The sequence below is a fragment of the Cydia amplana genome, chromosome 1, assembly GCF_948474715.1.
Source record: "Cydia amplana chromosome 1, ilCydAmpl1.1, whole genome shotgun sequence".
NCBI classification, from domain to species: domain Eukaryota; kingdom Metazoa; phylum Arthropoda; class Insecta; order Lepidoptera; family Tortricidae; genus Cydia; species Cydia amplana.
In genome coordinates this window covers 28,520,588-28,592,676 of record NC_086069.1, presented here as the reverse complement: position 1 = coordinate 28,592,676, position 72,089 = coordinate 28,520,588, and the positions used below count along the sequence as shown (strand labels likewise).

The 72,089-nt window shown below is 40.3% G+C and overlaps 6 protein-coding genes across 6 annotated transcripts; 4 read left to right on the top strand and 2 right to left on the bottom strand.

Annotated features, from left to right (window-relative positions):
- Window positions 1-28,199: 28,199 nt before the first annotated feature.
- Window positions 28,200-33,343, top strand: LOC134654649 (uncharacterized). Its single transcript, XM_063510121.1, has 4 exons — window positions 28,200-28,395; window positions 28,678-28,793; window positions 32,278-32,752; window positions 33,213-33,343. Exons 1-4 carry the CDS (start codon window positions 28,200-28,202, stop codon window positions 33,341-33,343), a joined length of 918 nt encoding a protein of 305 aa, XP_063366191.1.
- A 2,735-nt stretch (window positions 33,344-36,078) lies between these two features.
- Window positions 36,079-37,441, top strand: LOC134654640 (facilitated trehalose transporter Tret1-like). The gene has a single exon (XM_063510111.1). It carries the CDS (start codon window positions 36,092-36,094, stop codon window positions 37,439-37,441), a length of 1,350 nt encoding a protein of 449 aa, XP_063366181.1. The 5' UTR covers window positions 36,079-36,091.
- A 3,830-nt stretch (window positions 37,442-41,271) lies between these two features.
- On the top strand, window positions 41,272-61,736 carry LOC134652132 (WD repeat-containing and planar cell polarity effector protein fritz). Its single transcript, XM_063507302.1, has 14 exons — window positions 41,272-41,458; window positions 41,525-41,823; window positions 42,269-42,393; window positions 43,366-43,538; window positions 44,234-44,348; window positions 45,507-45,728; window positions 49,959-50,077; window positions 50,694-50,814; window positions 52,094-52,359; window positions 53,252-53,403; window positions 54,426-54,762; window positions 57,907-58,030; window positions 59,666-59,875; window positions 61,678-61,736. Exons 1-13 carry the CDS (start codon window positions 41,382-41,384, stop codon window positions 59,807-59,809), a joined length of 2,274 nt encoding a protein of 757 aa, XP_063363372.1. The 5' UTR covers window positions 41,272-41,381; the 3' UTR covers window positions 59,810-59,875; window positions 61,678-61,736.
- LOC134652248 (facilitated trehalose transporter Tret1-like) lies at window positions 55,423-56,879 on the bottom strand. The gene has a single exon (XM_063507421.1). It carries the CDS (start codon window positions 56,831-56,833, stop codon window positions 55,439-55,441), a length of 1,395 nt encoding a protein of 464 aa, XP_063363491.1. The 5' UTR covers window positions 56,834-56,879; the 3' UTR covers window positions 55,423-55,438.
- Window positions 61,737-62,901: 1,165 nt separating the features above from the next.
- On the bottom strand, window positions 62,902-64,992 carry LOC134652021 (ubiquitin-ribosomal protein eL40 fusion protein). The gene is made up of 2 exons (XM_063507177.1): window positions 64,695-64,992; window positions 62,902-63,142 (listed from the first exon to the last, which is right to left on the bottom strand). Exons 1-2 carry the CDS (start codon window positions 64,918-64,920, stop codon window positions 62,979-62,981), a joined length of 390 nt encoding a protein of 129 aa, XP_063363247.1. The 5' UTR covers window positions 64,921-64,992; the 3' UTR covers window positions 62,902-62,978.
- A 619-nt stretch (window positions 64,993-65,611) lies between these two features.
- Window positions 65,612-66,753, top strand: LOC134654490 (cytochrome c oxidase subunit 7A, mitochondrial-like). Its single transcript, XM_063509934.1, has 3 exons — window positions 65,612-65,771; window positions 65,851-66,024; window positions 66,548-66,753. Exons 1-3 carry the CDS (start codon window positions 65,697-65,699, stop codon window positions 66,683-66,685), a joined length of 387 nt encoding a protein of 128 aa, XP_063366004.1. The 5' UTR covers window positions 65,612-65,696; the 3' UTR covers window positions 66,686-66,753.
- The last annotated feature ends 5,336 nt before the right edge of the window (window positions 66,754-72,089 follow it).

Sequence of the window (72,089 nt, the reverse complement as noted above, 5' to 3'; positions counted from 1 at the left end):
GTATGGATTATATGAAAAAAAAATTTTTGAGTTTCAGTTTTAAGTATGGGGCACCCCCAAAAAAAATTTTTTTTTTCCTATTTTTCAGTGAAAATCTTAATGCGGTTCACAGAATACATCTACTTACCAAGTTTCAACAGTATAGTTCTTATAGTTTCGGAAAAAAGTGGCTGTGACATACGGACAGACAGACGGACAGACGGACAGACGGACAGACGGACAGACGGACAGACGGACAGACAGACATGACGAATCTATAAGGGTTCCGTTTTTTGCCATTTGGCTACGGAACCCTAAAAAGTAACAATATTAGGTATTCTATGAATATTTTAGACATGCGTTTACCCACTTCTGTAAGTACCTATGCCCGCCTATTTTCGACTATATTTTTATCGCAGATCTACATACACATAAACATAAATAATCGCATATACATAAATATGTATTATGTATTTATAAAAGAGCAATTAGGGTGACTGCTGTAGTTATTGGCCACTGCATATTAGTAATTGGCCACTCCTAATAAATCAGAAAGAAACAAGCCAATTGAAGTATTATTGTTAAGAGTGGCCAATTACTATGTAGTGGCCGATAACTATAACAATCACACCTCAAGTCTTTTTTTATTTACTATCCAAATTAATGCCTTATTCACGAGGAAAACCCAATAAGGAAAATAGGACATCGATCGCAAAATTCGCAAAACTACCAACAACAACAAGTATAACATTCGTACGGGGTCCCGTTGTTTCCCATAAAGTTTTGAGTCATAATGTATTGTTTGTCATAATATTATCATTAGTCATAAAACTGAAACCGTTAACATTTCAGGATTTTCGTTAGGTTATCCTATAGATAGGTTAAGTTAGGTTTGTTTTATGGCAATCCTGAAAAGTAACGCGTTTCTGAACCAAATGAATTATGACTAACGAAAATTCGGGCAAACAATACATTATGGCTTAAAACTATTTAGGAAACAATAGAGAACCCATTCGTACAGAAACGTTACTATGTATATAATAGGTACACTTGGGTTTTTTTACGAAGTTGTCGAAAGTAGGTACACAATATGAACAAATAAATTCAAATGGCTAAATTGGAATGGATTGCCGTGTCTCAATCTTAATTTACTGGTAATAGCATTAAACAGCCGCAAATAATCGCTATTACGAAGGCTTGGCGATGGCAGATTAGTCACAAATTAGGTACATATTATGTATGACCACTATGAGCCTAGATTTTAAATTTTATTAAGGCCTTGTAGGTTCGTGTTTTTGTCTCACTCTCACTGAGCGTAAGCGAGAGCGAGATGGATGCGTGCTAGGGACCGCAGATATCATGTTTTTGAATTATTATTTTTTACGTGTTTTAATAATAAAAAAGTAATCGCTGAGTTGAGTTCCCTCAAGCATAATTATTGCTAATGTTTAGAAGCGTTTTTATATATTTTTAGTTTTCTGAATAATTTGTTAAAAAATTTTAAAATTAATTTTAGACGTTAGTGATTATTTCCTCTCGATCGAGCGAAAGTCTAAAACTCAGGATTCAAATCGATACAGTCCCACGAGATAGGCCTTAAGATTGCCAATAAAATTTAAGTATGGCAACCGCATTGTGTTCCAAAAAAGCGCTACGACTTTTTAAAAACTCCGTTTTCTGAACCTACTGCACCTTAATCAGAATCGACCTCTCGTATGAGTGGCGTATCTGCCGTGGTTTTGTACAATCCACGGCAGTTCCACTGTGAAACGGCAGTCGGCTGCCGGTTATTACCGTATTAATTTCGATGGAATTGCTCGCATAAATTTCGCACCGGCAAATGTGAACAGAATTAAGAATTTAAGACAGAACCCAAATTAAATATAGGTAAAAACTTAAGTAAAGGCGCTCTTCCTGAACAGCTCTCTCTTCTTCCTCGTATTATCCTGGAATTTTGCCACGGCTCATGGGAGCCTGGGGTCCGCTTGACAACTAATCCCAAGAATTAACGTAGGCTCTTGTTTTTAGTTTTAGTTTTGCGCTCTTGTTAAACAGTCAAGTGTAAAAATGTGGCTCCACATATCATACCCAAAAATATGTTCCATAGCTCTTATGTGAACGAATTAAGAACTATCTGGGATAAATGTATGAGTAAATTATATGCACCCATATTTTTACACTTGACTGTATCTATTACACATTCGGATTTGTTTCCATATTCGACATTTGTAAATAACGTACGGTTTGCAAAGTTAATTTAATACTTAATTATCTACGAAGTTTGATAATAAATAGTTACCGACTATGTTTTTTTCGTTGTGTAGGACAGTCAGACTTTGACTAGGCTGACTGCTAGGTATAACTACCTATAGTTATACCTAGCAGTCAGCATATAGTAGTATGCAGTATGCAGTATGCAGTGGCCTACCACTGCATAGTAACTGGCCACTCCTAGAAAATCAGAAAAAAACAAGCCAATTGAAGCCTTGTTGTTAAGAGTGGCTAATTACTAATGTAGTGGCCACTACTATAGTAGTCACCCTATCATTTCTGAATTTTGTATTGCAATCATGATTAAACGCATTGCAACTTTTGGGGTCTATTGCATTAAAGTTTAATGTTGCAATGCAAATTGATCTTCAAAACAAACCGAATGGACTGATACCTTCCATTAAAAAACTTCTCATCTGGTTCTTTAGGTTAGGCTAATGTAACCTGACCTGAGTTTAAGATACTCAATATCTGTTGACTGTTTAGGTCTTAAATATCTGGGAGACCGAGCTTTACATATAAAAACTCAAAAATGTGCGTTTTCCCAGAGATAAGACCTAGCTAGATCGATTATTCGCCCCCTAAAACCCCTATATAGTAAATTTCATCGGAATCGTCAGGGCCGTTTCAGAGATCGCTGAAAATATATATTATAGTTGACTAAACTGTATCGAAATGAATATTATAGTTGAGTTGGGGTCACATAGTGAAAAAAGTATGCGATTTCACTTTGGTATACGAAGTCATAATTCAAGCATTGCAGTCGACGAGTAGAAAAACACAAATATTAGTGAAAGCACGCGGAAAGCACTCAAAGATTAGTGACGTAATTTATTCTGCTCTGAGCCCGCAATCTACCGTAATTGTTTTTATTCAAAGACAGGATTTCAATTAACTTCCCTGGCGTGAAGGTCCGAGCGGAATTCGGATTTTAAATTTGAACCCTGTTTGATCTCATTTTGATAAAATTCTTGACAAAACAGGGTAAAAATCAAAAAACCATAAAAGAGGAAATGGATTGTGTTTACCGTGAGTCTGCTCCTTCTTTATCTACCATTCAAAAGTGGTCAAGCGAGTTTAAACGTGGAAGGGAGAGTGTTGAAGACGACCCTAGACCTAGCCGGCCTGTAGTAGCTACTTCACAAGAAAATATTGATAAAGTGGAAAAACTTATATTGGAAGATGGTCGAGTGAAGGTAAAATCTATAGCACAAGTAACCAATCTCTCTATTGGTACCGTACATGATATTATCCATGACCATCTTAATATGTCAAAAGTAAGTGCAAGATGGGTTCCGCGAATGCTGACTCGGCTTCAAAAAGACATGCGTGTAGCTTGTTGTTCCGATTTTATTGACCTGTGCGGTGAAAATCCTGATGAGGTGCTGCAAAGAATAGTTACTGGAGATGAAACCTGGGTTCATCATTATGACCCAGAGAGTAAACAAGAGTCCATGCAGTGGCACATTAAGGGTTCAGCTCATCCCAAGAAGTTCAAGGTCATCCCTTCAGCTGGCAAGGTCATGGCCACGATATTTTGGGATTGTGAAGGAGTATTACTGATCGATTATAAAGAAAAAGGTGTAAATATCACAGGACAGTACTACGCTAACATTCTACGTCAATTAAAGGATGCAATCAAAGAAAAGAGGCGAGGAAAGTTAACCAAAGGTGTTATGCTTCTGCATGACAACGCCCCCGTCCATACTGCTCATATTGCCAAGGCAGCTATTGTTGAATGTGGGTTTGAAACTGTTACTCACCCACCGTATAGTCCGGACTTAGCCCCCAGCGACTTCTTTTTGTTCCCCAATCTTAAAAAGGATCTGCGTGGAAATAAATTTTCCGATGATGAAGCATTGAAGGCGGCAGTGGAGGAGCATTTTTACACCAAAGATAAAAAATATTTTTATGCAGGATTAAAAAAAATAATTGATCGATCTTTTAAGTGTATGAACATAGGGGGGGAGTATATTGAAAAATAAAAATATCAAACTTTTCGTACTTGTTTGTTTTCATTCTCATACCGAGAATATTTTGAACACCCCTCGTAAAACGACTAGCTAGTCGCTAATAGTCGAATCCACGCTTAAATGGCTGAACCAATTTAGATTAAATTTAATATGGATTAGTATGGAGATAGTTAACCCGGGGAAGGACATAGGGTAGTTTTTATCAATCATCATCATCATTCCACGCAAACGAAGTAGCGAGCACAAGCTAGTAAATAATAATGTATATACAATTGCAGATGTATTAGCAGTGGCCTTGTGGTGGCTGCTACCGACCATATGGGCCGGAGTCATAAGAGATACCGAGGACGAGCCCTGCCGGAGCTACTCTCTTAACAACATGGTTTACCTCGACTGCTCTGACAGAGAACTCACGGAACTGTCAAACAATTTAAATTCGATATTAGCTAGTCGATAATCTAGCTAGATTACTCTGTGAAACTTTGTAATTACTAATTACAGTAGGACAAGGTATAGGTACCTATCTACGGCCATATTCGAACTTTAAGATTACGTCAAATACTAGAGATTGAAACGATATGGAATGGAATATGTCAGTGTCAAACAAGTGTCAAAAGTGACGTTTCTTCAAACAAAAGCGTCACTTTTGACACTTGTTTGATCCAATCCATATCGTTTCAATCTCTAGTATTTGACGTATCTTAAAGTTCGAATATAGCTGCTAGTCCTGTTATTAGTTTATATAGTTTCAGATACCAAATAAAATACGGCGAATTTAAGTTTTTCATACAAAAGTTGTTTTTGCTCTATTTCGTTTGTTTTATAAACTGGAGCTATATAAGTAATCTAATAATAGTGTGGCTACCACCAGTTTGGTACTCTCGTGTTAGTGCGAGCGAGAGGTATAGAAAGTAAATTACGTAGACGTTAGCGTATATGTCAGTTTTGACACTGTCAGTGACTCATGGTACGGGTACAGGACTAGATATAAGTAGGGGAAGTCCGGGCATAGTGAACACCTTTACCTTTGACTTGACATAACAGAAAAATTTAACGAGGAAGAAATGAAAAAAGTATCAATAATAAGTCTTTATTTAATAATCTTTTAATTTAAAACAACACTAGCCTCCAATGTTTAATAGTTGCTGCAATTTTGAACAAAACGTAAAAAAAGATATTTTATTCACTTTGCCCAGGGTGCCGGGCAAAGTGAAACAGCCCCCCGGGCAAAGCAAATATTACTCATAAAATCTTAGTGAACTTAATAACTAAGTAAAAATTAATAAACATAAGATCATTTCAATAATATTCATTAGAAAAAGCTGTCACAAGTAACTTCTGATATATTTTCACTGATTTTATAAGCATAAGTCTTCACGGCATTTCTGAAGACATTGTAACACAGCGAATCCACGTTCTGATAGCTATTTCCATGACGTCTGTTAGCCAGGAGCCATTATCGATCTTTTTTTGATATTTATACAGTGTGTAAGTCAAATACGGGCAATAAATTAAACCAGATATAGAATTTACCCGTCTTATCATTAATTAAGATGTTTTTTTAAGTTACACTTAATTATGACCCCGTGATTAATTTTTTCCACATGTACCGAGCAGCAATGTACTGTAAACATTAAGAAACAAGATGATAATGACATTACGAGATACGAGCTTTTCATAGTAACTGCCAACAAGCGTTGACAGTTACTTTAAAAAGCTCGTATCCCGTAACGTGTGTGGTGTATTACATTGCGGGCCGAATTATTTTGTATGGTTATAATTTTCAATGCATTTCTAAGTAAAATCTATCTCAATATACTTTTTAGGTCCTATGCTAACCACCGTTTAAATATTCGCCCGTATTGGATTTACACACTGTATACCATCTGTAACAAAATATTATCATAAAAAAAAATCACCTATAAAATTCAAAGTGAACACGCTATCCGCTTTGCCCGATCCACTTTGCCCGTTCAGTCAGTTAAAGAAATTAAGAATTAAAAAAAAATAACCGTTGGATTGCTTTAAAAGAAATGCGTTGTAAAAGGAAGATACTTTAATAAGCAATAGAAGCATCTTGAATTAAAATTCGAGATAATTACTGTGACAAAATAACATACAATGTAATTACCTTTCAAAATCGAATATTTTGCACTAAAAACACATTTTGACTCGTCACCGACGACGCTCACAGCGACCGCTCCCTGTGACGCTTGCCGCTCATAGAGCGAAGGATCCTGAACATCATATAGGCGCGTGGTGCGACAAAGTCGAATAGTTTAGGATTGGGAGCCCGAATTCGCTTTGCCTGGGGTGTTCGCTTTACCCGGACTTCCCCTACCTCGTGTCATTGTAGGTGCAAAGTTTCATTACAATGCAACACGTAGTTTTAAAATGAGAACGAAACTCCGTTTGTATAGGTATTAGGAAGGTGAAATTCGGCCGAGCTTGCCGCGGACGCTTAAAAAAACTGTACATATGTACCCGTAAAATGTAATATTAGCGTATGTGTATTAAGTATAGTATAGTAGTATATGTGTATGTATTTATGTACCTATTTTCTGTTTGATAAACAAAACGATAATTTTCTTTATATTTGGGGAAATTCGAAAGTACACAGGAATCGTACGTTTTGTAAATAAGTACGCATGAAGTTTTGTCTACCTCACGAGCGAGCGTCAAAATGAGATCAAACAGGGTTCAAATTTAAAATCCGAATTCCGCTCGGACCTTCACGCCAGGGAAGTTAATTGAAATCCTGTCTTTGAATAAAAACAATTACGGTAGATTGCGGGCTCAGAGCAGAATAAATTACGTCACTAATCTTTGAGTGCTTTCCGCGTGCTTTCACTAATATTTGTGTTTTTCTACTCGTCGACTGCAATGCTTGAATTATGACTTCGTATACCAAAGTGAAATCGCATACTTTTTTCACTATGTGACCCCAACTCAACTATAATATTCATTTCGATACAGTTTAGTCAACTATAATATATATTTTCAGCGATCTCTGAAACGGCCCTGACGATTCCGATGAAATTTACTATATAGGGGTTTTAGGGGGCGAATAATCGATCTAGCTAGGTCTTATCTCTGGGAAAACGCACATTTTTGAGTTTTTATATGTAAAGCTCGGTCTCCCAGATATTTAAGACCTAAACAGTCAACAGATATTGAGTATCTTAAACTCAGGTCAGGTTACATTAGCCTAACCTAAAGAACCAGATGAGAAGTTTTTTAATGGAAGGTATCAGTCCATTCGGTTTGTTTTGAAGATCAATTTGCATTGCAACATTAAACTTTAATGCAATAGACCCCAAAAGTTGCAATGCGTTTAATCATGATTGCAATACAAAATTCAGAAATGATAGGGTGACTACTATAGTAGTGGCCACTACATTAGTAATTAGCCACTCTTAACAACAAGGCTTCAATTGGCTTGTTTTTTTCTGATTTTCTAGGAGTGGCCAGTTACTATGCAGTGGTAGGCCACTGCATACTGCATACTGCATACTACTATATGCTGACTGCTAGGTATAACTACCTATAGTTATACCTAGCAGTCAGCATATAGTAGTATGCAGTATGCAGTATGCAGTGGCCTACCACTGCATAGTAACTGGCCACTCCTAGAAAATCAGAAAAAAACAAGCCAATTGAAGCCTTGTTGTTAAGAGTGGCTAATTACTAATGTAGTGGCCACTACTATAGTAGTCACCCTATCATTTCTGAATTTTGTATTGCAATCATGATTAAACGCATTGCAACTTTTGGGGTCTATTGCATTAAAGTTTAATGTTGCAATGCAAATTGATCTTCAAAACAAACCGAATGGACTGATACCTTCCATTAAAAAACTTCTCATCTGGTTCTTTAGGTTAGGCTAATGTAACCTGACCTGAGTTTAAGATACTCAATATCTGTTGACTGTTTAGGTCTTAAATATCTGGGAGACCGAGCTTTACATATAAAAACTCAAAAATGTGCGTTTTCCCAGAGATAAGACCTAGCTAGATCGATTATTCGCCCCCTAAAACCCCTATATAGTAAATTTCATCGGAATCGTCAGGGCCGTTTCAGAGATCGCTGAAAATATATATTATAGTTGACTAAACTGTATCGAAATGAATATTATAGTTGAGTTGGGGTCACATAGTGAAAAAAGTATGCGATTTCACTTTGGTATACGAAGTCATAATTCAAGCATTGCAGTCGACGAGTAGAAAAACACAAATATTAGTGAAAGCACGCGGAAAGCACTCAAAGATTAGTGACGTAATTTATTCTGCTCTGAGCCCGCAATCTACCGTAATTGTTTTTATTCAAAGACAGGATTTCAATTAACTTCCCTGGCGTGAAGGTCCGAGCGGAATTCGGATTTTAAATTTGAACCCTGTTTGATCTCATTTTGACGCTCGCTCGTGAGGTAGACAAAACTTCATGCGTACTTATTTACAAAACGTACGATTCCTGTGTACTTTCGAATTTCCCCAAATATAAAGAAAATTATCGTTTTGTTTATCAAACAGAAAATAGGTACATAAATACATACACATATACTACTATACTATACTTAATACACATACGCTAATATTACATTTTACGGGTACATATGTACAGTTTTTTTAAGCGTCCGCGGCAAGCTCGGCCGAATTTCACCTTCCTAATACCTATACAAACGGAGTTTCGTTCTCATTTTAAAACTACGTGTTGCATTGTAATGAAACTTTGCACCTACAATGACACGAGGTAGGGGAAGTCCGGGTAAAGCGAACACCCCAGGCAAAGCGAATTCGGGCTCCCAATCCTAAACTATTCGACTTTGTCGCACCACGCGCCTATATGATGTTCAGGATCCTTCGCTCTATGAGCGGCAAGCGTCACAGGGAGCGGTCGCTGTGAGCGTCGTCGGTGACGAGTCAAAATGTGTTTTTAGTGCAAAATATTCGATTTTGAAAGGTAATTACATTGTATGTTATTTTGTCACAGTAATTATCTCGAATTTTAATTCAAGATGCTTCTATTGCTTATTAAAGTATCTTCCTTTTACAACGCATTTCTTTTAAAGCAATCCAACGGTTATTTTTTTTTAATTCTTAATTTCTTTAACTGACTGAACGGGCAAAGTGGATCGGGCAAAGCGGATAGCGTGTTCACTTTGAATTTTATAGGTGATTTTTTTTTATGATAATATTTTGTTACAGATGGTATACAGTGTGTAAATCCAATACGGGCGAATATTTAAACGGTGGTTAGCATAGGACCTAAAAAGTATATTGAGATAGATTTTACTTAGAAATGCATTGAAAATTATAACCATACAAAATAATTCGGCCCGCAATGTAATACACCACACACGTTACGGGATACGAGCTTTTTAAAGTAACTGTCAACGCTTGTTGGCAGTTACTATGAAAAGCTCGTATCTCGTAATGTCATTATCATCTTGTTTCTTAATGTTTACAGTACATTGCTGCTCGGTACATGTGGAAAAAATTAATCACGGGGTCATAATTAAGTGTAACTTAAAAAAACATCTTAATTAATGATAAGACGGGTAAATTCTATATCTGGTTTAATTTATTGCCCGTATTTGACTTACACACTGTATAAATATCAAAAAAAGATCGATAATGGCTCCTGGCTAACAGACGTCATGGAAATAGCTATCAGAACGTGGATTCGCTGTGTTACAATGTCTTCAGAAATGCCGTGAAGACTTATGCTTATAAAATCAGTGAAAATATATCAGAAGTTACTTGTGACAGCTTTTTCTAATGAATATTATTGAAATGATCTTATGTTTATTAATTTTTACTTAGTTATTAAGTTCACTAAGATTTTATGAGTAATATTTGCTTTGCCCGGGGGGCTGTTTCACTTTGCCCGGCACCCTGGGCAAAGTGAATAAAATATCTTTTTTTACGTTTTGTTCAAAATTGCAGCAACTATTAAACATTGGAGGCTAGTGTTGTTTTAAATTAAAAGATTATTAAATAAAGACTTATTATTGATACTTTTTTCATTTCTTCCTCGTTAAATTTTTCTGTTATGTCAAGTCAAAGGTAAAGGTGTTCACTATGCCCGGACTTCCCCTACTTATATCTAGTCCTGTACCCGTACCATGAGTCACTGACAGTGTCAAAACTGACATATACGCTAACGTCTACGTAATTTACTTTCTATACCTCTCGCTCGCACTAACACGAGAGTACCAAACTGGTGGTAGCCACACTATTATTAGATTACTTATATAGCTCCAGTTTATAAAACAAACGAAATAGAGCAAAAACAACTTTTGTATGAAAAACTTAAATTCGCCGTATTTTATTTGGTATCTGAAACTATATAAACTAATAACAGGACTAGCAGCTATATTCGAACTTTAAGATACGTCAAATACTAGAGATTGAAACGATATGGATTGGATCAAACAAGTGTCAAAAGTGACGCTTTTGTTTGAAGAAACGTCACTTTTGACACTTGTTTGACACTGACATATTCCATTCCATATCGTTTCAATCTCTAGTATTTGACGTAATCTTAAAGTTCGAATATGGCCGTAGATAGGTACCTATACCTTGTCCTACTGTAATTAGTAATTACAAAGTTTCACAGAGTAATCTAGCTAGATTATCGACTAGCTAATATCGAATTTAAATTGTTTGACAGTTCCGTGAGTTCTCTGTCAGAGCAGTCGAGGTAAACCATGTTGTTAAGAGAGTAGCTCCGGCAGGGCTCGTCCTCGGTATCTCTTATGACTCCGGCCCATATGGTCGGTAGCAGCCACCACAAGGCCACTGCTAATACATCTGCAATTGTATATACATTATTATTTACTAGCTTGTGCTCGCTACTTCGTTTGCGTGGAATGATGATGATGATTGATAAAAACTACCCTATGTCCTTCCCCGGGTTAACTATCTCCATACTAATCCATATTAAATTTAATCTAAATTGGTTCAGCCATTTAAGCGTGGATTCGACTATTAGCGACTAGCTAGTCGTTTTACGAGGGGTGTTCAAAATATTCTCGGTATGAGAATGAAAACAAACAAGTACGAAAAGTTTGATATTTTTATTTTTCAATATACTCCCCCCCTATGTTCATACACTTAAAAGATCGATCAATTATTTTTTTTAATCCTGCATAAAAATATTTTTTATCTTTGGTGTAAAAATGCTCCTCCACTGCCGCCTTCAATGCTTCATCATCGGAAAATTTATTTCCACGCAGATCCTTTTTAAGATTGGGGAACAAAAAGAAGTCGCTGGGGGCTAAGTCCGGACTATACGGTGGGTGAGTAACAGTTTCAAACCCACATTCAACAATAGCTGCCTTGGCAATATGAGCAGTATGGACGGGGGCGTTGTCATGCAGAAGCATAACACCTTTGGTTAACTTTCCTCGCCTCTTTTCTTTGATTGCATCCTTTAATTGACGTAGAATGTTAGCGTAGTACTGTCCTGTGATATTTACACCTTTTTCTTTATAATCGATCAGTAATACTCCTTCACAATCCCAAAATATCGTGGCCATGACCTTGCCAGCTGAAGGGATGACCTTGAACTTCTTGGGATGAGCTGAACCCTTAATGTGCCACTGCATGGACTCTTGTTTACTCTCTGGGTCATAATGATGAACCCAGGTTTCATCTCCAGTAACTATTCTTTGCAGCACCTCATCAGGATTTTCACCGCACAGGTCAATAAAATCGGAACAACAAGCTACACGCATGTCTTTTTGAAGCCGAGTCAGCATTCGCGGAACCCATCTTGCACTTACTTTTGACATATTAAGATGGTCATGGATAATATCATGTACGGTACCAATAGAGAGATTGGTTACTTGTGCTATAGATTTTACCTTCACTCGACCATCTTCCAATATAAGTTTTTCCACTTTATCAATATTTTCTTGTGAAGTAGCTACTACAGGCCGGCTAGGTCTAGGGTCGTCTTCAACACTCTCCCTTCCACGTTTAAACTCGCTTGACCACTTTTGAATGGTAGATAAAGAAGGAGCAGACTCACGGTAAACACAATCCATTTCCTCTTTTATGGTTTTTTGATTTTTACCCTGTTTTGTCAAGAATTTTATCACGCATCGATGTTCTACGAGGGGCGTTCAAAATATTCTCGGTATTGATATCTTACGACCTCTTCTAAAATTTCTTTCGTTACTGGCCGCTAAGGTTTATTCATTGACATTAAAAAAAAGTATAATTCGAACCGAGATAGTCTTTTGTTTTTCTGCAATTGCTGAACAAACATGAACATCATGTGCGAATTGACAATGTTAACTAAATTAGAACATCGATGCGTGATAAAATTCTTGACAAAACAGGGTAAAAATAAAAAAACCATAAAAGAGGAAATGGATTGTGTTTACCGTGAGTCTGCTCCTTCTTTATCTACCATTCAAAAGTGGTCAAGCGAGTTTAAACGCGGAAGGGAGAGTATTGAAGATGACCCTAGACCTGGCCGGCCTGTAGTAGCTACTTCACAAGAAAATATTGATAAAGTGGAAAAACTTATATTGGAAGATGGTCGAGTGAAGGTAAAATCTATAGCACAAGTAACCAATCTCTCTATTGGTACCGTACATGATATTATACATGACCATCTTAATATGTCAAAAGTAAGTGCAAGATGGGTTCCGCGAATGCTGACTCGGCATCAAAAAGACATGCGTGTAGCTTGTTGTTCCGATTTTATTGACCTGTGCGGTGAAAATCCTGATGAGGTGCTGCAAAGAATAGTTACTGGAGATGAAACCTGGGTTCATCATTATGACCCAGAGAGTAAACAAGAGTCCATGCAGTGGCACATTAAGGGTTCAGCTCATCCCAAGAAGTTCAAGGTCATCCCTTCAGCTGGCAAGGTCATGGCCACGATATTTTGGGATTGTGAAGGAGTATTACTAATCGATTATAAAGAAAAAGGTGTAAATATCACAGGACAGTACTACGCTAACATTCTACGTCAATTAAAGGATGTAATTAAAGAAAAGAGGCGAGGAAAGTTAACCAAAGGTATTCTGCTTCTGCATGACAACGCCCCCGTCCATACTACTCATATTGCCAAGGCAGCTATTGTTGAATGTGGGTTTAAAACTGTTACTCACCCACCGTATAGTCCGGACTTAGCCCCCAGCGACTTCTTTTTGCTCCCCAATCTTAAAAAGGATCTGCGTGGAAATAAATTTTCTGACGATGAAGCATTGAAGGCGGCAGTGGAGGAGCATTTTTACACGAAAGATAAAAAATATTTTTACGAGGGATTAAAAAAAATAATTGATCGATCTTTTAAGTGTATGAACATAGGGGGGGAGTATATTGAAAAATAAAAATATCAAACTTTTCGTACTTGTTTGTTTTCATTCTCATACCGAGAATATTTTGAACACCCCTCGTATATGTTTTAATTATTTGCTCGTGTTACAGGCAACAGCCTGTATACATATACCATCGCACAATGACAGAATGGCTTCAGGAAACTTTGATGGGGCTAAACCTACGTATTCGACTCATTAAATACTCTTTGACCCAGTTTGTTCACTTTTCGTATACAGTGGAACCTGGGAAAGTGGAAAATGAATAAAAGGGAAACCTGTGTAACAGGCTAGTCTCCGTTTTTGAGCATACTTAAGTATTGAAATTTAGATTTACTTAAGTCTATTTTAAGGTCTAAATTTGCCGTTTTTTCAACCTGTTTAATTTTGCATATATTTTAGTTGGCACTTTTTTAAAACCACTATCATTTATTGAGCTATATCTATATTGTTTACCATGATTATAATCAAAGATGGACAAAGATATACCACAATTATGAATAAGGAGTGAAAAAAGCGATAAAAAAGCTTGAAACCCTCAAAATTTCTATGCATTTGACATTTTGAAAGACCTCCATCTACACTAGCGCCCCTAGTGGTGAAATTACACGCGGTAGTCCTCATTCCCCGTTTGCATAAAAGTCCTTCGCTCTGCACGGCTATCATCACACTGACTGACATAAACGCCGTCGAGAACGTAATTTACTTTCTGCTCATCTCGCTCGTACTCGCATATTAGTGCAAACGAGATGTATAGAAAGTACCTAAATTACGTTCTCGCATAGCGTAAATGTCAGTTTTGACACTGTCAGTGACTCATATGGTACGGCATAGAAGGTAGCATCCTATAGAAGTGGTCTACGCCCGCCTCCGTGAGGGACAAAACATACGCAATGCGACGCTATGATTGGTCGAATTTAGTTGTTATGGTGGGCAACAAATAAATTCGACCAATCACCATTCTAATTTACGGTGGGGAATAAAAAAAAATGTGAGACTGTGACAAGGACAAACAATTATAGCGCTTTCGCTGCTACTCCTACTAAAAGATACATAAGTCTATCCCGTTCTGTCAGTTATCCCCACCACTCATGCCCAATCCAGTTTAATACTACATTCATGTGGTACGGGCTCTGTTCCACCAGCGCTCGGTAAGCAGTACGAATGCCAACCCACGGATTTAGAGTTAATAAACTGGATCGAGTACATTGACCAAAAAGTGTGTCCACATGAGAAGTCAAACTAGAGCCCTGCATCTCGTTCTAATTAGGGTGACCATAAGACATCCGTATGTGGGATATTAGGATAACATGGAATATATCAGTAGGGTGTGTCATTTTCTAAATAAAGTGAAATTTTAAGTGGTCAGGTTTTTTTTTCATTTGTAGTCGGCCTCTTTCCCACTCACTCATGGTATGTTCATAAAGGTAGGCTTCCCTTTTGTCCACTTCAGTTTTTTTTAAGTATAAGCGTCATTGAAGATCTGTTTAGCAAATATGACGTTTTTTTTAAAGTTGGTGCCTTTTTTCCATTGACGGAAATGTGTCCTACCTATAAAGAATCGATGTCATATATAAACAGTTTAACACACCTAACAAAATATTATGTATAAATGAGAGTCTGTAATGTTTAAGGAGTTAAGCACTTTGGTTTTAAATTTTGGCAATTGAAGGGATGTTTACAAAAACAACATACCTGACTACACTGGTTGACACCTGAAACGATTAACAATGTTCTTAAAAAAGTGTCAACCGGTCTAAGCAGTTAGGTTGTTTTTGTAAACATCCCTTCAATTGTTCTACAACAAATCTTAAATTAAACATGCCGAAATAAAGACATAAGGTACCTATTATGTTAAACTTACTTTTACATTACCTACGTTAATAATAACTAATAAGAATTCTGTGAGACCGATTCAAAACGTGCCGACATCATAGTCACCCTAATGAGTTTGACAATGTTGTCTTGTATTTTTATAGTAAAATGTAATAATTGTGACTTTCTTGTGAAACAATATTCCACAATTAGCAATTATTTCACTCCAACAACCTTTAACACAACATTTCTTCACAATTTTTAAGAAATTTCGCATTCACTTGTTTTGAAGAAATGTCATCAAGTTGGGGATACCAATTAATATTTAAAGTTACTACAACTTCTACCATACTAAAATTTAGTTTTTTTTTTGCTGTGTATGCGCTTGGTTTAATCAGTTAATAATATTGGCATCATAATTATTTACAAATTACTTAAAAGATATCAGAACTGTAGTCTGAATATAGCACTAAAATTGTATAAGAAGGTAATTAAATTCAGTAGTTTATTGATATAATTTCTACCATAATGGTATCTTTTTAACATTGGCAACATGTGCGAGTGAGACACAGGGCTCGGGTTTTTCTATCTCAAGTGGACCGTTTTCTCTAGTCTGGTACGAACAACTTTCTGTCTCGGTGATAAGGTTCAAATTAGTATGGCAAAAAAAGTGACAACTCGCTCCAGTTTAAAAAATATAACTTCATGTGCCAACCCCTTTCCGTAATGAATACACAGGATCCGGGGGTCACGTATACCGGAATAGATGATATTACTTTCTCTTTCTATAAATATTGCATGTGGGTATGTGTGGGAGTAGGGCTGGTGTTGCCAGGCAGTGCCGTCAGGTCGAAATGTCAACAGGATGGTTGTGACTTGTGAGTGACTAAAAATAACCCGTTTACTTAGCAAACATTTGTTAAGAGGGGGTAACGAACGCAAAATTGTAGGTTTTAAGGTAAGCGCGGGTAAGCTACCATTGTGATACCAACAACCGTCAAAAAATCTACGATTTTATTGTATTAAAGTAGCGAATATGCAGTCATTCGTTACAAAATTTATCGAACTTCGGTTTACGAGTAGAACATCGTTTCCGCATAAAAGCTAAGGCCTAGGCTAGGCTAAGGCTAAGTTTTGAAGCCTTAAAGTTCCTCCTCATTTCATGGGTTAACGCAACATATATTACATACTTACATATATTACATTTACTTGGTCAAGCAGATCTTGTCACTAGAAAAAGGCGCGAAATTCAAATTTTCTATGGGACGATATCCCTTCGCGCCTATATTTTTCAAATATATAGGTACATACATTGGAAGTTAAATGAAATCTTGTAACTTGTAAAAATGACAGAAAGCTTAGCGGTTGCCTGATGCTTTCAAAATCCGGAACCTTGATTTTATTATCCCACACTGTTTACTGATTACTCAAGGAACTTGTTTTTATGGCTGACAGTTCCAACATCAATAAAATGGTAAGGAGTTCTGCTATTTATATGTACTCCCGTTTCTTTCTACCGTCTACCATAATGACTTCATTTCAGTAAATAGGATCGCATCACAAATTATCTAAACAAAAATCCCCCTCCACACTCGTGCGCGAAACGCGAGAAGCCGCGAACGCGAGTGTGGACTCGATTTCGCTGTCTGCGAAAATCGACTCCACACGCGCGATTCCGGAAATGATTTAGAGATTCACTAGATATGAAATAGTAAAGATATGTGACGTTCCACGTCAAAAGGTACCATTGCCCCGGCTGAATATTGGAGCGGCGTTAATAATAGCGTAACCGCCAGCCGCCATAAGGTACCATTTGCCGTGGAACGTCAAAAAAACTGACAACTTCCCGATTGCCACCAATGGCGACGGCATGGCATGGCCCATCCTTCACCACTGTGTACTGGGGCCTTAACACTCTTCCATGTTAGTGCGACAGTGCCAGAGGGGCTACCGCGAAAACCGTTTTTCGCAAATTGCGGGGATCTTTCTCTTTTACTCCAATTAAGGCGTAATTAGAGTGACAGAGAAAAATGCCCCCAATTCGCGAACTTCGATTTTCGCGGTTATAGCCCAGATACGTTTCGTTCGCTACGGTGCGTAAACGATTGGTATCTTGGATTGGCACCCTGAATGGAATAGAATAGACCGTTACTAAATGTTTCTACTCTCATGGTGAACAAATTAAGTTATCAAACTATTGACATTACAATGGACATTATAAAAAACATCGACTAATTAATTACCCGTCATCTATACTATCATATCTTCGGAGAAAATACTAGATAATAAACTAGGATAAGAAACAACGTTATTCAATGGTAATTTTATAATTACTTTAATGCGTGCACCCGCGCCAGCTTTGCCTCTACGAAGCATTTCCGCTACATACCGGGAAATCCATTGTAATTGGCTACGACGTAGCGCTACGACCGTAGCACAGCGGTGGCCGGCCGGCCTTCACGTTCATTGTCATGGAGATGGGGCCCGATTCGGATTTTGAACTAGAGATACCGCGGTATTCGGAAAACAAGATCCGTTCTAGAGGAGAGAACGATACGATATGTACTAGATACCAACTAGTTTAGATTTCAACTAGATATAGATATCGTCATGTTGTATCTCTTTTTAGGGTTCCGTAGCCAAATGGCAAAAAACGGAACCCTTATGGATTCGTCATGTCTGTCTGTCAGTCCGTCTGTCTGTCCGTCCGTATGTCACAGCCACTTTTTTCCGAAACTATAAGAACTATACTGTTGAAACTTGGTAAGTAGATGTATTCTGTGAACCGCATTAAGATTTTCACACAAAAATAGAAAAAAAAATATTTTTGGGGGTTCCCCATACTTAGAACTGAAACTCAAAAATGTTTTTTTCATCAAACCCATACGTGTGGGATATCTATGGATAGGTCTTCAAAAATGATATTGAGGTTTCTAATATCATTTTTTTCTAAACTGAATAGTTTGCGCGAGAGACACTTCCAAAGTGGTAAAATGTGTGTCCCCCCCCCCTGTAACTTCTAAAATAAGAGAATGATAAAACTAAAAAAATATATGATGTACATTGCCATGCAAACTTCCACCGAAAATTGGTTTGAACGAGATCTAGTAATAGTAAGTAGTTTTTTTTATACGTCATAAATCCCCTAAATACGGAACCCTTCATGCGCGAGTCCGACTCGCACTTGGCCGCTTTTTGGTATTAGTTGTGTAAACTGTGTGTAATTTTATTTTTCGGCTTATTTTATGTTTCTTCCCTTTATGTTTCTTTTTTTTTGTCTGTTAACTTCCGTGATTATTTCTCACTTGATGGTTTCATCGGAAGATCAGCGCTGGAAGTCGCCAGCAACATGCTGAGATGGGGCCATTTCGTGACACTTTATTTTTCACTATGTTATTTCTATGTATGTCTTTTGTCTGTGTGTTTACGAATAAAAAACGATTCTATTCTATTCTATTCTATATCTTTTGCAGCTCAATTCGGGCAATCAATGTCGTTACGTTATCGTTTTAAGATGGTTTCAAAGTCGTTTTAAACATTGTGAAAATCGTTCAAGGCCGGTATCTCCGGAATCGCGGAAATGTCAAAATCTTAAAAATATCGTTGTCGTATCTTAGTGATGTCTAATAGATATCTAGTTCAAATCCGAATCGGGACTATAGGCTATTGAATTGTAAATAATTATAAAGACATTTCCCAGACCGTTTTGAAAGTCGTTTTTTTTTTCGTAAAGTGGCGCATCTGTTACAATAAACTTTTGTATAATCTACAGCGGCGTCATTATCACTATCCAGAGGTGCGGGAAAGTTGCCAGATGTCCTCTGTATATAAACTTGAAATTAATTTGACAATAATTTAACTTTAAGCCGTTACTGTAGCTGTGCCATTGTTTCCAAACTAAGCAGTTAAGGCTCCAAGGCTCCCTTAATGACCATAATTCGGACAAGACATCGTTTATACGTTTATGCAATTTATAGACATTTAAATAGACGTCGCATGTGCTGCGGTTTCTGGCAAGCAGACTTCGTCAGTATAATAAGTTTTTGGCGAAAATTTCGTTTTTGGTACAAGCTTTTATCGCTGACTGTACTTTTCATTCCACAGACAACTAATACCTACTCATCGAGACAATTATAACTTATAACAACTACAAAAACAAATAGTTTGCGTTGTTTTATCACGGAGTTCCCATGGCCACCTCCAGTCTTCATCATCATATCAGCTCTTGGAGGATACAACTAAACGGAGTAGCCATTAACAGGCTTTCCCCTCTGTCGAAAATAGGCGGCCAACGGTCATACACAATGTATGGACTGACGTTTATCTGACATGGCTATTTTTACGTTACGCATACATTTGACGTTCCCCTCCCCCGCAAAAATCGGCAGACTGTTTTGTACAGAAAATTACAGACATGGCGTCTCCATTTGATTATATCCTCCAAGTATCAGCTCCATGTCATCATAATATTGCATTGTCATCCGATTGATTCAAAATTTCAGCTCATTCGGAAATCGGGAAGTGGGTAAAATATATAGGCTTCTTTCCTACTAGTCAAAGCAGCTTCTTGAAAACGAGTATATATACTTGGTCACGCAGATCTTGTCAGTAGAAAAAAGCGGCAAATTTGAAAAATGTAGGCGCGATGGGATATCGTCCGATAGAAAATTTGAATTTCGCGCCTTTTTTTACTGACAAGATTTGCTTGACCATCTATAGGTTATAAATGACGTCACAGTCAACTCACCTACGTTTTATATTTCTATCCGATTTATTAAATATAAATTGTGTTTAAATGATTATTCTTTTCAAAAAAAAATTGTGTTTAAAAATAACTGCTACCTACTGTTTTCTAATAATTATCAGGTGTTGCTTTATTTCGTGCACGGTGTGAAATAATTTATTTTTAGTAGAGGAAACATCCCTATTGTCCTATAATATTTATTTATAATAATAATAATAATAACATGACATCAAAGCTCTCCAAACGGCCTCTACGTGTTGGATCTATATCCCCACGCACGCCTTATAAATGACCGGGCTTAAAAACACGAGAGTTTGTAACGGAGATACAAATAATAATAAAATACATGACATAAAAGCTCTCCAAGGGGCCTCTACGTGTTGGATCTGTGTCCCCACGCAAGCCTGTCAAAAAACCGGGATTATAGGCCCGTGATATCCAAGGAGATACAAATAATAATAATAACGAACGGGTTCCAGCAGGCGTTCTACATGACATTAAAACTCTCCAAGGAGCCTCTACGTGTTGGATCTATATCCCCACGCAAGCCTATCAAAAGACCGGGATTTATAGGCCCGTGAAGTCCAAAGTGGAGAAACAATAATAATAATAATAACATTTATTTCAGACAGAGCCCATACAATTTTGTTAGTGAATCTTAAAACTAATTGTTAATTGATTAACTAGCGCAAAATTTAACACATTTACATTTAACGATTGTATTTTTGTCACAAGAATAAGTAAATATCTGTCGGCAGTTGGGTGTGTTAAGGGTCTACTTAGATACGTCTGCGATATGACTAGCCAAAAATAGGAACGGCAGGCAATTGTCTCCGATTCGGCCGTATCATTGCGCCCTTGACACCGAACGGGCCCTACCCTACCCTAATAGAATGATATCGTATGTTTCATTAAATTTAATTGACGGGGGCGGTTAAGAAGCATGACTGTCATAAATGGAGTGCTAGATAGCCGTAGCGGAAAATTAAGATGACAGTCTACTCTGCTCTGAATAGACTAGGAATCCTCTAGACGGAGTTTAGAGCAATTATTTCATGAAACCGATGCTGCCAAAAATACTGGGGTGCGGGGGACGAGGTGAGCGAGTCCCGTGCCGTGATTGGTCCGTTCAAAGACACGGACGTCACACAAAGACACTTTGACTCGAAGATGGAGTAAAACTACCGTATATTTGTGGCAGAGGGGGTAGCGCTACTATGCTCAGTCTGGAATGAATGAATGAATAAATGTTTATTTGTGTCAAACAAACACACAAATAAACATTCATTCATTCTTGAGGATGTCTTGTCTGTGCTGCTCTGCCTCACTGCACATATACCTATGTAGGGTCATTGCGCTAGTTTCCGTCCATGCTCTCGTTTTCGTCCACTTGACAGATTCGCAAATAACATATTAGATTTTTAATTTTTTACTTGCTACATAAGTAGATAGATATATTGTATTTACATTAAGGATTGCAATACGTACCTACAATTTGTGCAGCAATGTAGGTTTATATTCAAATTTCCTCAAGTGGACGAAAACTAACGCACCTACCCTATATTGCTTTAAAAAAATCACGAATATAGATTTATGATGCACTTTAAAACGTTGTAACATATGCAAAAAAGCTAAAAATATGAAAATTGTTACTAAAGATCGGCTATATCATGTTAACTTTTTTTTTAATTTTAACGTACTTACAAAAAAATTAAATTAATAAACATGATATCCACGCTCGCGGGCACGCACTTCCATCTCGCTGACGCTTACGCTCAGTTAGAGTTAGAGACGAACACGAACTTACTTGGCCTTAATCATAATGAAATCGATTGGCATCAAATTTTTATTGTCAAAATTTACGATTTTTCCAACATTTTTAATTGTCAATCGTCGGTAAAGAAGGAAGGTCTCATAGACAATTTTTACATATTTAGAGTGACTGCGGTAGGTACTTGCTATAGTTATTGGCCACTACTATAATTACAATAATTGGCCTTTCCTAACAAATCAGAAAAAACAAGCCAATTGAAACCTTAGAATGAAGAGTGACCAATTACTATAGCAGTCACCCTAGCACGGGATCAGGTAGCTGCCCTCAGTGCCTTAAATTAAATTAGCTAAATTAAATTCCACTGTATATAAAGTAACGGCGTAACGACAGATAGGGACAAATGACGATCAGCAACTGATTAAGTTAGCAGCCGTTTAATGAATATAACGCCATAAATATTTACTTAAATGCATTGAAAACATCCATAGCCCAGACAATATCCCTAATGGACAGAAAACATATAAATCTCATTACGTAGATTACATATTTTACTACAATAAGTACCTATATACGCGATAATTTTACGCGAAATGAAATTTTGGCTTGTAACTTATAAACTAATGGTACCTATCCGAATCCGCCATTTTCTCACATTCAATTCGTGGTTCGGTAATTTCGGTATTACGATTTTCCATTCATGTTTCATCTCTTTCCCTAATATGGTACCTAAACGAAAGTGACATGACCACACAACACACAACAGAAAGAAATGAGTTGCGGTAGCGCCCGGGGGTATTAAACAATATCTATCGTATTTGTACCCGCGAAAACACTTGAATTTATTATTCCCCGTATTTCTCCTTCTTTATTGGATGTTCGCGCGTGATTTTTCTTCTTTACGGCTTCGGAAACGCCATTCGTGTAAAATACAGCGTAACGAAGTACAAATGTTAGAATATAACTTCCGCGATATAACTTTATCGGCGGTTGCGGGAAATAAAAATAAATTTGTGCGGATAATCCTCGGAGATTGTACAGTCGCCATCAGATATATCGGAGCGGCCGAGGTGCTCAAAAATATCTGAACACGCACTCTAACACCTTGACAAAATAGAGGCGTGTTCAGATATTTGTGAGCACCTTGGCCGCTCCGATATATCTGATGGTGACTGTACAAAACCCCTAGAGTTAGACCAAGAAAAGTCAGCAACGATTTTGATAGCATATACGCAGTGCAAGTGTTATAAATTCATAGACGTTTGACGTTCAAAATCCTAACACCTGCACTGCGTGTGGTATCAAAATCGCTGTAGACTTATCTTGGTCTAACTCTTATCTAGTGTAATTATTTCATTCAATAGGTAGCGTGACGAGCGTTCGCGTTTGCGTTAATTCTACCTGTTGTATGGGATTTTTAACAGCGCGCCGCGGGATTGTTAGGAAACTCAGAATTCCATACAAAATTACACTTAACGCAAAAGAACGATGCGAGGTTTTAAAACGAAGTGACTCCGATGCAATCCTTTATAGGTATTTTAGTTTGGTCTTTAGTTTACAAGCTCTCGTTGAAGAATCTACCGTCTATTGTATTAGTTAATTATTTATGGTAAGGTATGTAATGGGTATGACAACTCAACGCCTTACATGATTTTTTGGGGTTCAAAGGTGCATTGAGTAAAGATTTGACAAGTGTGACATACTGTGACATACGTTGTAATAATAGTTCAATGCCACCAAACAATTGTTTCTTTCACAAAATTAAGACATACGTAAAATAAGTACGTATGCTACAGTATATAAGTATATTGATAATGATAAATATGGGGTACCTTTGTTTCCCATAAAGTTTTAAGTCAAAATGTATTGTTTGTTATTATCATTAGTCATAATTGTCATAAAACTGAAACCGTTAACTTTTCAGGATTTTCTTAAGGATATCCTTTAGATAGGCTAGGTTAGGTTTGTTTTATGGCAATCCTGAAAAGTGACGCGTTTCTGAACCAAATTAATTATGACTAACGAAAATGCTGGCAAACAATACATTATGACGTAAAACTTTAAACAATAGAGACCCGATAAATATATCTAATAAGTAGGCTTTGTAAATAACAAACATAACTGTACGCAATAAATTTTAATTACGAGACATGTGTCCCAGCGGTAGACCACTCATTACGAGCTTCGCTCGACGGCGCAGTTATTTCAAACCATTTTACTTTGTTCTGTGACTTGGAAGGGTTTCACCATGATTGTTATGATAAGGGCAGAGACGAGAGAATGATGAGACTGGTACTTAGTCCTTAAAAGGATGACTCACGTTAGAACGGGCCGTGTCCGGACCGGAGCTTCGTTTTCTATGGAAAGCATCACGTGATCACCTGTCATCTGTCATAGAAAAGTAAGCGGCGGATGCTCCGGCCCGGACACGGCCTGGTCGGCCCGGTCTTAAGGCCCCAGTACACAATGGGCCATCGCCGGCCACTCCAAGGGACGCATTTATGCGTTAGTTAGAGGGAGCAAGTGATATTGCTATCTCATTTTACCGCATGGCTTCGTTCCTTGGAGTGGCCGGCGATGGCCCATTGTGTACTGGGGCCTTTACGTAATCGTGAGTCATCCTAGGTGCGTTCCGCGTAGCGGCCCGGCCACGACTTTGCGCAGCAGCAGAAAAGATTTCTGTTTATTTACATCGGTGGAGAAACTGGATACCAGATTGGTGGAGATTCGAAAATGGTTACTTTTTTAATTCCATGATGGAAGACATGCAATTTTTCGTAATTTTTTTTCGGTAGTCTTTATAATTCCCTCGTCTCTACTTTCACCGTTATTATACCAATAATAAACCTTATAAATGCGCAGCATCTGGCCTTTTCCATTTGTACCAGTACTTACCTAGATATTTGTACAGGAAAATGTACGTTTTTAAATTCCACGGGGTTGTACAATGAAGTTCAATTATGAATGTTGCTGTAACAAAACGGTATTTTTTTTTGTTAGACCATTTTCAAACTATTCGAATAGAATAGAGTAGAAACTTTTATTTGCAAAAAAATATGTTACATACCTATTCTGGGTAGATGTTAGTGTTACATAGCGTGGGCGTACGCACGGTGGGGCAAGGTGGGGCAGTTGCCCCAACCGTGCTGTCTGACCCAAAGTTAAGAATTTTTAAAAATTGGACCAAGATTTATAAGTTTATTTACTTCTGCCCCACCCCTTAACAAATTCTGGGTAATTCTGGGTACATGTTACATAGTACAAACATAGTCACAGCATTCAGCCGAAACAGCATCGCAAATGTCAAAAAGTAAAATATAGGTATAATCCTCATGTGTTAAAATCTTGTTTTCATATATGCTGTTATTGTATAAAAATTACGACGGAAATCGAGCAAAAATATAACAATAGTAAATTAACTCTAAAATTTAATGGCGGCATCTGGCGGCCTGGCGTTAAGCGGGCTCGAAACATAACGATCACCCTTGGAAAGCTTTCAGGTACCTACCTATTATATTTCGACGGAAATTTAATTACTTAGCCAGGTAATAATCTTGACGCTTCGAGCGGGCTCGATAGACCAGTAAAATTTATAAAGATCTGTCGCCTGCGGTATTTCCGGACCGATAAGACCTACAAACCTTCAAGAAAAGAGCGTATTCCCGCACGCACGCACTTACCTCTTGTGTTTAGATAAAAATCTATTTCATCCGCTGTAGTTACAGTTTTTGTGTGTGTTCCGGGTATTTACAGTGAATGAGGAACGGTAGGTACCCAAATACGAAGGAAATAATATTTTTACTGTATTCCTCTCGATAGACTTCGTGAATACAGTGAAACCTAACTCAATTTGAAAGAAAACCTGGCCTTGGCCACTGAAATTTGAACCTATAGTGTTGATTTCGCTTTGTTTGAAAATTGAACGAAACAAAGCCAATCGACTCTGTTCCAATTGAATATGATTTAAATTTCATCGAACTGAGGGCCGATTTTTGAAATTCAACCGGTCAATTTCGTGTATTTCGTTCAGTAATATCTCCACTACTAGGCATATAAATTCTACTAATAGAATTGAAAACGAGTGGTCAATACCACTCGATTCCAAATTTCTATCGCTCGTATTTCAAAAATTAGCATTTCGTCGTTTTCCACCGATTTTCGAGTGACGAAACCGAGCAATCGAAATTCAAACTGAAGAGGTACTATAGGTAGGACCTTGGGCCTTAGGAGGATAGTGCTGCTCCCATGTTTCGGAGAGCCTAGGCCTAGGTCTAATATGACTCTCGACAGTTTAAATTTCCCAAACTTTTCGCAACTTGCATATATAATACATCTGTAGATAGCTGTTACTTAAGAGGAAGGGACGGCCGCTTCTCCATACAAACGTAGTCCTCATTTTCCTCTCTGGATATTGACATACTTAACGGAAAATATTTTTGCATGAGTTGATGTATGTTAATCATAGCTGTGCCCCTGCGTTTGATTTTTACCTTTTGGACGCTAATGACCGATATATCCGCACCGTAGGTTCAACGCCAAAGACCGATTAATCGGTCACAGACCACAGAGCAACATAGACCTACGTGCATATACATAAAGTTCAATTTCAGTTTTGACTTTTCGGTGACGCGGCGTCAGCGTGACAGCTTTCGTGTTTGACACGGCGTCGAAAAGGTTAACGATTTTTGACATTTGTATGAAAAGGAGATTTCGCACGGCGCGCGGGTCCTCCACTTTCGTCTTAACCCGTGGAGCGCCCTAACAAGACACGTGTGCTAGTAACTAGTATAGGAGTTCCATACTACGGTAATTCTGGGGCGCTCCAGGGGTTTTAGATTCCTACTTTCGTTCGTCAGAGGCTAAATTCTAGGCTAGCAATGATAATAACAGGCCAGGGGGCATCCCAGCCGGGTCGGTCACTGACTCAGGTAAAATAAACTTTACTTTAAAACAGCCGGAGGTTCGGATGTTTTTATTATTATTAACTTACTCAATCCTTGTACTTTGTCACGTTATAATTAAGATTTTAATCGAAACTTGTTAAGGTCCCGGAAAGTTGGCAGTTTGACCTTCGGATTAATCAAGTTGGAGTTCAGAAACCGTCGTCCTAAACTTCCCAAAGGGTCACAACTAAACTTCAGGCGTTTTCACAAATAGTTGTAGGGTTCCGAGAAATTTTAGAATCACGAGCTTTATTGACCCTACTTTTTACAAGCTATTATTTTATTTGTCCTGTTAAGTATGTACCTACTTATGTAGGTACAGTCGAAAGTTTTAATTATGCTGGTCAACCAAATCTTGTCAGTAAAAAAAGGCGCGAAATTCAAATTTTCTATAGGACGATATCCATTCGCGCCTACATTTTTCAAATTTGCCGCCTTTTTCTGTCAAGATCTGGTTGACCAAGTATAAATGCGTTTTTTTATTTAGGTATTATCTGTGAAGGGCTGCACAGATACGGTATAAACGGGAATTCCCGGTTCTCGCCATACAAACTCAGTACCGGGAGCAAACCCTAGTATAGTGCGTCAAGTAAATCTTGTCAGTAGCAATGTACTGCAAATTAAAGTAGGGTAACACCATGTAACACTCAAAGAGCAGAATAGCGCTAGGAAAAGCAGCAATGTACATCGAACCAAAACGTGTTTATTCTTCCGCCCTTCATACGTCAGTTCGAGTGAATTATCATAACCTTAAATGATTCTGCTCGTCACTGCGTTGGTGTACACACGTGCTCGGGCTCCTTAGTCAGAGAAAAGCGTTTTCGGTGGACGTGTTAATATAATATATACCCGTAGTGATAGTTTGGTGGATAAGGTACTAACACACACGGAAATAGGGTAAGTAACTAGCGTAATTATGGGTAAAACCGACCCCCCTGATAGGGGGGTCACCGGCGCCATTTCTCAAGGTAATCTGGATTCACAAAAGACAATTGAGGGTAAGAATGTAAATTTCTCCCATTCCGAGCATACGCCCATGGACTCCCAAATTACCTCGAACAAAAGGGGATCGGAAAACGATACCGTTTCAAAGTCCAAAAAAACACACTCCCCGGGTGATTCTAATCAAACAACATATGTAGCCCCTGGCTATAACGATTCCGATCCCCCACTAAAATACTCAGAGGCAGACAATGGACCGTTCGTAGTTCACATTAACAGAGCTGAGCCAGACCCTTCCGCGGGATTAACCTTACAAGCACTTAGAGTAGCCCAATTATTACACAAAAACAGAGTCGGTGGCATTATCGAAGGATCAATTAAATCCCTTGGACGTAATAAAGTATCTGTGTCTTTCAAAACGGCCGAGATGGCTAATAATTTCACCAAATCAGACACGCTGTCTCAAAACAAACTAGCTGCTTCCATACCAAGGTTTCTTGTAACTCGAATGGGGGTTATCCAGGATATCCCCACAGACTGGACTCTTGATGAAATTGTTGACGCTATCAAGTTCCCCTCAAGTTTCGGTTTCCGCATCATTATGAAAGCTAGAAGACTGTCCCGTAAGGTGCACAGAGAGGGCCAGCCACCAGAGTGGGTCCCCTCCAAGACAATTGTTATAACCTTTCACTCTCAGGACCTTCCGGAAAAAATATATCTCTTCGACATGGCCATGCCAGTAAAACTATACGACCTTCCCATAATCCAATGCAGGGCATGTAGTAAATTTGGTCACATTGCTGCTAAATGCAGATCAAAACCCGCATGTTACTGTTGTGCTCAAAATCACACGGGTGAGTCATGCAATGTTACCGGTGATAAGATCACCTGCATTAACTGTTCAGGTCGACACAAGGCGACTGACCCAATCTGCCCAGAGCATAAAAGACAGAAATCCATCAAAATGCTAATGGCTGAAGAAAATCTAGGTTACCTGGAGGCCTCCAAACGCTTCCCCCCAGTACGTATAAGCTATGCAGAAATGTCCCAGAAGATGTTTGAACCCCCACCGGCATTCACTGGAATGGCACCTCCGATACAATATGCTCCAATACCTAACTACATAGAAGAACCGGCAGGTCCTTCTCAAAAACTTCATAGGTCATACACCAAAACAATATATAAAGCCCCAAAACCTCGCCAACCTCTTGCCCCATCTTACAACATGCGAGCACATAGGGACATTGTCAGAGACCCTCAGACGGCTATGCCTAATGGGTGTGCCCTCAATAATAACGATCACAATAGAGATCCCTCCCAAAATGGATACCTTCTGGAGACCCTTACAACAGCCTTAGTCAATTTAGTTAATTTAATACTGCAAAGTGGGTCCACACTACCGAACAATGTTATACATCAACTACAGCCTATACTCCCCCTTATCACAAAATATGGACCCCAAAGTCCTTCAATGGAATTCACAGAGTGCTAATAACAAAAAAACCGAAATAATTCACCTAATTAACAAATACAAACCTGTCCTTTTTGCCATATCTGAAACATGGCTCAAACCTGGTTCTCGCTTCAGGGTCCCAGGGTATGCCTGTTTCAGAGATGACAGAAAGGGTGGAAGAAAAGGTGCAGGGTGCGCCCTGCTTATCAACAGAAATTACACATATACAGCCTTCCCCCTTGTAAACCACAGCTCAGAACTCTTTATTACTGCTGCTAAAGTACTCAACATTACATTTATATCAGTTTACATTCCTAAAGCAAATAGAAACGTAATAGAAGAACTTCAAACATTAATATCCAGTGTTCCTGGGCCATATATAATACTAGGAGATTTTAACTGTAAAAACACGCTGTGGGGCTCCCCTATATGCGATCCTAACTCTTATTTCCTATTAAACATGGTTGATGAATTAAATTTATGTGTACTGAATGACGGATCGAATACTAGGAGGGCATCTCCGCTGCAAAACCCCAGTGCTTTGGATCTCACTCTAGCTTCCGCAAGCTTGGCCTCCTCAACCTCTTGGAAAGTGTTAAACAATACATATGGTAGTGATCACTTCCCCATATTATCCACCATCCTTAGACCCTGTCCCCCGGCTCATGTACCTCATCCACTCCTAAAATACAAAACAGCACAGGCTGACTGGAGTAAATACTCCTCTAACTTAGAAAATAGAATAAAGGCAATGCCTGAAATTAATCACAATAATTTTGCAGAATTGTACACTAATTTTATAGAGCACATCTGCCAGTCTGCGGATGAATCTATTCCTATTAAAAACACAAAAGCCCGCAAGATTCCTTCTCCCCCCTGGTGGGACCTGGAGTGTACAAATATAATAAAAGACCGTAAAAAAGCAGAGAAAATCTACTCTGAAAATTTCACTATGGAAAACTTCTTAAACCTACAAAAAACGAACGCTAGATCCAAGAGGCTACTTGCAAAAAAAAAGGCTGAAGGTTGGTCCAGTTTCTGTAAGTCCCTATCTCCAAGGTCGCCATCTACATTAGTATGGAAAAAAATAAAGGCATTCCGGAGGAGCCAAACTGGTAATGACCCCTTATGCAATGATACTAATACTTGGCTTCCAGAATTTATAGATAAATTATCTCCTCCCTTTGTTCCAAATGAAGACTTCTTCCCGCAATCCATACCAGCGGACCAAAGCACGGATAAAATGAACGACCCTTTTTCCTACCCAGAATTATTATGTGCTATGGACCACCTAAAGGACTCCTCTCCTGGCATCGATGGGATACCGTTCTCATTTATAACCCAATCCTCTAAAACCACTAAAGAGTACTTACTGAAAATAATAAACCATGTGTTCATCACCGGAACTGTTCCCGAACCCTGGAAAACCCAAATTGTCATCCCTATACTAAAACCCGGCAAAGACCCAAAAGAAGCCTCATCATATCGCCCAATAGCACTTTCCTCAGTTGTGGTTAAAATAATGGAACATGCAATCAAAAACCGTCTAGAATGGATTCTTGAAAATCGCAATTTACTAGCTAACTCGCAATTCGGATTTCGCAGGGGCAGGGGCACTGTTGACAGTCTCAGCATTCTAACCACAGATATTCGGCTGGCCTTCAGCAATAATGAGCAAACTATAGCGGTCTTCCTGGACATTGCAGCTGCATATGATAACGTCAACCTCTCACTACTTAAACAAAAAATGGAACGGTTAAATATCCCTCCAAGACTGACAAATGTAATTAGCAATTTGTTTATGGCCAGATACATATGTGTCCGATCAAATGGCAATGTACTTCCTCCCAGGCCAGTATGGCAGGGCCTCCCCCAAGGGTCTGTCCTCAGCCCCATCTTATATAGTCTCTATACTTATGATCTAGAACCCACGGTAGACTCCTTCTGCAATATTTTGCAATATGCGGACGATATAGTCCTATACAAGAACTCCTCATCTTTTGCAGACTGCTCGTCCCGACTGGCCTCGGCCCTGTTCTACCTAAGAGATTACCTTGAAGCTCATGGACTTACCCTATCCGTCCCCAAATGTAAAGCTGTAGTATTCACTCGCAAAAAAAACATTCCACCTATAGAACTCTCCTTGGAGGGGCAAGAAATTGAAATTGTTAACTCGGTTAAATTTCTGGGAGTTCTGCTCGATTCTAAAATGACTGGTAAACCCCATCTGGACTATATTGCAAAAAAATGCGAAATAAGTGTTAATGCTATGCGCTCACTGTCTGGCGTACGCTGGGGGGCTCATCCGTACACCCAGAAAATTCTATATAATGCTATAGTTCGAAGCCACTTTGACTATGCTAGTTTCATTTTGGAACCCTGTAATATGAAAGCACTGGGCAAACTGGATAGAATCCAGGCTAAGTGCCTGAGAATTGTGACTGGTGCAATGAGGTCATCTCCAACAAATGCTCTGCAAGTGGAATGTCTAGATCCCCCTCTTATATTGCGCAGACAGTATTTGGCCGACAGATTTTTCATAAATATAACACAATATGAGAATCATCCACTGTTAGCAAAATGTAAAGCCCTACTGGATATATCTCCTGTCTCTAAGTACTGGAAAAATAAAGAACTCCCCCCATTAATTAAAGCTTACAAAAAGTATTGCAATATAAATTATTACCAATTTGACAAGAATCAAATATTCTGCTTTAATTACGACACTTTAGTTTTTCAACCCACAGTCGTCCTAGACTTGGGAATTTCTAAAAAAACACCCAATGCAAACACTGTATTTAACCAAATTATGGACAGTCAATTTAAGGGATGGCTACAGGTCTACACAGATGCCTCTAAAATAAACCCAAGAGAATCCGTAGGATCAGCGGTATGGATCCCAAAATATAAAATAGTACTCAATAATAAAAGCCCTCCACAAGCCTCAATATTTACTGGCGAAGCAGTCGCTCTATATGAAGCTATCACCTACATTAAATCGCACAATCAAGACAAAAGTATAATCTTGACTGATTCTCTGAGCTGCCTACAGGATTTGAAGAGACTACCATTTCACTCCAAGGATAACTTCTACCTAACCTTAAAAATAAAAGATAAACTTAGAGAATGCCATGATGCCAATTTGCAAGTAGTGTTGGCATGGATCCCTAGCCATTCAGGCATAACGGGCAACGAGGTCGTGGACCAATGTGCTAAAGCTGCCATACACCAGAGCTTCGCTTCTGACCAAAAATGCTTTACTCGCGACATAAGATCTTCGATAAGATGTCTTCTATTTGAAAAATGGAATAAATTATGGCAGCTCTCACGTAGAGCCAAGGGTCAACATTACGGTAACATACAGCCAAATATCCCTCCTAAACCCTGGTTCTTCAAGCACAAAGGCTATTCTAAGGTTGTTACCTCGAATATTATCAGATTACGACTTGGACATATTTGTTCGCCAGTGCGCCTGGCCAAGAGCCGAATAAGGGATAGCTCTATCTGTGAGTGTGGACTGGACGAAGGTACCACTAACCATATACTTCTGGAATGCCCCTTAATACGTTATCCAATATATGATTTTCTCCCACGTGAGATAAGCCGTCCTATAAATATTAACTTCCTGCTAACCCTAGTTTATACCACATTTGGTGGTATTTTAAATAAATTCCTAACTAAGAATGAGTTCAAACTGTGAATTATGAACATTCTGACAGGTGATGGGTCTAGTAAACGTTATAATAACCTTAATAATATATATATATATATATATACAATAAACGTTGTCTGGTTTGTGACGTCTTTAACAATTGGAAGTAAAGTGTCATTCAATAGAACTTGCTAACTATGTAAACAAACCGCCATACTAAAATTGACACTAAATGTCAAATGACTAGTAACTTTTGTTAACATAGTTCGCAAGTTCTATTGAATGACACTTTAGTTGTGTTGTCCGTAGGTTGAATTGCTTGTGTTTGTTTGTAGGGTGGATGGATACTCTACCGAACACCGTCTATACATCACCGACGATCTTTATCATACTGGCCGTGTGTTATCCAACCTCGACACTGGCGGAATCATCAAGCCCTGATGGAGCCATAATACACAAAAATTGATTGATAACCTCAAATTTTAGTAATGTTTACCGTCAACGAGTATGATTGTACATTGTAGGCACCTTAGCTTTGCTTGAGGTCATGCATAATCTCGGTATTTAATGGTGACAGCAGAAATTTCTCTTGAAATAGAAACGATTCAGAATGTAAACAATAAGATGATGGCTGTCATTCACGATCCACATTCCACAGATAACATACAGACGACACGCGATTTTGGAATTATTCGAACACAGTGTTGCTAACCCGCGATTTTTCAAATTTACCGCCTTTTACTACTGACAAGATTTGGTTGATCCAGTATATAGAGTCAGTCCATGAAAAGTCTGCAGCGGATTTGATAGCCCACGCAGTGCACGTGTTATTTTAAACGTCAAACTTTAATGAAATTATGACGCATAAATGACACTTGCACTGCGTAGGCTATCAAATCCGCTGCAGACTTTTCTTAGTCCGACTCTAAACAATTTTTAAAACACAGACTACCAACGTGACAAATGCGTGACAATACTTAAAAAATGTTTCAACTATAGACATAACCACAGTATTTTTTATCTATTTTACTTTGCAAGTTGTTCAGGAAGTGCGATGTGTAAAAAGTTGCTGCGTGTTTTAAAATTCCTCAAGTATTCAAATTTACATATTTCTATTAGTATTGTATATTAAACTACTCCGCGTTTATTGGTCTATTAGTTTAAAACTATATTTTAGCCCTACTTAATCTTGATGACCAAAAAATATCACTTCAAAACAATAGCTCTATAGATTTTTGACATGTTTCTTATTTGAATGCCCTACATTTCTAAGATTAATTACTAAATATGTATATCTTGAGCAACCAATAGCCATTAAATAGTTTGATTATTAAGTTACATTAATAAACCATACAATGTATTAAATCACTGTGTATTATACAGGATTAGCGATCAAAACATGTGACGGTAAATTGTAAGTACAAACCCGGCAACTGTGGTTGCTTAAAGCATTTCTGTATATCGTAAGGCATGTGGTGTACTAGACGCGTTGCATACGCGTTTTAGGTTTTTTTTACTACTTATACTTACTTATAATTTGTATTTACTAATATTTCTTTGCTATTTACATTGAATAAACTAAATAATTACACGATTAAATAAATAATTATTAAATTGTACAACGGGACTTAATCGCGTATCTAAGTTTTTTTACCTCCGACGTTTCGAGGACGGCATTGTCCCCGTGGTCTCGGAGAAGACTGGCTTAAGTTGACATCAGCATCTTCTAACCGCGCGAGTTTTTCGAACTACCCGCACTTGGTCTTGTTTATCCGCTTGAACGTTTAGCGCATTAGGGATGTCACTCTGTCGACACACAACACTAACGATATTCGATTTATCGACTGTCGATATTCGTTTACGCTTACATTTGCGGATTCCACGTGGATGAGATCTTGAACATCGGAGGTAAATCTTAAAACTTAGATACGCGATTAAGTCCCGTTGTACAATTTAATAATGTGTAAAAATCGCGAAAGTTTAAATCAGTGTTAAATAAATAATTAAAAAACGCTGAAAAAACGTTCGCCAAAAACGCTGCAAATGGTATTAAAGGTATGAAAATCGGTACGATTGATCTTTATGACATTTGAAACAATTTGACCCGAAGCACCAACAAATTTAAAAAAAAACGAGAGGAGTTATGTCATTTTTTTTTTTGTATGGAATAAAATAAATTGTTTAGAAACCTATCGTGTGTGGTATTAAACGAAAGGTCTTTCTGAGCCGATTCCAAAAATATATCACATCATTACATTTGAGTAATTCTTTTTTTAATTATAATAAAAATCATTTTCAAAACATACCAAGTTTGAGCTCCTCCAGATACAAATTATAAGTTAGTTCGGTTGTTGGTGATCGGCAATTATTAAAAACACCAAAGTTTAGTAGGTACGTAGATACTCTTGTTATTTTAAGTTATACTTATAGCTAATATCATCGTTATAATTGCATAAATTATGCATTTTATTTCATTATTTCAAGATTATTAGTGTCTTAAACTGTTTTTACTATATTTTAGTAAGTACTTCAGTGTCTAAATTAGCCACAAAAAATTCATGAACATAATATATAGGTATATATATAGCTTCACGGCAGATTGAGCAATTCGAAAGTTTCTTATCGGAATTTGAATTAGTTTTGCTCTGCAATTTCATAGGTGAGCTATCAAGGTGTTTAGTACCAACTTAAAACTTATTAGTCTTCTTTAAATTGAATACAAAAAAATACGTTATCGATTTAGATTTTTAATTAAAAATAGTTTTCTACTATAACGCGGACATTATTTCATTGGGTAAATTTTGTGAATTTTTAATAATTATTTTTAGTATAACAGTACGAAGCTATATTAGTAAAATAAATTCTTTGTTTCTTTAACATTAAAAAACCGAAAGAATCGTTGCAAATGCTTTAGCAGAAGTAAAGTTATCGATTTTTGAAAACATCATGACACTGTGCCGTCGTATCTGCGAAATGGCAGAGCAATTTTTCGTTAAATAAAATCGGAATCACGTGAGTGGATATGAGTTCAATGACCCTTCATGCAGTGGTGTAAACGAGATAACACGACCTTACTTATAGCTGCAGATCGGGCTGAAAAGCCTCGCTATTATTAGCTTCACTTTATCTAAGATCTATAAAGATAGATGTCGGTATTTTTTTGTTCAATCAGTCGTATTCTTTGTGTGAAGCGAATAAGTGCTATTTATACAAAATGAAACATATGTACATTCGACAATATCTGGTGGTATTTGCAATAAACCTGAACTGCATCAGTTTCGGAATGGGCACAAGTTGGGCATCACCAGGGTTGGTGAAGCTGACTGACGAGACTGAAACCGTACTTGATAAACCTTTAGAGCAAGATGAAGGATCTTGGATTGTTTCCGTCTCTTTCCTTACTGGAGCATTGGGGTACGTGGTGTCATCTGCTTTGGTGGACTTTATAGGCCGAAAGCAAAGCGTGATCCTGTCGAGCGTCGTCAGGATGGCAGCAGCTCTCCTGTTCCTGTTCTCGAGGGATGTGTGGATGCTCATAATGGGCAGAGCGCTCATCGGGCTCTCAGAAGGCATCATATTGAGTGCAATACCGGTTTACGCCTCAGAAATAGCCAGTAAAGAAATCCGTGGAGCTCTCGGAGTGATGCTGCAGATATTCACCTCCATTGGCTCTATGATCATGCTCAGCGTTGGACCCTTCATCTCATACTTCAGTCTGAATTTCATGTTCACTCTGTTGACCCTCGCGACAAGCATACCTACTATATTCTTACCTGACAGCCCGAACTTCTTATATTCTAAAGGCAGAGAAGAAGAATCCAAAAAAGTTCTAATCTTCTTAAGAGGGTCTGAACTCAACGCTAATGTAGAAATAAAGGAATACACCGTAAATAGAAGCGAAAAACCAGGTCTCTTGGCAATTTTCCGTGATAAAATGTTTCAGAAAAGTCTTGGAAAGTCTGGATTCATGATTATCATCCTATTCTTGATTGGATTTAACTGCGTTATATTAAATCTTCAGACGATTTTGGACACAACGCAAACAAATATAAGGTCTGAAGTGGCATCTGGCATCATCGGTGCTATAAACCTTTTAGCAAGTCTTTCGACTCTGATGACTACAGATAGGTTTGGAAGAAAACCTATTTTAATATGTACGTTGCTTGGACTGATTGTGGGAATGGTCGGTCTAGGAGTATTCTTTAAGCTGACTGAAATGGGGGCTGAAGTATCTGGAGTTTTGAACTATCTTCCGCTCATATCTCTGGTTATAGTGGTGTTTTGCTACAGTGGTGGTCTCGGATCCTTAATCTGGGTTGTTATAGCGGAACTTTTCGATGACCGTTCCCGTGGTATCGGGATGGCGACCACCCTCCTTTTGGGGACGATGCCCTCTTTCCTGATGATGAGATATTTCGCGCCTCTGACAAACATGTTCGGGCCGGCGCCAGTTTTCTGGGCGTTTGCTGTGTCTAGCGCCGTGCTGGCGACGTTTGTGGCATTTAGATTACCGGAGACGAAAGGAAAGAGTTTTGCGGAGATACAACAAGAATTGGGGAATTAATATTTATAACTAATCCAAACCCATATACCTATATCATTTCTCTTGTCGGTATTTCTTTCAATAATCCCCAAACATCTCAATTTCTGCTTTGATTTGAATATATTGTTTTTCATGTACCTATTTGATTAATTATTTATTCTAGTAAGAAATACTAATTTGTTAGAAGTAAGTAGCTCAGAATTGTTTCTTGTAACTAATATACAGGACAATGACTAAATAATCGAACGTGCGAGCGAAGCGAAGCGAAGTTCTTCGAACGTGCGAGCGAAGCGAAGCGAAGTTCTTACATTCGACTTTGAACACGCGGCTGGCTCTAGCGGCACGTCCCGGCATTTCGATGTTTTTAAGCTGAACTGTCAGAAGATAGTTTGATACACAATAACTTAAGTAAATTTGTTCTAATTTAAATGAAATTGGGTAAACGTGTAGACGAGGGCATTATATTTTAGTCATTAAATTATGAACAGGCTCGATCAAGGGGTTATTGAGCTATAAGAGCTTAGAAGGCCAAAAAGCAGTTTGTGAGGGGTCTAGCTATTCTGGTCATTTTATTTGCAAGAAAGTATGGTCGAGTTTGGTATCAAATGAATGTGTTCGGCTTACAGTTTTATAATATCGTTTTTAAAAATACCATTTTGAAATAATTAGCAAGATAAAAAAAAAAAATTAACATAATATAAAAAGGTATTTGAAGTTTGACAGGAAATATTTCGGCTTACCACAGATACAGTTTATTTTAATCTCTATGGTGACTTAAGGCCGTAACACACTATCGCACCGCACCGCGACCTTGGTGCGTTGCACCTATAAGTGAGAGCGTGAAACAGATATCTCTTTCTTGCTCTCACTTATGGGTGCGACGCACCAAGGTCACGATGCGGTGCGATAGTGTGTTGCCACTGTTAAATCTATCAGTTAAGGGCTCCACAGACCTTGCAATAAATCCACGCGATTTTTGATCCATTGCCGCCTATGGAGCGACATAAAATAGTAGAAATTAAATAAAATGTAACTCAAAAATGTCCATACTAAATTGTTGCCATGTGTAAGCATTTTACGTCAAAAATGTAACAGTTACGTACGAAGTGGCGCGAAAAGGAGGAGATTATCAAATTCGATTGTTTTTTTTAAAGTTTGTTACTCCATAGAGTCGGACCAAGAAAAGTCTGCAGCGGATTTGATAGCCTACGCAGTGCAAGTGTCATTTATGCGTCATAATTTCATTAAAGTTTGACGTTTAAAATAACACGTGCACTGCGTGGGCTATCAAATCCGCTGCAGACTTTTCATGGACTGACTCTATCTCCGTCATTACTGGATCGATTTTGAAAATTATTTTTTTGATTGTATGTATATGCATACAGATTGGTACCGTTTTTGTCAAAACCCAGATCTGATGATGGGATCCATGAGGAATCGAGGGAACTCCTCAAATCTTAAAGGCATACATATAGTGATTTATGTGTTTTTATCAACAAATCAAGCATATACGTTCAAAAAAGTGACATTTGTGATGAGTGATGAAGTGGAACTGCTGATGATGATCAGAACGGAACTCTTCAACGACGCATAGTTCACGTTTGGCTATTTGTCCTCTTCGTTATGTTTGTTAAGCAAGTTAAGTTTTTAAGCCACATTTTTGTCAAGCTCGAGTTCTGATGATGGGATTCATGAGGAATCGAGGGAACTCCTCAAATCTTAAAGGCATCCGTATAGAGATTTTTGTATTTTCATCAGAGAATCAAGAATTAAAACTAAAAACTGTCGCATTTGATGAACTGGAACTGCTAATGACGATCAGAACAGAACTCATCAATGACGCATACGTGTACTTTGGCGATTTCGAATTTCGATTTTGACGGAGCTGGCCGTGGACCCAGACCTAGACCTGGACCTTGACCTAGACCTAGTCCTGGACCCGGAACTGGACCCGGACTCGGACCTTGACCAGAAAAACCACTGATACCTAAACTAAATACTTAAACCACTATGATTACCTACCATAAAATGTAGGTACTTATAAAGTATAATGATGCCAAACTTACTAGCCCCTCCCGCTCAAACCCCCCTACACCGCACCGCACGCGCCGTTAAGTGAGTTAGGTTAGGTTTGAAGGTTTGAACTGCGATCCTCACACAACCGAACAAAAGTGGGTTAGGTTAGGTTAGAACTGCGAGCCTTACAGAAACGAAATGCTACTAGAAAAGTGGGTTTGGTTAGGTTCGAACTGCAATCCTCACAGAACCGAACTGCTATCAGAGAAGTGGGTTCGTTAGGCTAAAACTGCGACCCTTACAGAAACGAAATGCCACTTACTAGAAAAGTAGGTGGTTTTACCTCCTTTTCTATATAGTGCACCATCTATGTACAATAATCTTTCACCGGCCCCCATAGAAGTCGGTTTTTTTTTCTTAAAAAATATTTTTTACTATTTTATGTCGCACTGTACGAATAAGTAGGTGCAACAAAGTCAATCGCTCTATATAATTTTTGGCAAACCGCGAGTTCTCAATTCAGGGCGAACTACTAGTAATTATAGATTGTAGCAAGATATCGTCGGGTTACACTAACTAACACCATTGAAATTATTGGACAATAAACCGTGTTACAAGTGTAATAAAGTGCATTGTTAGTTAAATTTTTTGATAGTACTAGAGTCGGACCAAAAAAAGTCTGCAGCGGATTAGATAGCCCACGCAGTGCAAGTGTTGTTTATAAGTCATAATTTCATAGAAGTTTGACGTTTAAAATAACACTTGCACTGCGTGAGCTATCAAATCCGCTGCAGACTTTTCTTGGTCTGACTCTAGTGACTTTTGCTTGTCACCCGACGATATTATGGCAAACTACAACGGTGTCACTTGTATAGCAAATATACTAGCTATAGTTTGTCAAAATACTGTCTCATTTCAAATATAGACAGACAGAATCATACTATCTTTGTCTTACAGTAGTACTAGCACCCAAAAGAAAAGGATGAGTATAGTTTTCCTGGTTCTTACCAACTGACAAATTGGTTTGACCAACTATATAGCCCCGGTCAAAGAAGTTTTTCAGTAGAAATAGGCACAAAATTAAAATTTTCTATGGGACGAGAACAGACTTTTCGCCTACATTTTTTTCCCGCATTTTTCTACTGACGGAAATCGCTTGACAGAGTATAAAAATCTTAACAACTCACTAGAGTCGGACCAAGAAAAGTCTGCAGCGGATTTGATAGCCTACGCAGTGCAAGTGTCATTTATGCGTCATAATTTCATTAAAGTTTGACGTTTAAAATAACACGTGCACTGCGTGGGCTATCAAATCCGCTGCAGACTTTTCATGGACTGACTCTAATGCTTTGGTTTCCCCCAAAGAGTAGTTTCCCCCGAAAGCGAAACTGACACCCTAAACTTTTATTGGCTTAAACACTGACAATCCAACCTCTAGACTGAGGGCCTACCGCGAACCACGTTCGACGTGTTGCCTCTTTGTCGCACTTGTAAATTGGTACGTAAGTGTGACAGGGAGGCAACACGTCGAACGTGGTTCGCGGTAGGCCCTCTGAGCTTAGGCCAATTCTTTCATGAAACCGATGCTGCCAAAAATACGGGGGTGCGGGGGGACGAGGTGAGCGAATCCCGTGCCGTGATTGGTCCGTTCAAAGACACGGACCAATCACGGCACGGGATTGACTCGAAGATGGAGTAACGCTACCGTATGTGTGGCAGAGGGGGTAGCGCGACTATGCTATGTCTAGAGGTTGGATTGTCTGTGGGCTTAAAGGACTGACATCCGTCATAATTGTTTTAAAAAATAAAGTCGTAGTTGACTTGGAACTGTCATGGAACTGTCATAAGGTCAAGCGAAAAGAAACAATTTCTAAAGTAAATAATTATAACTAAAACTTCCCAAAAAAATGTGTACTGGCTCAACATACACATATGTATCGTGACGATGTACAATTACAATGTTAAATTTCTGACATGCGACGAATCCATCACTCTAAAAAACGGGGACTTTAAAAGTTACAAGTAAGTAAACTTGCTAACGTGCGAAACTTTTTTGTTGTTCTTTACTTAGCGGGATCTTGTTTATAGGTATGAAACGAAGAAGAAATCTGAGGAGTCGGTGTATGATAGTGGCAAGAGGAGTTTTTGTGAGCGCCGAGGCGGCCATTGGACGGCGGTGAACCCTCGTCAGCTCAGGAAACTGGAGGCGAATTTTCGAGAACGCACAGCCGTTTACTGTGACTGGTTGAATGAAAACTTGATTGTGATAGTGTTCTCGTCTGGTGCCATCGCTTACCTCACTGTGAAGCCTAGTACATTGGATGTGACACAGATTTTGTTTGATAGATATGTTGTTGGGAAGATATCTGGACAGTCTGTTACTGGAGGTTTGTTATTTTACATTTTTATAATCAATAATAATCAAATAAAGTTACAACCGCCATTCTGACTCTCACCATGGAGCATAGTAGATGTATCAAATGTAGGGCTGCCATCCGTCCCGGTTTCCCCGGATTTGTCCTAGTTTGGAGACCGTCCGGGGGCCGTATGGGGGTGTTTTTAAAAAGTTTCAAATACCTGGACACTTTTTTGAATGAAAAATAAAGTGATTGTTTTTTAAAAATGTGATTTACGTCAAATGTCTGGATTTTTAAAGTCTTTATCCAGGTTCGGCGAATTTAGAGATGGCAGCCCTAATCAAATGCAAACAATAAAATAGTCATAATATACTTTCAATTGTTTGCAAGAACAGTTTTTTACTGCATATTTACATCAGTAGTTCCATATTTTTGCTTTAAAACTGCACATATTTATAAAACATTCCTGTTGCAGTTGCATTCTGCAAGTCGCATTTACTGTTCACACATACAGACCGAACAGCGACACTGATTACTTTTGGTAAAAGTGTACCAAACGCTCAACCATGCCGTATAAAAGACAGAGATCCACACATACAAGTAAGTTACATGCACATAATACTTTCCTATGTAATTATTTTACACACACTTTTTAAGAACCATCTGCCTAAAGTCACATTCTCATTTTAAATACACTAGCTGAAATACATGAAACTTGGAATGAACATTTGAGTACAGATGTAATGCATAATTGTTGTCCATCATATTTTCTCGGAAACATTTGTATTTGTCATGCTACTTCAGTCAACCTCAGTACTTTTTGTACCGAGACTGACTGAAATAGCAAGACACGTTCGTACGTTTCCGTGAAAATACGATGGAAAATAATTATCCACTACATCTGTACCACATCGAAATTCGATTTTGTTGCAAAAAAATTTTAATACATAAATAAAATAGAGCATGTAGCAGTTTAGTATGTAATGTAATCCTTCAACAAAAACTAGCACCAGACATAGATTATATATTACTTTGATTGACCATGCCTAGTTTCATGTCATATCAGCAACTTGTTTTAAAATGACGGCGTAACTTGAATCGATGGCGGCTAGATTCGCAACATTTCATTAGGTAGTTTTAAAACGGCTATGAAAGTCAACGATTATTTACAAACATTTATACTTTTAAAGAGATATTTACGTCAGAAAGGGGTCTGGTGCGAAAATATACTAGATCAAGATTTGTTTAAGTGACATATGTAACTAAATGACTATATTTCATTATTAAGAAAACCTTGTGTATCTTTTTAAATCAGAATTAAAAGGCTTTTACAGTACATATCAGCACTAGTGCGTAAAATAGCACTTTTCGTGCGATATCGAAACTTTAAAGTGCGATATGTACTGTAAAACGTTGTTCGATACACGTGCGAATAGGAAATTCGAAACGAGTGGCGATAAATTAAAACACGACCGAAGCACTTTATCGCACTTGTATCAAAAATAACTATTTTTATACTTTTAAACCATTAACAGGAATATAGCACATTAACCACAGTACCCCTATTTGCAGACAGTAGAACTGGGAGGCTCCAGGCGTACTGAAAGGAGGGTGTCCTGGTGCGAGGCCTCCGGCCCCGGCCCCGGCGTGCGAGTACTCGTGTGGGGCGCCACCGCGGTGGAGCCGGCGCCCTGGAGCCCCACGCTCGAGGACCAAGCCAACTTGCATCTGTATCTGATACGAGGGTAGGTGGAAATATATTGGCCGCCAAAAAAAAACAATTGACGCAGTAGTAGCTCCTCGTTTTGAGGAGTTTGTAGTAGTACCTCATTTTTATTTAATGTGTAAGTAATTAAATTACCATAGATTATTCATAATTCAAAAGATAACCCAGTAGAATAGTTACATGTAAGGCCGCGGACTGGACGCAAGCGGCGCAGCGAAGAAAAGCACTATACAAATCTCGGTGAGAAACGGGATTGCCGGCCGCATATCTATATCTACTTTGCCCGCAACTGTTCGTTTCCCGGCCTCTATAGTAATGTATACTATTAACTATAGTTTGTCAAAAGACTGTCTTATGTCAAACACAGACAGAGAGAATCATACTATCTTTGTCTTACACTAGTTACTAGCACCCAAAAGAAAAGTTTGAGCAACTATAAAAGCTCAGTCAGTAAATTAACTGGAGGCACTGCCGTGCCCCCGCCAAAGACATAAGTACCGTCTACCGGGGTGAACCGTCTACCGAACAAAACTTAAAATGAGATTACCTGACAATTTCTTTATATCTACCCACACATATTGAATCATTTACCTAAAATCTACTATTATTTTCAATCGAATGATACAATTTGTGTGCGTAGATATTAAGAAATTGTCAGGTAAGTTTTGCCCTATTCACCCCGGTTGACGGTATTTAATTATTTTCTGATTTCAGGCAGCAAATGAGTCTGCTGGCGTACCATCAGTTAGAGAATGAAACGTTATGCGCCGAGATCTCTTCGACAAACGACAATATCATTCACATCATTGAACAAACTGCGTGCCATAAGGTAACATTCCAAGGGCTCATTTAGACGGCGCGCGGACTCGCATGCGATTTTAGTTACATTGCGGACCATTGAGGTTACATCAACTCAGCCGACCGATCAAATAACGCAATGTAACGAAACTCGCATGCGAGTTCTCGCACCGTCTAAATGAGCCTTATCACACGATTAATAGCTAGACTAGGACACTTAATTCGGGTTGTCTGAGCCTATGTACTCGTTATCTGTATTGGCTTAACTTTTTTTATAAGTAATAAAATAGTGTTGTACCTTGTACCATCGCCGCTCTTACCAGAGGGCCTACCGCGAACCACTTTAGACGTTTTGCCTCCCTGTCACACTTACGTATGAATTTACAATTGCGACAGAGAGGCAACACGTCGAACGTGGTTCGCGGAAGGCCCCCAGATTCCTAGAAGAATATTGTTACCGTTCCGTTTTACCGTTGTCTTTTCTTGTAACTTAATTCCGATAATGTCCTTAAAACATAAGTATTACTACTTTATGGTGATAGAAAATCTTTAAACACGGTTTATTTTACGTTTTCCAATAAAAACAATTTATGTCCAAGCGCATTGGATGTATCATTTATGGTTTATCATAAAAATATTGCACTTATCCTGCTTTAAAACTGCTAGATTCATATTACATGTTACCCTTCTATATTTATGACCATGTAATATGTTGATACTATGTATTTTTATGGTAAGATGCATTATGATAAGTTGATAACCTCGAAAGCTGGGAAATTTTTAAAGTGGCAAATGTCTACTAAACTATAGTTTATCAAGCCATTTCTGTCAGTAGTCAAACGCATTAGCATTAGAATATTACATTGTGGTACACTACCTACTGTACAATGTTACCAACTTGGCAACTTAGAAAATTTAGCAACGGGGTTGGCAACTATCAAAGATTTGCATAGATGGCGCCGTCATAGATAGCCCCTTTTCTATGAAATTTGGTTTAAAGGGCCTGCCATCCAGGGCATAAAAAAATTAGAATTTGACACAATTCTAGGGATTGACAGGGCAAGCTATGATGGCGCCATCTGGTAAATACTTCGACCGACCAACCCCATTCTTGAAGCCACATTCAATATATTTAAAGACATTATTTTGTTAAATTCCGAGTCGCCAATACCGTCTCTCCATCACACAGAGCGGTGTAACCGTAGAATGGCTGCGCTATACCGCCCCAACGTCAGAACTGCGCGCGAGCCGCCTCCGCTCCACCAACGTGGAGCGCACCGCCTGCACGCTCCCCGCGCCCGCGCGCTGCGTGCGCCGCGCGGCCACACGCGCGCTGCTCGCCTGCATCGACGGCTCGCTGCACGTGCTGCACGTGCACGCCGGCGTCACGCACGAGGCGAGGCTTAGCTCGGTGAGTACTAACAATAGTTGCACGCTCCTTGCCTCCGCTCCACCAACGTGGAGCGCACCGCCTGCACGCTCCCCGCGCCCGCGCGCTGCGTGCGCCGCGCGGCCACACGCGCGCTGCTCGCCTGCATCGACGGCTCGCTGCACGTGCTGCACGTGCACGCCGGCGTCACGCACGAGGCGAGGCTTAGCTCGGTGAGTACTAACAATAGTTGCACGCTCCTTGCCTCCGCTCCACCAACGTGGAGCGCACCGCCTGCACGCTCCCCGCGCCCGCGCGCTGCGTGCGCCGCGCGGCCACACGCGCGCTGCTCGCCTGCATCGACGGCTCGCTGCACGTGCTGCACGTGCACGCCGGCGTCACGCACGAGGCGAGGCTTAGCTCGGTGAGTACTAACAATAGTTGCACGCTCCTTGCCTCCGCTCCACCAACGTGGAGCGCACCGCCTGCACGCTCCCCGCGCCCGCGCGCTGCGTGCGCCGCGCGGCCACACGCGCGCTGCTCGCCTGCATCGACGGCTCGCTGCACGTGCTGCACGTGCACGCCGGCGTCACGCACGAGGCGAGGCTTAGCTCGGTGAGTACTAACAATAGTTGCACGCTCCTTGCCTCCGCTCCACCAACGTGGAGCGCACCGCCTGCACGCTCCCCGCGCCCGCGCGCTGCGTGCGCCGCGCGGCCACACGCGCGCTGCTCGCCTGCATCGACGGCTCGCTGCACGTGCTGCACGTGCACGCCGGCGTCACGCACGAGGCGAGGCTTAGCTCGGTGAGTACTAACAATAGTTGCACGCTCCTTGCCTCCGCTCCACCAACGTGGAGCGCACCGCCTGCACGCTCCCCGCGCCCGCGCGCTGCGTGCGCCGCGCGGCCACACGCGCGCTGCTCGCCTGCATCGACGGCTCGCTGCACGTGCTGCACGTGCACGCCGGCGTCACGCACGAGGCGAGGCTTAGCTCGGTGAGTACTAACAATAGTTGCACGCTCCTTGCCTCCGCTCCACCAACGTGGAGCGCACCGCCTGCACGCTCCCCGCGCCCGCGCGCTGCGTGCGCCGCGCGGCCACACGCGCGCTGCTCGCCTGCATCGACGGCTCGCTGCACGTGCTGCACGTGCACGCCGGCGTCACGCACGAGGCGAGGCTTAGCTCGGTGAGTACTAACAATAGTTGCACGCTCCTTGCCTCCGCTCCACCAACGTGGAGCGCACCGCCTGCACGCTCCCCGCGCCCGCGCGCTGCGTGCGCCGCGCGGCCACACGCGCGCTGCTCGCCTGCATCGACGGCTCGCTGCACGTGCTGCACGTGCACGCCGGCGTCACGCACGAGGCGAGGCTTAGCTCGGTGAGTACTAACAATAGTTGCACGCTCCTTGCCTCCGCTCCACCAACGTGGAGCGCACCGCCTGCACGCTCCCCGCGCCCGCGCGCTGCGTGCGCCGCGCGGCCACACGCGCGCTGCTCGCCTGCATCGACGGCTCGCTGCACGTGCTGCACGTGCACGCCGGCGTCACGCACGAGGCGAGGCTTAGCTCGGTGAGTACTAACAATAGTTGCACGCTCCTTGCCTCCGCTCCACCAACGTGGAGCGCACCGCCTGCACGCTCCCCGCGCCCGCGCGCTGCGTGCGCCGCGCGGCCACACGCGCGCTGCTCGCCTGCATCGACGGCTCGCTGCACGTGCTGCACGTGCACGCCGGCGTCACGCACGAGGCGAGGCTTAGCTCGGTGAGTACTAACAATAGTTGCACGCTCCTTGCCTCCGCTCCACCAACGTGGAGCGCACCGCCTGCACGCTCCCCGCGCCCGCGCGCTGCGTGCGCCGCGCGGCCACACGCGCGCTGCTCGCCTGCATCGACGGCTCGCTGCACGTGCTGCACGTGCACGCCGGCGTCACGCACGAGGCGAGGCTTAGCTCGGTGAGTACTAACAATAGTTGCACGCTCCTTGCCTCCGCTCCACCAACGTGGAGCGCACCGCCTGCACGCTCCCCGCGCCCGCGCGCTGCGTGCGCCGCGCGGCCACACGCGCGCTGCTCGCCTGCATCGACGGCTCGCTGCACGTGCTGCACGTGCACGCCGGCGTCACGCACGAGGCGAGGCTTAGCTCGGTGAGTACTAACAATAGTTGCACGCTCCTTGCCTCCGCTCCACCAACGTGGAGCGCACCGCCTGCACGCTCCCCGCGCCCGCGCGCTGCGTGCGCCGCGCGGCCACACGCGCGCTGCTCGCCTGCATCGACGGCTCGCTGCACGTGCTGCACGTGCACGCTGGCGTCACGCACGAGGCGAGGCTTAGCTCGGTGAGTACTAACAATAGTTGCACGCTCCTTGCCTCCGCTCCACCAACGTGGAGCGCACCGCCTGCACGCTCCCCGCGCCCGCGCGCTGCGTGCGCCGCGCGGCCACACGCGCGCTGCTCGCCTGCATCGACGGCTCGCTGCACGTGCTGCACGTGCACGCTGGCGTCACGCACGAGGCGAGGCTTAGCTCGGTGAGTACTAACAATAGTTGCACGCTCCTTGCCTCCGCTCCACCAACGTGGAGCGCACCGCCTGCACGCTCCCCGCGCCCGCGCGCTGCGTGCGCCGCGCGGCCACACGCGCGCTGCTCGCCTGCATCGACGGCTCGCTGCACGTGCTGCACGTGCACGCTGATGTCACGCACGAGGCGAGGCTTAGCTCGGTGAGTACTAACAATAGTTGCACGCTCCTTGCCTCCGCTCCACCAACGTGGAGCGCACCGGCTGCACGCTCCCCGCGCCCGCGCGCTGCGTGCGCCGCGCGGCCACACGCGCGCTGCTCGCCTGCATCGACGGCTCGCTGCACGTGCTGCACGTGCACGCCGGCGTCACGCACGAGGCTCGGCTCGGCTCGGTGAGTGTATCTCAATAGTTGCGCGCGACCCGCCTCCGCTCCACCAACATAGAGCGCAACGGCTGCACGCTCTCCGCGCCCGCGCGCTGCTCGCCTGCATCGACGGCTCGCTGCACGTGCTGCACGTGCACGCTGGCGTCACGCACGAGGCGAGGCTTAGCTCAGTGAGTACTAACAATAGTTGCACGCTCCTTGCCTCCGCTCCACCAACATAGAGCGCAACGGCTGCACGCTCTCCGCGCCCGCGCGCTGCTCGCCTGCATCGACGGCTCGCTGCACGTGCTGCACGTGCACGCTGGCGTCACGCACGAGGCGAGGCTTAGCTCAGTGAGTACTAACAATAGTTGCACGCTCCTTGCCTCCGCTCCACCAACGTGGAGCGCACCGCCTGCACGCTCCCCGCGCCCGCGCGCTGCGTGCGCCGCGCGGCCACACGCGCGCTGCTCGCCTGCATCGACGGCTCGCTGCACGTGCTGCACGTGCACGCCGGCGTCACGCACGAGGCGAGGCTTAGCTCGGTGAGTACTAACAATAGTTGCACGCTCCTTGCCTCCGCTCCACCAACGTGGAGCGCACCGCCTGCACGCTCCCCGCGCCCGCGCGCTGCGTGCGCCGCGCGGCCACACGCGCGCTGCTCGCCTGCATCGACGGCTCGCTGCACGTGCTGCACGTGCACGCCGGCGTCACGCACGAGGCGAGGCTTAGCTCAGTGAGTACTAACAATAGTTGCACACTCCCCGCCTGCACTCCTCAGGCGTGGAGCGTACCAACTGTACGCTCCCTGTTCCAAGCTTCTAGGGGCTGTAGACCTGAGTATATGGTTTTAATTTCAACTCGATAACCTCCACGCGTCCCCGAGATAAAGGGTATTGACATACAGACGGACGAACATAAAAGTGATCCTATAAGGGCTCCGTTTTTTCTTTTGTGGTACGGAACCCTAAAAAGCATGCAGATAGGAAATAATTACACTAGACGCGGGCGAACCGCTTCCGCTCCTCAGGCGTGGAGCGCACCGCCTGCGCGCTCACCGGGCTCCTATCGTTAGAGCGCGCGAAGCGCGTTGCGAATTTTCTGTACGCTTAATATTCTGTACATAATACTTATTTTATTAGCTTAATTTGTTTCCTATAACCACTAGTGTACTGTCATACATGTTAAATTTTATTTATAGCTGGTCATGCAAATCTTGTCGTAAAAAAAGGCGCGAAATTCAAATTTTCTATAGGACGATATCCCTTCGAGCCTACATTTTTCAAACTTGCCGCCTTTTTCTACCGACAAGATCTGGTTGACCAAGTATAATCTGTGATAAAGCCATTCAATCGCAACTGGAAAAAGCTTTATTTATTTTTGTAAATGTAGGTGGCGACGGACGTCCGTTGGGCGGGGTCGCTCATACTAGCGGCGTCCGACGGCCTGCAGTGCTTCGACGGCGCGCTCACCGCGCTCCCGCACCCCCCGCACCTCTCCAATATACTGCGGTAATCATTTGTATCTATAGTTTATGATCTAGTCCAGCGGTCGGCAACCCGCGGCCCGTGAACCTGTCACTTGCGGCCTGCGAGCCTCCCTGGCTATTTTGTATGTAATATTGACACATGACAATATCTAGTCTAGTCATAAATATTAACAAAGTGCGGCCCGCGTCAACTTCGTTAACTACTATGTGGCCCTTGGCTGCTAAAAGGTTGCCGACCGCTGATCTAGTCAATTGGTAAATCGATCAAATATAGTGATTTGAAAACAGAAAGGCTAACCAAGTTTCTTCCTTTCTTCTTCTTTTTGGGACGGAAGCTCAGAATTTACAAATCTGGCAGTATAAAATGATCGCTTTGTTTGAAGTCTGCATTAATTGAACTTGAATTCAAATGAAACGCTTAACACATTCATTGCCACCCAGTCAAACAAGACATTCGCGTCAGGCTACAAAAAAATCGTCATATAAAGCTGTAGTACCACGATTCCTACTATTGGGTCGTCCGGCCACGGAACGAAATCATAAATACCCGATAGTTGGGTTTTCGGCACTGAATATGTTAGTTTAATGTACTTATATTTTATTATTATTATTAATCTGCAAGTTTTAAATTGTTTCAGAGAGCCGCGTCGCATGCATCTCCTGGCCACGCGAAGCGAACGCGGCGGTCCTTTAGTTCTGGCGTCGTTCAGCGGAGGACCATTGGCGTTAATTCGGGTTTCGCACCCTGAACTTATGACGGTATGTTAGTAGGTAATATTAGAAAATTTTAGTGCTTCCAAAATCTTAGCTACGCGGAGCGAATGGAGAGAGTTTGTATTACTGGTGTCATTTAGTGAAGGGCCTTCGACTTTACGGGTCTCGCATTCTGCACTTACGATGGTATTTATAGTAATTATTACAATGATATCGTATCACTGTAGATAGGTTATATTCATACACAGGGAGAACAAAAAATATACCCATATTTATTTCTATACTTACGAAGAAATCTGTTATTTTTGATTAATTTTCGTATTCCACTCGTCTTAATTATATTTGTCGTTAAACATGAGCACGTTTATTTCTCTTTCGGTGTGCTTCGTGTTAGCACGTCCACATTTCTCCTTTGCTCGGATGCGACTAACGCCAACTTGTACAATTGGTCACAAGCTGAGCGTTTCAATTTTGGAACGTCTATAACATATTTTGAGTTATAATAAATCAGCGAATCACTATTAAAGAGCCGCGTCGCATCTAGCCACGCGGAGCGAACGCGGTAGTCCTCTAGTTCTGAGTCGTCGTGTCTAAGTTTGATAAATCCTAAGCGTAAGGCCTGAGTGGACGCTCGAGTTGGGCGTGCAGCGGGGCGGGGCGTGCGGCGTGCATGTTAAACAAATGCAAGCGTATAGGGGCGGCCTTAGTGCACGCTGCTCAAATCACTCGTGAGTCCGACGCCACGCTGCACGCCCCGCCGAACGCTCCACTCAGGCCCTAAGCTTTGGATTCCTCCGAAAACGGTGCCGTAATATGACGGCCGCTATATAGCGTTGAATGACGTCACTAGAACGTTGTCTATGTAAACAAGATGGCGCGGTTTCCTAGACAGCGTTACGTTACGTTGACTGTCAACGTAACGTAAGATGACGGCCGTCATGACGGTGTCGATAGTTTCGTGAACGTTTTATTAGATAGCGGTGACGCCATTTTGAATAAATGACACGAGATTTGAATAAATGATTCCGTACTACGATTATTTTCCTCTTCTGATGATATTTCATCCTCCAAGTAAATTATAGATGATCAAGCAAATCTTGTCAGTAGGAAAAGGCGCGAAATTCAAATTTTCTATGGGACGTTATCCCATCGCGCCTACATTTTTCAAATTTGCCGCTTCGACCTTGGTGGATGACGGTGTGTTATGACGCCGTGGTACTTTCCACATGTCGCCACCGTAAAGACGGCCGTCTTTTGCGGCCGCTATATGACGGCACCGTTTTCGGAGGAATCCAAAGCTTTACACTAAATAAAATGGTTGCAGGCGTGGATCCGGCTCGGGCGGCCGTCCAACGCCATATCCCTCCTCCGCGCCCTCGACTGGGAGCGCTCCGGCGGCGCAGGGCTCCGCGCCGTCACCGCGCTGGTGTCGGGCGCGCTGCGCGGAGCCCTGGCGGCCGACGCGGACGCGCGCGCGCAGGCCGCGCTCGGCGCCTACCTGGCGCCCCCAGTACCGCATGCGCCCAACGCGCACAAGTACGCGCACAACGTGCACGACCTGGCTAGGAAGTTCTTTCACCATTTGTTAAGGTCAGTCTCTGTAACAGTTTTGAATGATTCACGGTTAGTTTCCCTAGAATTATTTCGACCGGTGCCGCATGCGCCCAACGCGCACAAGTACGCGCACAACGTGCACGACCTGGCGAGGAAGTTCTTTCACCATTTGTTAAGGTCAGTCTATAACAGTTTTGAATGATTCACGGTTAGTTTCCCTAGAATTATTTCGACCGGCATATGACCCGTGCTTACCTTTTGTCACAGAATAAATAATAGTACCTCCTACAGAAGATTCACTACGCGAAACAAAACAAACAAAACGCGTCTATTACAACAGACATGACCACTAGGTGACGGTGCGCGGCACCTAATATGACTAGACACCAAAATTGATGTGGACCGAATATACTTGTAGCGACGCAACGAAATCGTGAAGTGAACCTCGCCTGTTTTTATATTATTTTTGAACTCCCAATATTTCCTGTGAACAAGATGCGTTGAAATATCGGGAACTCAAAAACAGTACAAAAAGTAGTCGCGATTCATATCCCGGTCGATATAATTCTAATAAAATTAATGTCAATGTTATATCGACCAAAAATGTCTGCAAACAAATACTATTACGCTTAGAAATCAGGTAGGACTCGAACCCCCGACCCCTGAATAGCCCGGTGCTTTGCCATCTAAACTCCCACTTTTAATCCACTCCCTCGTCACTTTTCATTTATTTCTAAGGTTAGTGTCATTTAAAATTTTCAAAACACCGTGTCAATTCACATGCTTCCCGTTCGGTGCTAAATAAGACATTTTCGCTAAATACCGGAAAACCTATGTTGTCAGCTCTGACCACAACTTAGCGGTGAATATATTAATTATGTATACAAGCGCTATAAACACCTAGTATATAAAAAAATCCAATTCCCAGGCGAGGTCGCGTCGATAAAGCCCTAAGCCTCTGCGTGGACCTGGCGGCGTGGGACCTCTGCATGGACGCGCGCTGGGCCGCGACCCGCGCCGGGCAGCCCGCGCTGGCCGCCGAGGCGGCCGCACTTGCCACCACTATCGACAACTGTCCAGGTATGTCCCCCCCCCCCTTACCTTGCCATAGAAATACAGAAATACAGACTTTATTGGTAAATATAAACATAGTTACATTTTACACGTCATAAACTTAAAACTACTGGGTACATTATGTTTTTATCATTAAATACAAGTAATAAACAAGTCAATAGCCCCTCCAATCTTCCAGGCGATGACAGTTTGTAAAATACTTAAAAATTATGGGGTCAAATTTTTTAGCCCCAAAATGTAGGGAAAAGTTGCTAATTGGCATAAAAAAAGCTGCTGGTTATTGTAAATTTTGTACGAAAATAGGCAAGCTAGTGATCTTCGTTCTTCTGGTAAATTTAAAAGCTGCTAAATTTAAAAAAAATGCTAAAAATCTTACTTATAGGTGAACCAGGATCTATTGAGGGTGCGCCATGTTACGGAAATTTGTTGGTACTAATTTCTAGCAATGGCAACAATTTTAATAATAGAAAACATGTACCCTCTTGCACGGGACTCAAAACGAGCACTCGAAGAAATATCAAACTTTGATCTCTTGTTGTACAAATAACTATTGACCCACCTGTTGCTCTATTGCACGCGCATAATTAATTAATTAATTATATTGCTGTCAAACTCGCACAGTGACATTGACAACCTTTATCATGGGCGGGACAGCACTATAATTATGCGAGTGCAATAGAGATAGCAACAGGCAGTTCAATGAAAGAAAATCTATGTGGAAACCGTCTCTACTTTAGTAAATGCCTGCTTTTACTGTATGGTGGGCTTTAGGCACAGACTAAATAATAGTACTAGGTACAGAAGACTCACTCTAACAAAACGCGTCTGTTACGATCAGCACAGATATGGCCGCTAGGTGGCGACAGCGCCACGCGCGGCTTATGGCTTTCCCCAAAATTGGGGCCGAACGGATGTACTTTTAGCTACCTGTAGCAAAGCGACTAAATCGCGGAGTGAGCCACGCCTGCTTTAGATTAAATTTGATACAGATACGATCCAACCTTTTATAAATCTTTTTTTTTTTTCAGAATCCGTCTGCTCCGACTCATGCTCGCAATGCTCCTCCGACTCGTCTTCCTCCATCCATCCCCCCCTCCCCCGCCCACCCCTACCCCCCCTCCTACCCGTACCCACCACCCCCACCCACCCCACCACCACCAGCATCAGACCCAACCTACACCAGTATTTGGAAAAGAACAATACTATATGGAACACAGATGTCAAAGATGACTGGCCTAGTGATTACAGAAGAGAGTCAAGCAATGATTATAGGAGTAGTATAGAGGTTATACCGCGGCCTGATGCGCATTATAGGCATCTGTACCAAACTGAGCTGAGGGAAGATTCGCCTAATACTATGTACAGGTAAGATTACTCTGTATCCATACTAAATACTATGAAATTGTCCTGATTGCCCAATGGTCCCCTACTTCCCCTACAGATAATATATGTATATTAAGTGTGTTTTTATTATGATTAATTAAATAATTATACTAGGTGTTAATTTCAAAGAGGATTGTTACGGAAAATCAATAACTATAAAATATCGCAAAATTAGTTCTAAGACGGTCCGGGTTAGTATGTGATATATACGAATATATGGTGTTCTCAATTCAAATAAGTTAATAAAAACCGGAAACTAATTCCAATATGTTGCTTAATTCCGAATATTATACTTACAGGTTAGACCAGTTTCCAAATAAAATAATCAGTAGCAATAAAATAATAAATATGTTTTATTAGCACACTTATACTTTTTGTGCTGTACATTTGCACGATTACAATTACCCACTAGAAATAAATAATAAATATATATATATATGTAGGTACCTACCTAAATCATAGCGGAGAGAGAAATCGGAAATATACAGAAAATATACGTGGAAAGGTATAAAATGAATTTCAATACACAATCTCAGTGTATTCTAACCCGTGGAGTCATTAAGAACATGTATAATTTTACACGCTTCGTTGTACAAGATATATAACATGTTGCGCATGGCCGAATGATGCGCCCAAATCCTAATTTTAGATGAGCCACCTATTCTATCCTCGGCGTCAGCTCAAATGTTTGAGGATTAGTTACAGAACTATTCCCCAACTCTTGCTGTATCTCCGCAAAACTCTTCCCTTTCGTCTCCGGTAATCTAAGCGCCACAAACGTCGCCAGCACGGCACAGAACATAGCAGACGCCCAGAAAACCGGCGCCGGCCCCAACATATCTATCAGAGACGAGAAATATCTCAGCGTCAGGAACGAGGGAACTGTTCCTATAAGGAGGGCGGTCGCCATCCCGATTCCACGGGAACGGTCATCGAAAAGTTCCGCTATAACAACCCAGAGTAAAGATCCGAGACCACCGCTGTAGCAAAACACTATTAGAAGCAGAGATATGAGCGGAAGATAGTTCAAAAACCCGAACACTTCAGCCCCCATTTCAGTCAGCTTAAAGAATACCCCTAGACCGACCATTCCCACAAGCATTCCAAGCAACGTCCATATCAAAATAGGTTTTCTTCCAAACCTATCTGTAATCATCAGAGTCGAGAAACTTGCTAAAAGGTTTATGGCGCCGATGACGCCAGATGCCATCTCAGACCTTATGTTTGTTTGCGTTATGTCCAAAATCGTCTGAAGATACGTCATGACGCAATTGAATCCAATCAAGTAGACAATGACAATAATGAATCCAGACTTCCCGAGGCTTTTCTGAAACATTTTATTACGGAAAATTGTCAGCAGACTTGATTTTTCGTCATTCCTGTTTGTGGAGTATTCCTTTAGTTCCTCATTGGCGTTGAACTCGGAACCTCTTAAGAAGATTAGAACTTTTTTGGATTCCTCTTCTCTGCCTTTAGAATATAAGAAGTTCGGGCTGTCAGGTAAGAAAACAGTAGGTATGCTGGTCGCGACGGTGAACAGAATCAACGTAAGATTCAGATTGAAGTATGAGATGAAAGGTCCAACGCTGAGCATGATCACAGAGCCGATAGAAGTAAATATCTGCAGCATTACTCCGAGAGCTCCGCGGATTTCTTTACTGGCGATTTCCGAAGCGTAAACCGGTATAACACTCAATATGATGCCTTCTGAGAGCCCGTTGAGCGCTCTGCCCAATATGAGCATCCACACGTCCCTCGAGAACAGGAACAGGAGAGCTGCCGCCATCCTGACGACGCTCGACAGGATCACGCATTGCTTGCGGCCTATACAGTCCACCAAGGCTGATGACACCACGTACCCCAAAGATCCAGTGAGGTAAGAGACGGAAACAATCCAAGATCCCTCATCTTGCTCTAAAGCTCCTACGGTTTCTGTGTCGTTGGCCAGCTTCACCAGCACGGGAGATGGCCAGGTGGTGCCCATACCGAAACTGATGCAGTTCAGGTTTATTGCGAAAACCACCGCGTACTGACGAAAGTACATATTTCTCATTTTGTATATCACTTATACGCTTCACACAAAAACTACGACTGATTGAAAATAACATTTATGAATAATTAATTAATTACAATCTTTCATAATATTTTTGCGATTTTCTTTAATTAAGTAATTAGCGTTGAAATGAGTTTTTAAACATTATCGTCCAAATAACGTAAAAGGTTATATAATAACACAGTTAAGAGAAGTGCATAAATACACCTACCACCAGCTTATCTTAATTCTATTTGTTTTCATTGTTTGGCTAGACATTATCACAATGGCACCTTATACGACTTAGTAACGCTTCTCTGTGAAAATAAGGGTTCCGTTTTTTAACGGAATTCAAAAGTCCAAAAGGAGGTGGTACTCAATTCCGATGTATGTTTTTTTTAATGATTGTTACCTCAGAACTCCGTGATTTCTCAATCGATTGGAAAAATATAGTTATTGGCCTGCTATAGTTATTGGCCACTACATAGTAATTGGCTACTCTCAACAATAAGGTTTCAATTGGCTTGTTTCTTTCTGATTTGTTAGGAAAGGCCAATAGCTATAGCAGTCAGCCTTATACTTACAGATTGGTCCCATTTTTGTCAAAATCCAGTTCTGATAATGGGATCATATCAATCAGCATGATGATGACAAAAATTCTGATCAAGTATGAACCCTGTAAGGGCACTGCAACATAAAACATATTAGGTATTTAACAACATTCTATTCTTCGATATGATTCGATAGGTATGGATTATTTGTCGTTTTTTTTTTTAACAAAACAGATTAAATAACAAAATAAATAAATCATAAATCTAGCCCTAAATTAGCCTGAGGCATTGTTCTCAGGACACTAGCCGCGTTCCCCCTCTGCACAGCGAGGCTGTTTTTTTTTCTTTCTTTTTTTGTGCAAAAAATGCGCCAGCTTGTAGGTCGCCACCGCCAGACACCCAGACTAGTTTGATAGAAATTTCTTTTACTAGTTTGCCGATTCAGTTTTTCGATTTTTCAAAATGGCGGATTTGGACACGCGTGGTCTACTCGTACAGCTCACAGAACCACTGTTATTTATTGAACGTGGCGCCTTGTTGCAGGTACAACGGGTACAGGCCGGGATCATCGGAGCGCACAATAAAAGTGGATGGGTACGAGCGACAGAAACCAGAGAAAAATAAGGTCAAGTTCTCCGACACCGTCACTATCGCCGTTGTGGCTTCAGTAAGTAATCTGTGGTAATGGGTACTATTATATGTACAAAGGGTACAAACTAGAGAATAACAAGGTCAATGAAAATGAAAAATTCTTTATTTGCGTAAAATATGGTAATAACAAGGTGTCAAGTCACAGAATAAGTAATTGTCCGAAGCGTAGCGAAGGTCTACGTTTTGACTCGGGCATTTTGCTTTTGTATGTCCGGATGTTCTCCTCTACCGGTCACAATTCTCAACCGATTCTTGTGAAATTTTGTGACCAGATTCTATGAGTAAATAATTTTTTTTTGTCGATCCCGTTTTTGGAAATTTTCAAAAATGGAGGAGTTGTGATACCTCGCGCTTAAACAAATAGTCGTATCGATATCATAAGAGTATTTTCTTTTTGAGACATATTTACATAGTAAATGGCAGAAAATGCAGAAAAATTGTATTGCTGGTTTAGGCGGTATTTAGATATTTAGTTTGTACTCGAGAATGAGTAGCCGAATTTCGTCAACGTAGCTAAGAACTAGCATGGCGCATTTCGTAAACAATCGCTTTTTTTGTTTGTACACAGAAAGTCTGGGTTCGATCCCCAGTAAGTCATCACTTTTTGTAAATTTTTTTTCACTTAAATTTCGTTTTTTTTTTAATAAATTATAATCTTTGTATTGTTGATTGATCAAACCGCTGTGTGGCGCTGTCATCGTGCACGGTCCCAATAAGCTATGCTCGCGAGGTCTACAGCTCACAGAGCCCCTAGTAGTAGGTACCGTACAGAAAGAACACTTCCTACAAAACCGAAGTTTGACAGCGATTCAGGGTCGAATCATGATATCCCTTTCTAACTTATGGCACTATCCCTTTCGGCTATTTAGGGTTGTCAAAAGTCGAGTCATTAGCTTATCTGTGATCGTGCAGGCAAAGGGACGTCAAATTGTGTCAACCCTAGTAATTGCTCGGATAGAGCAGGATCTCTGGAACTGTGTCGTATGCATAATTGTTAGATGATCAATGTTGCCGGGCTGAAAAGTGGTGCCGTTTCTACCACCAGCCCCTTGAATTTCCCCCTTACAATACTCATACATTCGCTGTTGAAAAAATTACACTTTTTCCACAAATAGGACTTAAATGTTAGGGTATTGGCACTACCTAATTAAGATTGGTATATTTGGCCCTCACTACCTATTTGATACCTACTGCGGTTCCCCACCAAGCAATTTAAAGGAATGGTTTTCGTAGGTTTACACACTACAATTATAATTCATTTAGAAAAATAAACCTTTTTTTTTTCAGGGATCTATATCTGTATCCCTAAAGTCTTTTCTCCTATCTTTGCATTCCCTAATATTGTTTGTCATAATGATCAGTTGTCCTAACACTGAGAACCCTAATTTTGGTTTTCCTAATTATTAATTACTTATCCTAATGTTATTAAGCATATTTTCTTTTTAGCGAGGGTCGCAGTTCTAACCCTAACCTAACCCACTTTTGTGGCAGCAAGTTCTAAAACCTAACCATTTTTCAGAACCTTACATTATAGAAAATAGTCGTTATGACAATTGATCGTTAGGACATGTGCCCATTAGGACAAACCAGTTAGGGCAAGTGACTTTAGGACAAACGTTGTTAGGGATTCAGAATGACACCCTTTTTTCAGGAGGGCAACGTAGGTTCTGTGGCACGCGAGCTAGCCGACAGCCTGCCGCTGTGCGCGCCGCACAACTACCTGGCGGCGTTCGCGCCGCACGCGCCGCACGCGCCGCACGCACCGCCCGGTACCAACGACTACGTCGAAGTGTAGCACGCCACATGCCGCACGACGCTTGACGCACCAACATTGCATGAGCACCACAGAATAGATAAAACAGTATGAATTACACAGTTCTTGCTTGAATCTAGTATAACTGGAACAGGGGTGGGGGGAAATGACCTAACGGGATAGTCTTATGTATCTTTCAGTAGGACAGGAGTAGCAGCGAAAGCGCTATTATTGTTTGTCCTTGTCACAGTCTCACTTTTTTTTATTCCCTACCATAAAATAGTATGGATGTATGTGTATGCAACGAATAAATTCGACCAATTGCCTGTTTTGTGTAAAGTGTCGCATTCTAGGATCTACGACCACATCTATTAGGATTAGGATCCTACCATCTATGTGAAAATTGGACAGTTGACTTTAAACGGCCAAACATGCAACACAAAATGTGACGCACGCATGACGCACACGCACAGGCATGACGCACGGCACTCGCACCGCACGACTGCATTGGTCACCACTAGGGTTTGCAATCCGGATCCGAAATGTATGAAATTATCCGGATCCGCGGATATTGCCATACATTTCGGATCCGTCGTGCAAACCCTAGTCACCACAACAGAATTCATCCCACAAATTCAGCATGTTATTCCGGCTTTTGAGATCAAAATACAGTTCCAACCCGAAGAAAGCTTGAAGTTTGGCATGCATGTAAGTTTATGTACAGTCACCATCAGATATATCGGAGCGGCCAAGGTGTTCAAAAATATCTGAACACGTTCTCTTATGTCAGGTAGGTAGGTAAAGAAAAATAAAAAAACCGGCCAAGTGCGAGTCGGACTCGCGCACGGAGGGTTCCGCACCATCAACAAAAAATGGAGCAAACAAGCAAAAAAACGGTCACCCATCCAAGTACTGACCCCGCCCGACGTTGCTTAACTTCGGTCAAAAATCACGTTTGTTGTATGGGAGCCCCACTTAAATCTTTATTTTATTCTGTTTTTAGTATTTGTTGTTATAGCGGCAACAGAAATACATCATCTGTGAAAATTTCAACTGTCTAGCTATCACGGTTCGTGAGATACAGCCTGGTGACAGACGGACGGACGGACGGACGGAGTCTTAGTAATAGGGTCCCGTTTTTACCCTTTGGGTACGGAACCCTAAAAATGAATGTAGAAACAACTTGTGAAATGGGTGTTTAATTTTTGTGTCCAATTTTGTAGTTTTCCAGAATTACGTAACCACATAAGCTACATGCATGCTCAGAGCGGTTTCGCACTACGTCCGATCCGAATCCGTGAAAATATGGTCGGAAGTAGCCGTAGAACTATTTCTATGGTAATCTACGCACTCCGTCATCCGATTTCGGAAAGAAATCAGACGGATCTAGTGCGTAAATTACCATATAAATAGTTCTACGGCTACTTCGGACCATATTTTCACGGATTCGGATCGGACGTAGTGCGAAACCGCTCTCAGTATCATACTTTCTTCCGGATATGTTCTGTACTTTTGAAAGTTAGAGAAAAGAGCCCTCCTATCCTATGATAATTTTTTCATCATTTTATCACCACCCACAACGTTTGAGGCTTTAAAATAATGTTTAATCTAATCAGAGCCGATGATGCAATATCGCATCAGATTTAAATCGGTTAAAATCAGTGTTAAAAGTGATTTAAGTTCCCAGAGATAAAACTTAGGTTAATCGATTTTTCGCCCCCTGAAACCCCCATAGGATAACAAATTTCATATAAATCGTTAGAGCCGTTTCCGAGATCCCCGAAATATATAAATATACAAGAATTGCTCGTTAAAAGGTATAAGATGTAATATATCTATATATTATTATATATTATACATAATAATATAATTAATGTATCTAACCCTAACAATTATTATATTTGTTACAGAAAACGCTGCTCAAAACCCGCCTAAAATTAAAGTAGTTCATTTTGGTATGGTTTAAGTTTTAACTCCATTCCAAATTGTATTAATGATAGGTATTTTAAGAAAATGTTATCTTAAATGTTGATTGATGTCTATGCTAATGCTAATCCGTCCAGTTAGTTAGTAATGAAGATGTTTTAGAGAATTAAGTAATTAATTATTAATAGAATACCTATTATTCAAGTATTGTATTGATTTTAAAACAAAGCACAAAACATATTTTTATATAGCCAGTATATTTTTATTTATTATTTTTTTATTGCGACCAGGGGCCGATTGCATAACAACTTGTAACTAATAATATTAGCGAAAGTCTCTTTTCCATTCCTTTGATTAGAAAGAGACTTCCGCTAATATTATTAGTTACAAGTTGTTATGCAATCGGCCCCAGTATGTATAATTACAGTTGATGGGTTGTGATATTTACAGTTGTAATAAACCTCGTTTAACATAATCCTATAAGTTTTTTATTATACCTACCTACACATTTACATTATCCGTTAGTAATCACTCCCATTGGCAAATTCTTACCTTTTGACCAAAAGAACCTCCTTTGGGTCCACAGTCTCAAACCGTCCACTGTCAGAATGTTCACTTTAAAATACATACTCTATCAAATCATCCTCTTTACCATGACAATGGACACTGGACCCAAAGGAGAACCACATTTCGCAAACCTGCTTACCTTTGACCAAAAGCACTTATGGCAAAGAGAATTAAGTTTTAATAGGGAATATTACGCGAAACTCTGCGTAGGGGGCGCCACTCCCACAATAAGTCACAATCTAAGGGTCTACCGCAAACGAGAGTCGAAATTTTGTTATATAAAGTCTATCACTCTTGCATATTCGAGCGAATAAAGAGGCAGTTAAAGCATAGTTTCGTTTTCGCGTTTCCCTGTAGACCCTTTGTAAACAAACCGCCTTGATGTATCAATGTCACATTTGATTGCCTGTGAAAACTTGTCAAAAAACAGTTTAAGGTACAGTATGTATTAAGTTACTTTATGGTTTAATAAAAAAGCCAATGTGCTGCACTTTGGCGGCAAAACATTGCAGTAATACTCCCTATTGCTTATAACGAAATGCAACTTAAGCAAACAACATCTAAAGCAGCCTTTGACAAGGTATTTTGACGAAATGACCGTTTGACCATAGGCCCACCCCACCCAAAAAAACACCGGTTTGTGTAAGTTGTTAAACTTTAATTTGGATCTTTTACAGTTTTTATGTCAACCCGAGATGAAAAGGCAACAAAAATGAATCTAATCCTTCAGCTTCTTCTTGGGGCGGAGGTTGTTGGTGTGGCCGCACTTGGTCTTGCGGCAGTTGGTGGCGCGGGGGTGCAGGCGGGCGTAGCACTTGCGGCAGATCATCTTGTCGCAGTTGTACTTCATGGCCAGGATGCGGAGAGACGGCTCGATGGTACCTGGGGACAAGTTATGGATCTAGTGATGTTTTGATTTGAGGTTCTTCATTGTCTGGTTGGCCATCTTAAAGCATGAATACCGGAGGAATTCCAGAATGCCGAAGTACTGGCATATTGGACAAATTGTACATTAAGTTACTACTAAAACTGCAATTGTTAAGAATATTTGGTATTGTCTTGTCTGATATTGGATTCCCTAGTACAAAATCATTGCCATTCATTGGGTAGTAGATTGGACAATCAAATAAGGATTTGGTTTTTGCATAAGGTCAATTGTGTGTTTAAAGATCTAAGACACATTCGTCAGATTCCTTTTTCGTCAGGATAAAATATAGCCTGTTTTTTTTCGGACGAAAACGGAAATACTCTTTGGGCAGAAAAAAACTTAACTTTAATGTGGAAGATTTGGAATTATCCTGTGATACATTGCATCTCTTAATATGCTCCACCAGGGATCGAACAATTTAAACCTTTCCTTCACAACTTAACCAGACGGAGCCCCGCGCGGGGCTCCTATTTCTGGGCTACGCTTGTCTCCCCCCCCCAGTGTAATGTTTTCATGAACGTCGCACTAAATCAATACTGCCCTCCTAAGCTAAAAGGCCGTATTTTCAAAGAAAACTATATGAAAATACCGCTTTTTAGCTTAGGAGGGCAGAATAGGCAGGTAGGTTAGGTTTGTTAGGTAGCTTCAGATGCCCGAATGGCAAACCGCCCAGAAATAGGAGCCCCATTCGCGGGGCTCCGTCTGGTTAAGTTGTGCAGGAAATGTTTTTGGAACAGAAAATTCTGACAAATGCGGAATCTGACCAAAAGTCCGTTTCCGTCCGAAAAAAAACAGGCTATAATTTATCCTGACGAAAAAGGAATCTAACGAATGTGTCTTAGATCTGTTTAAAGTACTGGACTGCGATCATACAATTAATTGAAGTGAGAGGGGCAAGTATATGGGCCCAGCCAAAACACAAACAAGTTTAATCACCAACTTATTATTTTGATTGTTCCTTAGGGCCGCTAATCACTACAATTATTCCTAAAAAAACAGTAGTTATTTGTCTGCAGAGTCAATTATGACACGGTCTCTTCTTAGCGTAGGTGCAAGGTTGTAGTAATTATGGTTGTTGTATTTGTTCATGTATATAATACCTTTAAACGAGCAATTCTTGTTTATTTATTTATTTATATATATATTTCGGGGATCTCGGAAACGGCTCTAACGATTTCGATGAAATTTGCTATATGGCGGTTTTCGGGGGCGAAAAATTGATCTAGCTAGGTTTTATCTCTGGGAAAACACGCATTTTCGAGTTTTGCTCGGTCACCCAGATATTATTTCTTAATGACAGAATGAATGAAATAATTATAAAACTAGCTTTTTTCTGTATAATTCAAATATCTAGAATAATCTACATCACTTAGGTGAGTGACAGCCTTGCAATTCCCTGCTCAAAATAAGCCAACTAGTTAAAATTCAAAATTATTGCTCACGGATTATAAACTAATCAAGATAAGACGCGAACAACAGAAAAACCTATTGGAATTTCACACTTACCTCCTCTAAGCCTGAGCACCAAGTGAAGGGTGGATTCCTTCTGGATGTTGTAGTCAGACAGAGTGCGGCCATCTTCCAATTGTTTGCCGGCGAAGATCAATCTCTGCTGGTCCGGGGGGATACCCTCCTTGTCCTGGATCTTGGCCTTCACATTCTCGATGGTGTCGGAGGCCTCCACCTCAAGGGTGATGGTCTTCCCCGTGAGGGTTTTTACGAAGATCTGCATTGTGGGTCTGGAAAGGTTATTGTGCAAACATTTAGTTAAGTATGACGGTTGACTCTCGAAGTGAAGGCGGAAAACAAAAGAAAATCTGAATCGTCAAAGTGACAACGCCACGCGGAATTTCAAAATTCGAACTACACTTATATTATTGAGAATAGCGGTTTCACTGTATACATAAAAGGATGTACAGATTTTAGTGAAAACAACCTACTTGAGAAAGAACACCTAATAAACACGAATTTTGGTTAAAACTAGAACATAACCACTCACCTTTTCCAACGTGCTCAAGAAAAGAACTGTCAAAATCACGGAAATACCGACAAAAATATGGCGTCTTTTAGCAACTCGCCAGACCGCCAGTAAAAAAAAATTGTCAGCAGTTCAATAATATTAAGTTAAAGAAATTAGTTTACTATTTAAGACGCATAAATAATTACTCTAAGATAGTCTTTCCATTTTAGTTTAAATTATAAAAAAATCTAAAATATTTCAAAAATATTTTTTAAATTAATATGAAGTTGCCATATTAGAAATTAAGGTAGAGCACATGAAAGATTACATTTATTTATTACAACATTGCAAATATTGCTGTTTAAAACTAAACTCTGTTGTAACGAAGTAGGTCATATTTTTATTTTAGCAAAATCAGCATATGTCACATTCACTAAGTTCATTAGCAACACTGTGTACCCTGTGATAACTACTTGTTTCGTAATACTTCTACGATCGAAGAAAATCTTTTCCTCGACGGGCACTAATCTTATAATTCGTGTAGAAAAATGTATCACCAACTGAGCAGAGCTACCGGCAGGCTGGTTGCCGCCACCAACTTGCAAGCCCCACTGTTCCCAGTTGTAAGTATCGTTTTCTCAAAATAGGAACGTGAGGGAACTTTTCATGTGGTTCCATTTGTCAAAAAAGTGATTATTGCAGGCACCAATTGCTTTGCAACGAGTGGAGGTGCCCGTGGTGTACAACACGACTCATATGTCGACGGTGGCGGAGGCGGCGTGCTCTGCTGGAGGCAAGAAGCGTTTGGTCCCTGGCACCAACATTCCTTACCCGCCGGTGCCCGAGAACATTCGCTCCAAACAGGCACAATTCCAGGTAGATAACGTTATTTTCTTATAATGAATTAGTCACATTCAAACATCACATCATGACATCAATTTTGTATATCACTAGGTACCATAATATTGCTGAATTGTCCAATTCACAATTCATACTTGAAGGCGAATAATTAAGTAGGTACCTATATTATTTCTATTCATCAGCCGGCAAAAATATTTATTCAAGTTTTGCTGTATTATTGTTACTTTATTAAGCAGAATGTTTTCTCATAACTCTTTTTTTATCAAATATAATTGTTAAATAACTGTATCAAATAAATATAATTTCTCACTAGTTTTCAATTATACAATTACCTGCCACAACTTAGACCAACTATTGACTACTTTTTTCAAAAATGATTGTAGACTTTTACATCCAATGCCAAGTATTGTTTTGCAGTTTGTATGTCACCACATTTCAAGAAATGTACAAGTACCTTCACCACAATCCCTCCTAAATAAGCCCCTTGTCCATAAAATCCATTAAAAATAAACTAAAGAATTTAAATCTGTTTTTCCAGAAAGAGAATGATGTGCCCGTGTTCCTGAAGGGAGGCCCCCTGGACGCCGTCCTGTACCGCTTGACCTTGGCTCTCTGCCTGCTTGGCATTGTCGGTTTCGGCCACACCATCTACACCCACGCCGTCAAGAAGAACTAAATCAATTTAAATTATGTATTAGTCGCCTGTGTTATAGATTCCAATAAATGGAAGGATTATAATCACAAGAGTTGTTTCAATGTAACATTCTCAGGCAAAAGGTACCATTTTATTAATTTTCTATAATGATTTTAGCGAAAACTCTTTATTATAGTGGAGACTTATTGGAAGTTAATATAAATGTCGCCTAGCCGATAGTACAAGCTTTGCTTACTGTTAGTTTGATCTGGGTAAGCTCTCCCCTTATATTTATTTATTTTTAGTATTTATTATGTGGTTATCTAAGAATCTAGGACATTGTGTAGGTAGCGAAAACAATCCATACTACACAACTCTGTACAAATAACCCTGTGATCGAGTGTAATCTATAAGGAAAATAAAATAAAACGAATGCTTGAACAATTCTATATTTCACATAATATACATGTAACATAACACAGATGCCAGCTATATTGCAGAATTCGTTTAACACTAACAATTCATAAAGCACTCAATAAATAAACAGTCTATGATTTACATTCGTGTGTGTTGTCACTACTCATAAGAAATACTATAAAAGCCAAAACACACGACCGCACTGCACCAAGGCCATGGTGCGGTGCGGTAGTGTGCTACGGCTATGAGGTGCAATGGAGTAACATCGAAAGGGTTAATTTTGAAAGTGGCAAATATCTTTTAAACCAGAAGCACCTCATACTTTAGTAACACTAACGCTATTGCAACGTTTACTAAGGCATCTTGCGTACTGTTGCTGCAGTTGGAAGTGCTTCTAGTTTAATTGACATTTGCCATTTTCAAAATTGTCCCGCTTTGGACGTTACCTCAATGCATCTTATATAATGATAATGAACATATATGTGATGCAACACCAAATAACCATTGCTATAGTAGAGACTAATAAACTGTACAGACTTGTAATATCCATATAAAGGCGCATACCTCATCATTGCACACAGCTAAATAGAATGCAAAAAGGTACCCAGTGAATGAGACTTAAGTGTACAACATAATTTAGTGAAGTAACCAAGAAATATATTAGATATTAGCCATTTAACAAAAAAATCAAAAATAGATGGCGTTAAAATATATATGAAAATATTAATTACTGGTCTCCATTAGTCAACAATTTGGCAAGCCAATGGGAATATTGGAAATCGGATGCCTCGCCAGTATAACTAACATATAGTCGCCATCAGATATAGTGAGCGGCCAAGGTGCTAACAAATCTATATATATAAATGCAAGTGTCCTGACTGACTGACTGACTGACTGATTCATCAACGCAGAGCCGAAACTACAAAAGATAGAAAGTTGAAATTTGCACACTAGGTTGCATTTATAAAGTGTACAAGAGATAAGAAGCGATTTTGAAAAATTCAACCCCTAAGGGGGTTAAAAAGGGGATGAAAGCTTGTATGGGGTACAAGTTTTATTTTAAGCTAGGAGTTTGAAACTTCGTAAAAAGGTATATTATTAAAAAATAAGAAAACTAATTTCAGCGTTTTTGAAAATTTATCCCCCAAGGTGGTGAAAAAGGGGTTGAAAGTTTGTATGGAGATCGAAAAAAATTTTGAGTGCGGGACTTGAAACTTTGTATATGGACATATTATTAAAATACAAGAAAAGTAATTTCAGCGTTTTTAAAAATTCATCCCCTAACAGGGTTAAAAAGGGGTTGAAAGATGGAATCCATTACAAATTCCAAGAAACTTCTTATAAACGCGTAACATAAAATTAAAAAGTAACATTAATTGAACATTATTAAAAATTCAACCCCTAAGGGGGTTAAAAAGGGGATGAAAGTTTGTCTTGGGGTTCAAATTTTATTGTAAGCTAGGAACTTGAAACTTCGTAAAAAGGTATTATAATAAAAGAGAAGAAAACTAATTTCAGTGTTTTTGAAAATTCATCCTCCAAGGTGGTGAAAAAGGGGTTGAAACTTTGTATGCACATGAAATTTTTTTTTGAGTGCGGGACTTGAATCTTTGTATAAGGGCATATTATAAGAATAAAAAAAAAAGTGATTTCAGCGTTTTTGGAAATTCATCCCCCAAGGTGGTGAAAAAGGGGTTGCAAGTTTGTATGGAGATCAAACATTTTTTTGAGTGCGGGACTTGAATCTTTGTGTAAAGGCATATTATTAGAATACAAGAAAAGTAATTTCAGCGTTTTTGAAATTCATCCCCCAAGGTGGTGAAAAAGGGGTTGAAAGTCTGTATGCACATCAAATATTTTTTTGAGTGCGGGACTTGAATCTTTGTATAAGGGCATATTATAAGAATACAAGAAAAGTAATTTCAGCGTGTTTGAAAATTCATCCCCCAAGGTGGTGAAATAGGGGTTGAAAGTTTGCATGGAGATCAAACATTCTTTTGAGTGCGGGACTTGAATCTTTGCATAAAGGCATATTATTAGAATACAAGAAAAGTAATTTCAGCGTTTTTGTAAATTCATCCCCCAAGGTGGTGAAAAAGGGGTTGAAAGTCTGTATGCACATCAAATATATTTTTGAGTGCGGAGTTGAATCTTTGTACAAGGGCATATTTTAAGAATACAAGGAAAGTAATTTCAGCGTTTTTGAAAATTCATCCCCCAAGGTGGTGAAATAGGGGTTGAAAGTTTGCATGGAGATCAAACATTCTTTTGAGTGCGGGACTTGCATCTTTGCATAAAGGCATATTATTAAAATACAAGAAAAGTAATTTCAGCGTTTTTGAAAATTCATCCCCCAAGGTGGTGAAAAAGGGGTTGAAAGTCTGTATGCACATCAAATATTTTTTTGAGTGCGGGACTTGAATCTATGTATAAGGGCATATTATAAGAATACAAGGAAAGTAAATTCAGCCTTTCTGAAAATTCATCCCCCCAAGGTGGTGAAATTGGGGTTGAAAGTTTGCATGGAGATCAAACATTCTTTTGAGTGCGGGTCTTGAATCTTTGCATAAAGGCATATTATTAGAATACAAGAAAAGTAATTTTAGCGTTTTTGATAATTCATCCCCTAAGGTAGTGAAAAAGGGGTTGAAAGTTTGTATGCACATCAAATATTTTTTTGAGTGCGGGACTTAAATCTTTGTATAAGGGCATATTATAAAAATACAAGAAAAGTTATTTCAGCGTTTTTAAAAATTCATCCCTTAAAAGGGTTACATAGGGGTTGAAAGTTTGTATGGAGGTCAAACATTTGAGTGCGGGACCTAAATCGTTGTATAAAGACATATTATTAGAATACATGAAAAATAATTTCAGATTTTTTTTAATTCATCCCCTAAAAGGTTTAAGAAGGGGTTGAAAGTTGGTAGAGAGTTCAAATTGTATTTAAAGCTAGGAACTTCAAACTTCGTAAATAGGTAGTTAGGTAGTAGGTTTTACTAAATAGTGGACTTGAAAATATGCTGGTTGAGAGGGATTATATCGAGAACAATTTTATTCAGTTAGGGGCTTGAAACTTCGTAGCCAGGTTGTGTATAATAATTAACAAATGATTAACAGTCCCTACTGCTATCTTTTGCTGCATAATGTTCTAAGCTAATGTATAACCACCAATATACAAATCCACGCGTACGAAGTCGCGGGCAACAGCTAGTATCTGAATACGCCTCTATTGTCAAGTGTTCAGATATTTGTGAACACCTTGGCCGCTACTATATACATCTGATGGCGACTGCACATACCTAAATAGATTAATCATGTTTAATTAATTAATTTTTCTACATAAATTATGATCATCTTTACACCTCACAGGATTAAAAATATTAAAATACTTATTACAACAAGCTTATTTTCTATTAACAAATGCATAATTGCTTATTCGTATCATGAAACTTAAGTATTACGAAGATATTTTAAATAAAATAAAATATAAAAGTAAAAAAATAATAAGATTTATAAAACGATACAGAAATAGATCTTTAATATACAACTGTATATTTCCTTAATTGTCTCTACAGAGCCACACAGAGCTTAGCGAACAGCAACAAATTATAAACAGAACGAAATACCTTTATCTCTTTGAAATAAAGTTTACAAGTCATCAGTGACATCAGTTAACTGTGGACTATGGTACAGTGGCCAACAGATATATCAAAGCGGCCGAGGTGCTCAAAAATAACTGAACACGCACTCTAGCGCCTTGACAATAGAGGCGTGTTTAGATATTTGTGAGCACCTTGGCTGCGCCGATATATCTGATGGCGACTCAACCCATTGGGATAACTTCGAATACCGGAAAATTTCGGAGTGAGAATAAAGTGCTTTCAGTGCAAATGGACGCTTATTCGCGATTACCTACACCATTTCCAAATTTATCTTAATAGGTAGTATGTCTTAGAACAAAAACCTTAAAAAATTATTTTACAATGTCATGTCTCACTTTTAAAAGAATTGCTAAAATTCAATTTTGCCGAACCTACACCATTTGTTAGCTAGAAACTCTACTTATTCAGAAGTTTAGATTCAGTGTTTTTTCGCCATAGCTAGGCAATGTAATGTAACGTAATATACAAAATAAAAACAACGTAGTAAACAAATACAGGTAATAAGCAGCTCACTGCTGGATGGAATAATCTACAATATAATCATACACCAAAACTAAAACCGTTCTATTCTACTATAGTTTAACGGCATTTACGTTTATTTATGTAAAAAACTAACAGGTTACATGACGGGTCAGTTATGTATAATCATATTTGGTATATCATAATACAACATACATTTTAAAGTATAAAAAAAGTTGGTATGCTATGGAACATTGTATTTAGGTACTGCCTTAGTTATTAAATATTATTTCCTAGTTGCGACACTGGAGGACTGACTAAAAGTAAACTAATCTCATATTTAAATCTCGATTTAGCTATCTCGATGCATTTTTATATCCCTAATTGTTTTATGTTAGTTACAGAATATGTTAAGCTTAAGACTCCACTTCGTACCTATAATTATCAGACCTCCTCATCTATGGTTTTAATAACAAAACTTCTGTGAGACACAGAAATATTAAATATATTAAAAATCAACATCATCATCATTGGGGATCTGTCATCGGGCGCGGAGGGCTGCGGCCCGCAGTCTGCGCCGGTCACCGTCAACGCAAGCTCCTGATGACACTCCTCAGTACATAGTGAAACATGTCGAGTTTTCGACTTAAATAAAATACGTGAGTGACCCGTTTTTATAATATTTAATATCTCCTCTCTATGGTCTCTATAAATGAAGTTACACAAATGTTAACGATATGATCAGGCCCTTAGGTTTAGCCCACTACACTACAACTGAATCCAGGCTATGTAACGGAATACCTAGAAACCTAGGACCCGGAAAACCTATAAAGCAGATACCTAAGATCAATTAGGTTAGTTAGTTGTTTCAGAACCTAGGGATGATTACTCCCTAAAGGGGGGTAAAA

Coding starts and splice junctions, on each gene's coding strand:
- LOC134654649 (XM_063510121.1), top strand. CDS start 28,200: ATGGCTAATAATTTCACCAAATCAGACACGCTGTCTCAAAACAAACTA. Junction 28,794..32,277: donor CCTCCAAACGCTTCCCCCCA/GTACGTATAAGC, acceptor AGCTGCCTACAG/GATTTGAAGAGACTACCATT. Junction 32,753..33,212: donor TGAGTGTGGACTGGACGAAG/GTACCACTAACC, acceptor GTTTGTTTGTAG/GGTGGATGGATACTCTACCG.
- LOC134654640 (XM_063510111.1), top strand. CDS start 36,092: ATGAAACATATGTACATTCGACAATATCTGGTGGTATTTGCAATAAAC.
- LOC134654490 (XM_063509934.1), top strand. CDS start 65,697: ATGTATCACCAACTGAGCAGAGCTACCGGCAGGCTGGTTGCCGCCACC. Junction 65,772..65,850: donor AAGCCCCACTGTTCCCAGTT/GTAAGTATCGTT, acceptor TGATTATTGCAG/GCACCAATTGCTTTGCAACG. Junction 66,025..66,547: donor CCAAACAGGCACAATTCCAG/GTAGATAACGTT, acceptor CTGTTTTTCCAG/AAAGAGAATGATGTGCCCGT.
- LOC134652132 (XM_063507302.1), top strand. CDS start 41,382: ATGTACAATTACAATGTTAAATTTCTGACATGCGACGAATCCATCACT. Junction 41,824..42,268: donor TGGACAGTCTGTTACTGGAG/GTTTGTTATTTT, acceptor TTCCTGTTGCAG/TTGCATTCTGCAAGTCGCAT. Junction 45,729..49,958: donor ACGAGGCGAGGCTTAGCTCG/GTGAGTACTAAC, acceptor TTGTAAATGTAG/GTGGCGACGGACGTCCGTTG.
- LOC134652021 (XM_063507177.1), bottom strand. CDS start 64,920: ATGCAGATCTTCGTAAAAACCCTCACGGGGAAGACCATCACCCTTGAG. Junction 63,143..64,694: donor GGTGCTCAGGCTTAGAGGAG/GTAAGTGTGAAA, acceptor ACTTGTCCCCAG/GTACCATCGAGCCGTCTCTC.
- LOC134652248 (XM_063507421.1), bottom strand. CDS start 56,833: ATGAGAAATATGTACTTTCGTCAGTACGCGGTGGTTTTCGCAATAAAC.